Source organism: Scardinius erythrophthalmus (assembly GCF_964197995.2).
Source record: "Scardinius erythrophthalmus genome assembly, chromosome: 17".
Classification (NCBI taxonomy): domain Eukaryota; kingdom Metazoa; phylum Chordata; class Actinopteri; order Cypriniformes; family Leuciscidae; genus Scardinius; species Scardinius erythrophthalmus.
In genome coordinates this window covers 23901150-23971015 of record NC_138237.1, presented here as the reverse complement: position 1 = coordinate 23971015, position 69866 = coordinate 23901150, and the positions used below count along the sequence as shown (strand labels likewise).

Below are 69866 nucleotides of genomic sequence, written 5' to 3'. Positions count from 1 at the left end.
CCACTCCAGTGTCGGCTCCAGTCCCCTGAGTCTGCTCCAGTGTCGGCTCAAGCCCCCTGAGTCCACTCCAGAGTCGGCTCCAGCCCCCTGAGTCCACTCCAGTGTCGGCTCCAGCCCCTCAGTCCACTCCAGAGTCGGCTCCAGCCCCTCAGTCCGCTCCAGTGTCAGCTCCAGCCCCTCAGTCCACTCCAGTGTCGGCTCCAGCCCCCTGAGTCCACTCCAGTGTCGGCTCCAGCTCCTCAGTCCGCTCCAGCCCCTCAGTCCACTCCAGAGTCGGCTCCAGCCCCCTGAGTCTGCTCCAGTGTCGGCTCCAGCCCCTCAGTCCACTCCAGTGTCGGCTCCAGCCCCTCAGTCCGCTCCAGTGTCGGCTCCAGCCCCTCAGTCCCCTCCAGTGTCGGCTCCAGCCCCCTGAGTCCGCTCCAGTGTCAGCTCCAGCCCCCTGAGTCCGCTCCAGTGTCGGTTCCAGCCCCCTGAGTCCACTCCAGTGTCGGCTCCAGCCCCCTGAGTCCGCTCCAGTGTCAGCTCCAGCCCCCTGAGTCCGCTCCAGTGTCAGCTCCAGCCCCCTGAGTCCGCTCCAGTGTCAGCTTCAGCCCCCTGAGTCCGCTCCAGTGTCAGCTCCAGCCCCCTGAGTCCGCTCCAGTGTCAGCTCCAGCCCCCTGAGTCCACTCCAGTGTCGGCTCCAGCCCATCAGTCCACTCTAGAGTCGGCTCCAGCCGCTCAGTCCGCTCCAGTGTCGGCTCCAGCCCTCTGAGTCCACTCCAGTGACGGCTCCAGCCCCTCAGTCCACTCCAGTGTTGGCTCCAGCCGCTCAGTCTGCTCCAGTGTCGGCTCCAGCCGCTCAGTCCGCTCCAGTGTCGGCTCCAGCCCTCTGAATCCACTCCAGTGACGGCTCCAGCCCCTCAGTCCACTCCAGTGTCGGCTCCAGCCGCTCAGTCCGCTCCAGTGTCGGCTCCAGCCCTCTGAGTCCGCTGTCCTCGAGCCGCCCTTCGTCAGGCTCGTCGTTTGTTTGATGTCAGTGTGTTCGTGGTTGTGTTTCCTTTGAATTATCCCCGTGCTTATTGTATTGATTCCTAGATTAAAGATTTATATTGAGTATCTCCTTTGTGCGCTTCATTACAGCAACCGACCGTGACTATGATATTTAGTGCTGTCAAATCGATAAATCATGATTAATCGTATCTAACATAAACATTAGGGGGGAATAGAGCGCAGTCTCGTGGGTACCCCCCGGCCTGCGAGGGGCGATGGGGGTATGTGGCGAGCAGGACGAAGCCGAGGGCCGTGGGAGAGTGGCACGAGGCCGGTGACATGATTACTGATGAGCGACACCTGCGCAACGCACCGGTCTCGTATTTCTCACGGAGGAGCGGAAGTATAAAGGAGGAGCGACGACAGTGAAGAGCGAGAGAGGCCTGAACAGGCCTGAGTTTGTGTTATGTTTTGTATTTGTTTTATTTTTATCATTAAATATATTTGAATGTATTCCCGCCTCCTTCTTCCCATAACAACGAACCTCGTTACACACACAAATATATAGGCTATTGTATAAGGTTGTATGAGAACCCAAGAGATTGGGGACACATTATATTTAGTGCTGTCAAATCGATTAATCGCATCTAACATAAAAGTGTGTGACTTTTATGATGCGATGATTCGATTTTACAGCACTAAATACAATGTGTCCCCAATCTCTTGGGTTCTCATACAACTTTATCAGTGGGTGATTCAGTTTGTGATTGAAAAAAGGCTTATAAAGACACCTGCACTTCCATAGTAGCCTAATACTTGCTAATCCTCCTACTCCTCAAGTCACCATATAACCAGAGGTCTCACAATAGCAATCCCCGAAAAAATGTTCAGTTCCTTTCTTTATAGAAAGTGTCTTAATCCGTGGTTGGTAATCAGTGGTTTAAATTGACCATTCAAACATGTTAACACATTAAAGCCTTACGTCATCACGGGCAGACCTCTGAATGGTGGTTTCTGAATAGCGTTTCAGATCTTAATTAGGACATTATAGGCTATTCTAGCCTATATTATTCATTGCTTTCAATGTTAGGTCAAAGATGCTACACATAGTCCCACGCTGGTCCAACGACATGCTGTTTTTCACTGATCAGATGACAAATCACCGTATACACCAAACTAATTGGATGAAGCTTAGTTCGAAGGAGTTAAACTAGTTTTTTTTTTAAAGAAAGAAAAGTTTTTTACGAATGGCATCGACTTAACAACTGCCTTTGACAAGAAAAAAGGACAGTAGGAAGCCTCTTAATTTGCGTGAATAGTGAAAACAAGTTTGGGCATTAATGCCCAGATTACATGGACACCTATGGAGGTGTTAAAGCTTTAAATTTTGCCTTTCTTCACAGCAATTCCCATGGCGGCAGAGAAGACCCCTAATGTAGGTTACAGAAGGTAATAGAAATAATTTTAAAATAAATGTTTATTTTCTCGCATTCGTCCTCATATAGGCCTACTTGTTTGTTTCAAATACCTATAAAGATATTAAAAAGCGCTCAATCAGATCAGCGAACTGTTGCCATAATTAAAAACAAACGCGTCTGCTTGTTAGCCCAATCTGCATGTACATTTTGTGGTTTCTGCAAGGTTGCTTAAAACGCTGTTTTGTGCAAACAATCTGTGATTTAAAAAAAATGTCTATGTAATGCAAAGGGGGAAAAGCATTTTAAAATGCCCATTACACTTAGCCCAGGTCAGAAATTGAACAATAAGTCTTTATGTATTTTTTAACCTGTCCATTTATTGAATGCATTAAATACAGAAGAAATTTTAAGACAACACAAAGCATTTTCGATTCAGTTTTCACATTATCTTAATATTTCCCTGGCTAATTCATCAAATTTCCCTGGCTAATTTTATTTCCTTCCCTGAATTGTGGCTCATAAGTTTAATAAATATAAATAAAACTCATGGTATAATACATGGCAGCCATAGAAAAACTGTTATAGTAGTCTACTATTCTGTGAACAGAAAGTGCAGCCTTTTTCAAAAAAATCCTAATACTGTATGTCTGATGTAGAATAAATACTTGTAGAATAAAACACTGTTACAGAAAAAACCTTGAAAAAATGTTGGATGTGTAATAGTAACATGTAAAAGCAGCTTGCCCTGTTAATTTGCTCAGATATAGCTGTTATTTTTGTTGTATCCATTTATAATTATGAAAACAGAATGGAAATCTAGATGGTTCATTCAACAACTGTTGAGAACAAAAACTTTCAGCACTCATCAACAACCAGCAATAAACAAAGAATTATGAGAAGGCTACAGTTCAACTTCCAGAGACTAAAGAGACATGTGTCTATCTATAATAACTCTGTAGATATTAGTGCTTCTGCTTGACTTTGGTCTTTTGCCATATCTCGAGTGAGATGAGTCTCAGCACTCCTCTTTTCCAGCGATTCCTGCCGCGGTGATATGAGTCAGTTGAGCAGAATGCTCCTTCGCTTTGAGACGGAGTGCTGCTATGCTGGAAGTACGGAAGTCCACCGTCGGGGGGGACGGTAAGGGTGGTGAAGAGGAGAGAAGGTTGTTGGTGAGGTGGGAGCGTTGAATTGGACTCTCGATGGCAGGAAGGGGTATCCTTTGCAGTGCCATTGGACCTAAGCTTGTAAACAGTCTGTTGGGAAATTTAGAAACAGAATATTATAGTGTGAAACGGAACTTAATGGTTTTGTGTTGAACATGCAGATGAGGCTCACCTTCCAAAAGGGGGGCTCATGAAAGCGGGATGTCTAAACATGGCCGCGCCTAACAGAGCACTGAAGCCGTGAGGGGAAGCAGAGTTTGGGGGTGGCTGAGCCAGTCTTTGGAGGGGGCCAGGCCAAGCTGAATCAATAGCTGGATGCGGGTTTGGGACAAAAGGATTCCCACTCAGGTAATGACATAAGGACTGTGGAGCAGAGGGGGTTCCAGGATAGTGTAGGCTCAGAGTGTGTGACTGAACCCCCGCCTTTTCCCGTTTCCTCCATTTTGCACGTCGATTCTGGAACCATACCTTGAGAGGAAAACAATGCTTTTGTCAGTTTTGTCAGTAAAAAGAACAGTTTGTACGTTTGGTAAAGAAATCTTGTCCCAACCACCCTGAAAGCACATCAAGCTAATAATGTGCTTTCATGTATATATTTTTCTTTTCTGTGTGACATTGTAAAGCTTACTGTTACTATTACTGTTGCTATTGTTCCCTTAGTCAAAGAAAAATTAAAGCTAGACCACAGGCTCAAATAGAATATTCTTGGATATCACAAGAAATGCAATGTTACAGAACTTGTATTATTTCTGCATCTCATATCTGTGATATGAGTCATGACTGAGAATAACTACCTAAAAATTTAAATCCTATCATTTACACATGTCTTTCTAAAACTGAATGACTTTCTGTCTTCTGTAAAACAAAATGTGAAAGAAAAAAAAAAATCAAAAAATGTCTTATTTTGTATTTGTATGCTAAAGTTGTGAAACAAACAACTATGAGGGTGAGTAAATGTCAATGATAAAATACAATTTTATTAGAGCTAAATAAAGAGCTAAATAAAAGAACCTCAAATGTTATATTCTTGGACATTTTTTATCTGACGTAATAGCTCATCTAATTGCCCACTTCTCACTTAGATCTGCAGATCTAGATCTTATTTTTACGTTGCTTTTCAGTGTATCGAAATAAGCTTCTATACACAAATCCACAAGTCAGGTAGTGTAGGCTGTTTGTATGTTCAATATGAATCTTATATTTTCGATAGTTTGTCCCGTGAATTGTTGCCATTGTATAGAATTGTACTTTAAAAATGGCAACTATATTTAGGACGTATTACTTAACGGTTAGGCCTACCTATTAAGAATCCAATTATGTGTTTTGTTAATGTTTCATGCTTTTTAAGTGGGCCCAGTCATGAAGAGTGAAAGAGAACAGGTTAATAAACTGAATGTTGAAAAAGGTGAGATGAATAAGAAAGTGACTTACTTGCACCCGTGCTTCTGTAAGATCAAGTCTCATTGCTAATTCCTCCCTTTAATTACAGAGAGAGAGAGAGAGAGAGAGAGAGAGAGAGAGAGAGAGAGAGAGAGAGAGAGAGAGAGAGAGAGTTGTAGGTCGAGTCTTGATCTCTTATTTTTATTCACATTGACAATGAATTTGACTAAATTAAAAAAAATATATATAGGCTAGCCTATATTTATTCGTTTACATTCTTGTGAGCAAATATGCAATTATTTTAAACATTCTGTATTGAAACGGCTAATGTGAATTTAGGCAGCCTGTATTGCAACGAAAATATATGAAATATAAATTATGATTTATAATTAATGCCTAAGCTTTTTTTTTTTTTTTATTAAACATTAAAAGTGTTTTTTTTTTAATTCTACTGAAAATGACTGTTGTGTTAAATGAAGATGTGACGGAAAATGCCATTTAACCAATAAATCACTTTATTTTATTATTATGTATTATTGCATAACGTTAAAGCATTAAGGTCTAGCAGCCTACATGTAAGGCAAATTATTTGCCAGGTGTTGCCGTTACCTTGTGAACACATCAGGGTAGTGTGTCTTTTGAAAAGCTCTTTCCAGCTCCTCCAGCTGATAGCTGGTAAATGTGGTCCGGTATCTCCTCTGTTTTCGTTTTAACATCCCATCTTCAGTGTCACTTCCCGCTGATAAAGTAGTTTCCTCACAATTCTTCAAATATGCGTCTCGTTCTTGCAGCCCCAATAGATTGGGAGACACATTTGTCTCTCTGTTGGCTTCGTCCTCCTCCGGTCTTGGCGTGGGACTGGACGCGTTTTTGCAGGACTGTAGAGACGCATGTTCCTGATACGACCTAGCACGAGTGATGCTTAGAGAGGCTTCAGTCATTTTGATCTTTTCACAAGCTGTGTGTCTTGCCTCGTTTTCGTTTGTGTGAATGTCTATGGTGGAGGAGTCTGTCAGCCCGGCGAAGGGGCGGCGGAGCTTCGGCGGCAGGTGCATGTCTGGTTGAAGGGACCACAAACTGTTCGGTGATGCTGTCAGTAAAAATAATGTATCTAAACTATTATCAATAGGATTAATTAAGTTATAGATAACAATATAATTTAATTACACAGAGAAGACTATACTTTTAATGTCCGTGCAGTTTAATTTAACATGATTTGTTCTTAATGAGTAGGCTATTTAAGCTGCAGAAACTTTCAGTCATTTCAACTTAAATTACATTAAACTGACTTAAATTAGTTGAATCTTGTTTAACTTACAGCAAAAAAAAAAAAAAAAAAAAATTGCTTAACTTATTTTGATGAGTTAAAGCAACGTAAAAAAAACGTGTAAAAAACACTAAACTTCATGCATACATTTTTTACAGTGTAGGCTACTTAATATGTAATTACTCTGTAGGCCTACTTGTAATTGTTATTGTAATTAGGCTAATTGTAATACAATATTTGCTACACACTAATTCATTGTTATAGGCCTATTTCAAGTCCACAGAAATAAATTCTTATTTAAAGCAGAGGCTTCATCTCTTGAATACTGAGTTTAGAAATAATAATTCAGTTCACAATACATGTGAAAACAACTAAAACAGGAATGCATCATAATAAGCGACTTACCTTTAACTTTTAAGGAGCTGTTCCTTCCCAGAATACTGTCGATGCAGTACGAGGACAACATGTGTGATTTAAATTTGCAGTTTGTTTGGTCTGGATTTTCCCCCTCTGCTTCTTTGCTCATATCTCTGGCTTTAATGAAGGCTAGACAGAAATCAAAAATCCATTTCAGCGCGCGCGTCCCAGAGCTCTCGCTGACTGATCGCAGCAAAAGCTCGAGCACGCCGACCTTTGTACTGATGCTTCAGCTTCCAAAACTGATCTAGAGCATCTGATTGGTTCTCCGATAAAAGCCTCTGTCACAGGCTGTGTCCTTCAGTTTAAAGACACTTTCGCTTTATCTGGCCATTTACACATTTATCCAACACATTTCAGATTGAAACTGACTACTTAAGAATGCCATTAGTAACACCAATAATAGCCTAGCCTAATAATAATAGCTAATAATAATAATAATAATAATAATAATAATAATAATAATAATAATAGGCTAATATTTAATAGTTACATTAGCCTAAATATAATAGGCTAATGTAACTTTTAAATGCAGGCCTATTAATATTGGCTAAAGAAAGAAAGAAAGAAAGAAAGAAAGAAAGAAAGAAAGAAAGAAAGAAAGAAAGAAAGAAAGAAAGAAAGAAAGAAAGAAAGAAAGAAAGAAAGAAATGATAATGCTATTCCAAAGACACATTTTTGAATTAACATTATTGCATAGCTGGCTGTCATATTTTTTATAATTGTATTTATGATTTAGTGTGGAAATCAAGCGTGGCACGCGCTCAGCAGGCTACAGTGCGCCTTGAGCGCCATCTGCTGCATGAAGCCAACACATTTACCTTTTTAAATTGAATAAAAGGTGAAAAGGAGAAAGTAAATAATCACAAAGAATTGCCAAATTACAACGCTTTCTTATGTGCAAGGTCAAATTTAGTTAAAAGTTATAGCTTTTTTATATGTCTGACTGGACACTATTTGTGTGGTTAATTTAATCAATAGGTTTCTCATATCTTAAATAAGTTTTAAAAAAGTAAAAACACACAAACAAAAAACAACAACAACAACGACAGCATCAACGACATGTCATTATATTTTCATGGTATCGGTGTTTACACGAGGACAGTGTTGCCAGATTGGAACGGTGATTTCCAGCCCAAAAGCTCACCAAAACCCGCCCACTACAAGAAAAAACCGCCCAAAATTTTACTGCCAAAATAATATGATATAATTTCATTACCATGTCATTCAAGGTTGATAAGCACAATTTGTATCTCCTTAAAACAAATAACAATGATAAAAAAAAAAAAAAAAAAAAAAAAAAAACCAGGAAAACAGATCAAAACGGCAATAATTAAGGAGAATTAGCCAATATGACTAAAATGTCCAGATGGACACTGTCAAAACGGCAATCAAGAAATGAACCGATGACTTTAACCCTAGGAAAGTACACAATGCAGAACATAACGCAGAATTTAGCAGTCAAAACTGATTCATCGTTGATTCAAACCTTTTTCAGCAGGTGTCAGGGGCGAGTATAGTGCAGTCTGGACGGTGTAAAGTTGACGATGTCTGGTACAGTTAGGCTAGTGTGCACATGACCATGGACATAACTGTGCTCTCCTCTCAGAGTTATAGTCACCATCGATATCTCCCACCACGTGTACATTTTTAGAGTTGCTCACTATCTCACTCTTTACTGTGTACATACAACTTAGTAGAGGCATTAGCCATCACTTGAATATACAGCTACAACTTATCGCGCTCAATCGCATCTGCCTGCTGATCGCTGATTGGCTAAAAGTGCGTGCTCGTCGGTGATGTCAACACCAATGCCAGCTGACTCTGCATGGGCGTGTGTGTACAGTAATGTCATGATGACTGATTTTATGGACTACATGCACACTTTATTTTAGTTTTTTAACCAATTAGACTTTAAAATGTAGATGTTTGAAAACCGCCGAACTGATCCCAAACCAGCCCAAATTTTGTCCACCCGCCCAAACCCTTTTTTACCCGCACAATCAAATTCAAAACCGCCCAATTGGGCGGGAACCCGCCCAATCTGGCAACACTGCACGAGGACAGTTCTCATGGTGCTCTCTCATGTTCACCATGGAAACAGTACACAACTTGGTAAAGCACAACAGAGCGGCTGAAGTGAAAATGGCAGCGGAAGAATCCGTCGACGGTCCATATTACCTCGAAAAAGTTTTAATTCCAGAGGACTCCGAGGATGAATATACATACGACGAAGTGAGTGTCGACGACGAACTCAGCATAACTGAGGGGGAAGAGGATTTGGAAACTGCCGTTAAAGCAGCGCGGGATCAAACCAAATGCACAACACAGAGTGTCAGTTCAGCCAAACATCCAGTTCCAAAAATACCTGAAGTGGTGGACGACTTTCTCCGCAATTATCTGGTAAAAATGGGCATGAAAAGAACACTAGACTGCTTCCAGGCAGAGTGGTTTGAGATGATACACAAAGGCTTAATTAAAACAGACCAAATGGAATTCGTACCTGATGCCTATACACACAACCAGCTCCTGGAGAATGAGCTAAAAAAGATACAAAGAGAGCGGGATAGCTATAAACAGGCTGCATTTGAAGCTGGAGAAACCATTGTAAAACTCCAAAGAGAGAGAGACTTCCATAGGATGCAGCACAAGCGTCTTGTTCAAGAGAAGAACAGACTTACTGAGGACATAAAAAAGCTGAAGAAACACTATGCGTCCTACGAGCCTGCTCTTAGACAGCTAAACGATAAGTATCAGACAGCTGTGAGGCAGAAGATGCTGGTTAGTCTGGAGAGAGACAGAGCGTTCAGCCAGGTTCAGAACCTAGACTCTCTACGTACCACGCATTCTTCCCCAGGAACTCGAACAGCTCTAAAAGCTGCAAACCCTCCACAGGAAAGAGAAAAACCCCAGAAAGGAGCACACCCGCCATGTGACAACATTGCATCATGCGATGCTATAAAAGACCCCAACAAGAACACAAAACATCCTAAGGATTCGGAATTCCCAGCCAGCACTCGCGTCAATCCCTACTTGCCTCAAATCAAAGCTTTCTCTTCTGTCAACACCAAATCAGCCAACTTCTCCCTCTCAAAGTCTTTTAAAGCACACACAACAGCAGTAAGCTTCCTCGCTCTCCATCCCCGTAAAATGATAGTAGCCTCCTCAAGTGATGACCAGCTTTGGAGATTATGGGGAATACCAGAGGGAGAGATGATCATGACTGGCGAGGGTCACACTGATTGGCTGTCATCCTGTAGTTTCCATCCCAGTGGTGGTTACCTGGGTACCACAAGTGGGGACGCCACAGTAAAAATTTGGGACTTTGCCAAAGGTCGATGCATGCTCAGTTTGGAGGGACACATCCACGCCACCTGGGCCTGTTCCTTCCATTCCTGTGGCGATTTTGTGGCCTCTTGTTCTATGGATAACACTGCTAAAGTGTGGGACTTGAATAGCGAGCGTTGCCGCTGCACTCTGCGAGGACACGTTGACTCTGTGAACAGCATTTCTTTCCTGCCCTTCTCAAATATTCTACTAACCTGCTCGGCAGACAAGACCCTCTCTCTTTGGGATGCCCGTGCTGGATTGTGTGCCCAAACTTCCTACGGGCACAAGCATTCGTGCAACCACGCAGCCTTCAATGCCACCGGTGACACAATTGCTTCGTGCGACTCTTTTGGGGTGGTCAAATTATGGGATGTGAGGAATGTGTCAGCAATGGTGTCCATAGACACTGGGCCTCATCCCAGCAATCAAGTGGCCTTCAGTCCAAATGGAAGAATGCTGGCAGTGGCGAGTAACGACGGCTCTGTGAAAACAGTAGAAGTGGCATCTTTACATATGTCTAGTCTAATAGCTCATGATGATGCCGTTCAGAGTGTCATTTTTGACCATAAAGGGGAATACATTCTGTCTGCAGGCTCTGATGGTGCAATTCACATCTGGTCATAACAAAACATATTTACAATAGTTGAGAAATGGATAAATCGAATTTTAAATACATTCTGACATCCTTTGTTATTAATAAATATGCAAAGTAGCCCTATTTGTTTAAAAATAAAACAAAGTTTCCTGCACACAAAAGACAACCTTCTAAATTCTGGGAGAATTTTATTATAAGCTTTAAATAACCAAATTAAACAGCTATTTAAAGCAAAAAGTGCATTGCAAGAATGTTATAATTGAATTCAATTGAATTTTTTTGTGCTTTGGCACTTTACATTGACAAGCATAAGGGAATATTTACTTTTACATAATAACAGGCATCGTTTTATTACATGTTCTTATTAAATTTGCATGTCTACACACTTTATAACTTGCTCTCAGTCTGTAATGACATATTTTCCTCTTGTTTTCAATGTTTTAACTCAATCAATTAATACGATGTAAAACCCCTATAGCAAATAAAAATCTGATACAACTATTCAATTTGGTAGCTTAGACTTTTCTTTCTTCTTTTAGATAAAGTTTAACTGCATGACTAAAAAAAATTGCATATAGGGGCCAACCAGTTAACTGTGTTGGAACTCAAGTTGAATTTATTTATATTTTTCATTTTCCACCTTTATTCCTAAATTATTGTACATGTTTTTTTATTTTTATATGCTATCAATGCGTTTTGTAAATATTGTGTGAGTTACACGTTAACATTTGCATATCGAATGAGAAAACAACCAAGTAAATGCTTACTGGCAAACGTAAAAGACAAGTGCAACTACCAGAAAAAAAGTCCTTCATTAGAACATGCTTCAGCCATTCAGTAAAAACCTACCTTTATGGCATAGCTGACTCTTTTCTGAATGCATTTCAGTGTGGTTTTATTGTGTTCGACAACAGCTACAAAAATATGTTTTAGTTTGGAGTACAGAATTTTAAAAAATCATTGGAGGACAGAATTTATAAAAAAAAAAAAAAAATTATGTTTGAAACCGATAAAACCACTGCTAAAGAAAACAATCGTTTTGTTGTTAGACTTTTTTTTGTCTCAAAACCTTATAGTTGGAGAGATATTGCCCTTGTAACAACTTCACAACTAGACTCATAATTCAAATTGAATGTTTCTAACAATCTTCAGAAATCTGAGATCATATTCATATTTTAGGTTTGAATTTCCCAATTCCTTATTCTCTCATTGAAACTCACTGGTCAGTGGCCATTCGGTTATTGATTCGCCTTCAGAAGTGGCTGGAGGGAAGTGTTTCCTCTCACAGCCACATGAGGACCGTTAGACATCGCTTTCCTCATGAAAATTAATGTCTGCACCTCCCTTCCAGCCTATCTGTCAGATATAAATTTATTTATGGTTCAAAACATACTGGAAAATGTATATGATATTCCTTTTCTTCTAATATTAAAATAATATTACTAAAAATATTAAAATCTGGTCATTCCCTGCTCTTCCTCCTAACATATGGGGTCATCTGCATCACAGAAGAATGACAAATGAAAATAAATAAGAGCATTTTTGAATCGAAGAATTTTGGCATTAAAGTTTACATGTGCTTTGTGTTTCTCACACTTAAAGTATGACAGGAGCGCAGGTCTGAGACAGTATGTCATCTTCAAATATGCCAAATAGCTACATGGAGTCTCTTTCACCCGGGCCTCAACGCTTAAAGGGATAGTTCACCCAAAAATGAAAATTCTGTCAGTAATTACGCACCCTCATGTTGTTCTAACCCCGTAAGACTTTCGTACATCTTCGGAACACAAATTAAGATATTTTTGATGAAATCTGAGTGCTGGCTCACTTCTTCATAGGCTGCTAGGTAATCGATATCTGCCATCCCAGAAAAGTTAGTAAAGACATCGTTAAAATAGTCCAAGTGACTCTTTGGGGTTTTTTGGGGGGGGGGGGGGGGGGGGGGGGGTTCGCACAAAAAGTATTCTCGTCGCTTGATAAACTTAAGGTTGAGCCACTGTAGTCACTTGGACTATTTTAACAATGTCTTTACTAACTTTTCTGGGATGGCAGATTTCAATTACCTTGCAGCCTATGAAGGAGTGAGACAGCTCTCAGATTTCATCAAAAATATCTTAATTTGTGTTCTGAAGGTGAACGAAAGTCTTACGGGGTTGGGACAAGATTAGGGGGAGTAATTACTGACAGAATTTTCATTTTTGGGTGAACTAACCTTTTAAGGACTTTGTGCTCCTGCTCTTTGGGGACACCGTTCATCACTGCCACCCCTTTAAAGACCACCGGGTTTGAGAGTCCCAAGTCCATTGGTCATTGTAGGTGTCATGTCATTTTAAGAGTATTTAAAAGTCTTCAGTGCAGCCTTTAATTTGAATTACTGTTATATAAACAGTTTGGCTGGAGGCCTACGCAGCTATTTCCATCCAATAATCTGAACAAAAAGGATGACAGGCATAACTCAATAATCTGACTCCATTAAAGTTGTTATTATTTAACCCTCTGATGGTCTTCGTTTAGCAGTCACACTGGGGGCCTTCCCGGTCATAAATGACCGGACACCTAAAAATGAAACTTCCTCCATCCCAGTAAAAACCAATGCAATTTATTTTTGTTCTATAATATTTATTCTTTTTAATTTGGAATTTTGAGACAATTTGATTGAACTTATTAATATTTATGCAATATTTATAGTCCATTTTTTGCCATTGAAAATAATGTTTTGTTTTTTTTTTTGAAAAAAAAAAATTCTATGCAGTATTTTCGAGTAAAATAGAGACTAGGCTTTCACAAAAAAAATAAAATAAGAAAAAATTCATCAATTTATTAATCATAAAATTAAATAAAACATGTTATTGCATGGGTTTACCACTAGATGCCTGTAATAGCTCTAAATGGAGATGTTTGTGAATTCTAGTTGTTTTTGGACCAAATTACTTACTTTTAAGATGTGGATTGAATGTATTTTTTTAGAAATTCTCAAATAATACTTTTTGCCAAGGTTTGTAACATTTTATTAATTATTATTTTAATAATTTTAATAATTATTATATTAATTATATATACATATAATTATAATTATTAATTATGTTATGTTTTTCACTCTTGATGTTTTAGAGCTTCACCCCTTCATTGCTGAGCATTTTTTTTCTGCATCGTGGCTGATTTTTAGAGAATTTTTGTGTTTTTGTCAATTTCCCATTCATTTCCTATGGGGGTAATTTTGACCGAAGACCAAAATCATAACTAATTTTTTTACGAGCACTTAGCATGCTCGGATCATGAACTCATTTTTTTTGTGTGTTCACATACCTAATGCCAGAAAAGTCACCAAGTTTCGTAACATTCTGATGAAGCTGTGATTTTTAAAAATTCAAAACAGATTTTTGTAATCTAAATTTATTGGTGTGTATGTGTATAAACGTGTGTTTGTATGTGTGTGTGTGTGTGTGGGTGGGTGTGAATTTTTTGCACTCTTGATGTTGTAGAGTGTCACCCCTTTACTGCGGTGTACTTTTTTTTTTTTAGAATCGTGTCCGATTTGTAGATTGTACAGACAAAAATTCAGAGAATTTTTGTGTTTTTGTAAATTTCCCATTCATTTCCTATGGGTCGGTCATTTTTGACCGAAGACCACGAGTGTGACTCTTTTTGTTTACGACCACTTAGCATGCTCGGATCATGACCTCAATTTTTTTTTGTATTCACATACCTAATGCCAGAAAAGTCACCAAGTTTCATAACCTTCCGATGAAGCTGTGATTTTTAAAATTTCAAAACAGAAAATTTTTCGGTCAGAAATGACCGAGGACCATCAGAGGGTTAACCCATAAGAACTGATAGGAAAACATATGATTTAATCTGAACGTTTAGATAACTAACCCCCTATTTTTGCGAATACAAATCTGATATAACTATTCTCCTGGTCTTTGGGTGGCGCGAGTGTCCGAGCTGTTGTGAAGCGAACGCCGGAAGTGCGTATCTACAAAAACACAGACACGCCCCCTCATGTTATGGCGCGTGCAGCGGACTGGAGAAGAATGATACATGCTGATAAGCATATTTATTCAAATCACTCGTCAAATATTGATTACAACGACATACTGGGCTTTATCTGCAACTGCAAGCTCGGATCAATGATTTAATATAAGAAAAAAATAGCTAAAAATCATTCACGAGACGGAATGTAATTTGACAGCACGCTCACGCAGCATCCTGTTGCTCATCATGTGTCTGTAGATGCATAACAGCTGGCTTAAAATAGATTAAGTAAAAAAAAAAAAAAAAAACCTTTTTCTTTTGGTAGTTAAACCAAGTGTCACTTTTTCTCCGTCAATATGATGAAAAGCGTAGGAAAGCTCTTTGGGTTAAGGCGAAAATGCGCACCCCCAAAGTCTCGCATCGACAAGAAAAAGACGCGCGTGAACCCCGTTGATGAAATGCTGGAAGACAGCGACGAGGGCTCGTACGGCAGCACGACCAGCGTCAGTTCAGGGAGCGAATACCAGAACTCCGACGAGCAGTCCGGTTCCTCCGACAGCTCGTACCGAGCCCGCGAGAGTGACGGGGATGACAGCAGCGACACGGACGAGAAACGCGCCGCGTCCCGCAGACCGAGGAAGAGACCCGCCTGCGCTCCTGTTGCGCTCGACGACAGTTCCAGCGACTCTAGCGAGTCCTCGAGCGACGTCGGCGGAGAGCCGCTCAGGAGAGCGTTGCAGAGAAAACGGCTCAGGCTGCCGGAGGACTCCGAGGACGAGGCTCTGCGGAAGAAGGAGAGAGAGGCAGAGGTAAAAGAAGCTGCTGCCAAGAGAAAAGAGAGAAAGAATAAACTCATGGAGCTGTCAAAGAGAAGAAAGTCAGGCACCCCGCGGCGCAGGCGCAGGACGTTGGTAAGTTGACCAGGAGTGAGCAAGAAACATTCACGGGTTAAATCAAAATAACCTCTTTAGTCCTTAAAAAAACTCAACCATACAGGCTGTTGTCAGACTCCTTGTCCATACAAAAATCTCGCTAGATTATTACAATTAATGGCAAAAGGATTGTTTGGAAATGTAAAAAAAACATTAGACATTTGCACAGTAACTTACTGTAATTTGTTCTTCTATAAAACTTCTATTCTATAGCAGCATTATCCAATTCATGTAACTTTTTTTTAATTCACTGAGTAGCTTCTATGCTAATTAAAATGTCTCACTCTTAACCATTTATAATTTCCACTGTCGACACTTTAATAATAATGTATCGTCTTCAATGATAATAGCAATGGTGACAAAAACAACAGCGTTGCTTTAAAAAGGATACCTTGTCTCTTTTTTTTCTGCAGGGTTCAGAAGAAGAGGAAGAGGAAAAAGAAGAGGAGATCAAGAAGGACAAAGTTAAAAGTAAAGCAGACGATACTGGTGATGAATCTAGTGTGGAAGAGAACGGCGGCCCTCTGGACAGCAGCGAGGAGGAAAAACTTGCTGATAGTAGTGACAGTCTGAAGGATTTTATTGTAGAGGAAGATGAACAGAAAAATGATAAAGAGCAGGGGGAAGAGGGGAAGGCCAAAGACAAGGACTTTCTCTCTCACCTTCCACGCCAGTGTAAGACTGTGTGGTTGTGGCTTTTGTTTTTTATTTGCAGTTTGGAAACATGTGTAGATGTGTCTTTAACATTTAATTTAAATGAATTATAAAATCTCATTTGTTTCTATTCTTGTTACAGTTATCACAGGATCACAGCTCACCCACTTTCAGGTGGTGGTCAAAGCCTTGCTGATCAATGTACTGGACTCAACTTTCCTCAGTTCACTTTACAGTATGTTCGTCAATTTATTCCTTCTCTTCTTAGCACTGGATATACATGTGTGTGTGTATGTGTATATATATGTATATATATATATATTTGGGGCGTAATGGTTCAAATTACTCACGGTTCGGTTTTTATTACGGTTTAGGGCAGGCCCGGGGTGGGTAATCGGGAGAATTCCCGGTGGGCCGCTTCACTTTTGGGCCGGTCGAGGAATTTTTCTTTTTTTCCCACATTTGTCACGTTAGTTACATTAGGCTACACACGTTCTGCATTCTGACATCGCAGCGCGCAGCCTCTGCATGGGTTGTACCATGTGAGGGAGTTCTCCCCTCCCCTCCTATAGAGTTGGTTGGGTCCATAGCCCGTCTAACACAGTACGCGTCAGGGAGGATGGATGGGAGGAAGAGGCCAGGAGGTATGGAAGCTCGTTTCCGCCACAGAATAAAACATTTTAAAAGATAATTGCGACTTTTTATCTCACAATTGCGAGTTTACATCTCGCAATTTCTCAGAATTGCGAGATACAAAATCAGAATTGCGTGAAATAAATTTGCAATTACGTGTTATAAAGTCAGAATTGCGAGATATAAAGTCAGAATTGCGTGAAATAAATTCGCAATTGCGTGAAATAAAGTCGCAATTGCTTGAAATAAAGTCAGAATTGCATGAAATAAAGTCAGAATTGCGAGATATAAAGTCAGAATTGTTTCTTATAAAGTCTAAGTGAATTATTATTTAACCTTTACATTATTTGTTGAACCATGGTATTAATACAAACTACACAATAGTAAGAGCTGAACTGTTGCTTCATTTATCCAATTTGGAAAAAGTGCTAATTTGGAATTCCACCATTGAAAAAGTGGGCCGGTCTTGGGCCTGAAACTCCCGGGCTGAAAAGTGGCCCCACTCCGGCCCTGGTTTAGGGTCATTGTTTTGGGACGGTTTGTTATGTGCTATGTTCAGGGAATATAGGACTACTGTCAAATAGAAATGAAGAAAATAAGAACAAATAATCAAACTTCAAGCAACAGCACAAATAAATACAATAAAGCAAAGATACAAATAAAATAAACAGTGCCTTTCAGGTTTTTCAGGTATCAAACAGTAGTTTTCAGGTACAGAAATTGAATAAAGTAATCAAATGGAAAACAACATTGCATATAATCTTCAGTGTATAAATGAAATAAAGATGAATCATTATTAAAGTTACAAAAGCTATTCAGTCAAGAGCAGTGAGTGATTTATTTGTCATTTGTTGTTTGATTAACATTAAAAACACAGACAGCAAGAATATTAGGCATACTAGTGCAAGACTTAATATTTGCGCGCTATACACGCTTTCCTTGTGCGTGCTTCGGATGAGTGTACACACAAATCTCCTTACAGCTTATACAAGTTCTCTTTCGTCTTGTACTCGAATGTTTAAATTAGCATGGCTTAAATGAGTTTAGTTTAAACACAGATAGCAGTGTATGTTGTGTAGTTGTCACCTGCCCTCGTGCATTATCAACACCCGGGTGATGACGGCATAAATGACTGAGTGACTCTTTTGTCCGCGTTTTTTGATCATCGCTGTTGTGACGTATTGGGAGGCCAGAATGTGAATAAATTACATTTTAAAATATATTCAAATACAAAAATGTTTGTATTTTTGATTAAATAAATGGTTAAAATACATTCAAAAATTGTCTTTGTATCGATGACTACAGGTGGTGAACGAACGAAGCGATACGCCCAGGAGATGAAATCATCATTGCTTCATTTTGATGAGCGATTGGTTCTTCCTCGCCTGGAGAACCTGAAGCAAAGGAGCCGCTGGAAAGAACGTTACAAAGTAAGATAAAAGCCCTTTTTCATGAAAAGATGTCACATTTCTATGTATAATTGCTTGCTTTACTGTTATTCACTTCACTTAATATGAATATTGAAAGTTTTCTTGTGGTGTAGATTAATATACATACTTTCATGTTTATTTATCATTTTTATTTATGAAAAGGAAAGGGTAGAGTGTTATCCTAAATTGCGGGTTATGACGACAAGGACCCAGACGAAGGGGTGTGAAGCCTGTGAGCTTCACCGAACGGGGCGCTTCACCGTGCGACTCTCGGGCCAGTTGTACCACAACAACACCCTGCAGGAGGACCAGTTCATGCCCGATGATGCCCAGGTGGTTTTCCATGCAACTCACTTGTACAATTTGGTCATAAATTGTCCGAAGATATTTCTATATATAAATATATAATATATTATATTTACAATGTTTCTTGATCTAATGTTTATGTTAACAATTGCAGAGTTTCTTTGTTGGCTCTGTCTGTGCCAGTCGTACTGAGGTCTACCATGCCCTGAAGCACTTTAAATACCATCTGTTTGAGAAGTGTCGTACAGCATTAGAAGCTCAGAAGGAAATACAGGAAGGGGAAACAGGAGAGGACGACGAACCAGTTAAGGAGACAGTCAACAAGGTGTTTACCAAACTGCAGGATGGAGGCTGGATCAGTGAGGTGGGAATATGGAACCTGCTCTTTATGTGCCTTTAAAAGCTATTTGAAGGGATAGTTCACCCAAGGGCCACTGTCATGCAGAGTTCAGCTCCTATCCCAGTTAAACACACCTGAACCAGCTAATCAAGGTCTTACAAGGCATTCTAGTTGAACTTCCAGGCAGGTGTGTTGAGGCAAGTTGTGTGTTGTCTCCAAGTTGGAGACAGTGGACCGATTTTGGACACCCCTGGCTCTGAGAGTCCTTGTAATGGCACTGAATGGGTGACGCTTGAAAAACCACACACATCAGTCGTGACAGTAATCCGTACGAACCCAGTGGATCAATCAACAGGTCTCATTCACTAATAATTGCGTGGATTATTTCGTATTTGTTAGCGCAGGAGAGCTTCTCACGAAATATCTCTTGACTAATTCCAAACACGTGCGTACGCGCATGAGTTTGTTCTTAATCTCGTTCTATTGTTAGTGAATTTGGAGTATCCTAAATGAGCAGGTTAGCCATTTGCATAAAACACACTCAAACCATCTCCATATCACCCCTTATTCACACTGCACACGTCTGCGGTGCATTACGGCTCCGACGAGGTTTTGCTCCGTCCTCCAAGCGGCTCCAGCTCAGACCAGGAGCATTTCAGAAGAGAAGCAACTGGGGTCGCCAGACCACAAGATTTGTCTGTCCGATGTTGTTTTTCTTGATTTTTTTACGTGTTTTTGGGGTTCTACCATGGGTAAGTTGGCCGTGTGTGCTCCATTTCTGGCCTCCTGCCAAGGATATAGTGATGTGAAATAAAGGCTTTCCGCACACCCTTTACTTTACAGCCTGTTGTCACTCTCTTGAAACACATGTAGCTCTTGCCAGATCCTCAAGCAATGCCAAATATCATTCTCAAAACCAGTTCAAACACCTTTTATATAGACCCAGATTACAGACCTTTCATTAGCCAGATGTATCTCGGGAGAAACCTCAGAGAAACCTCACAGCTGAAGCTATAACGCAGCTAAAGGTAATCATTTGTTTGTGAAAATGTTCATGAACAGATGCTTGGTGAATGAGACCCAGTGTCTTCTGAAGTGAAACGATAGATTGTGTGTAAGAGAAACTTTTTAACTGTAAAGCATTGCATCCAGTCTAGTGTTTGTACAAGGGATCGCGAGGGGCACATCTGTCATTTCGCTTCGGAAGACACTGGGGTTATATGAACACCACAATCGCTGTGTGGATGTCAACCAAAGCACCAATTCACTTGCATTATATGGACTCTCAGAGATTTATTATTTTCCTACAAATCTTCTTTGTGTTTATCTGAGGAAAGAAAGTCATATACACCAGGGATGGCATAAGGGTGAGTAAATGATGAGAGAATTCAACATTTTGGGTGAACTATTCCTTTAAATGTGTATGAACACACTGATTGCTTTTTTCTTTCTCTCCGTTTAGCAATACGAGAAGTTTCAGGAACATCTCAATTCTGCCGATTTCTTCCAGGAAGAAAAGCTGGACTGAAAGGATCGAACTTTTCCTAATGTCATCAATCTGCCCTTTTATTTTTGGCATCATAAAGCATGGCTAACTTTTGAGTTGTTAAAGTGTGTGCCCTGGAGATTTAGCATTATAGTTTCATAATTTTATAATCGCACTGCTGTGTAAATTGCTTCTGCATGATTGTAACAAATTCAGTACAGAGTACACAATATTCAACATATAAAAACAAAATTACAAGCTGTAACCCAAAATGTAACAGTTTTGTCCAAATCCTGAGGATTTAAAAAAATAATAATAATCATCTGTATTTTACCTGATCATTGTGCTCTCAAAGATATGTATGCTGTTTTTATGCTTTCATTTGCAAGTAATCTCATATTAACACTTCTGTGTAAATGCATCTTAAGCCATTTTACAGTGTATCAATGTTCTTCTAATAAACAAGATTCATAACCAGGTCCAGCTGTCATGTTTTGCATCACAGAAACTATTTCTGCTTTCAAATTTTACATTTTATTAGAAACAGCAGTCAAACAATGCATATAATAACACAATCTACAGGCTTGTGCTGAATCGCCATCCTCACAGGATGCCAAGCTTGTATTCGGTCATGATGTGAGGATCGCCCATCATCTCGCACTGGATAGGATCTGAGGGGGGAAAATGTGTACATATGACCAAGTATACTACACAAAAATCAAATTATCCAAATCAACAGATACAACCAGCAATCGTCAGTATCATATTTTTATAAAGCAAACTCAAGGAACTAAACGGCTCATAAAACTTTGAGAGCGTGACAGGTAACGTGTCGAATGTTTCTTCGTACCATTGAGGATGTCCTCAAAGCCAATGGTGTCATCGCTACCTCTGAGGGTATCCAGGGCCAGATTTGAGCTGGGCAGGAAGGGCAAACGCTGAATCTGAACGAAGGCAAGTGCAACGTTTAAACACGATGAGCATAAGGTGTTTTTGGTATAACTCACATGTGAGCGAGTGTCAAACAATACCTGTCTAGCCGCTCTGTACTCCATCTGTAGTTTGAGGGGTGCGTGGAGACCCTGGATGTTCCTTAGTGTGTTGAAATTCATCTTGTCCTGGTTAAGCTGAAACTGGTTTCACAGTGCAAGCTGTTACACTTTGTTTAGAGGTGTCCTTGTTACAGTGCACTTACACAAATAAGTAAGGAGTAATTGGTAACTTATTTTTCAGTGTCATTTTACATGTAGTTCCTATTGTAAAAATACCAGTCCATTAGTTACATAGAACTAAACCAAACCTTAGCCCTAATTATATAGTAAGTACATGTAATAAATTACTATTACTTAATTACACTGTAACAAGGACACCTTAAAATACAGTGTAACCCACATATTTACTATAGGGTAAGTTGCTTGTAATTATGCATAATTTCCTGTTACTATAGAAAGTACATGTACTGTGTAACAAAGACGATGTAAAATTAAGAGTTGCCCTAGCTGGTTAGAAATCACAATTATGATGATTAACTGTCAGAAACTGTTGCAAATTAAACAATTTAATTCAGTTCAGGCCACTAACAGTGCAAGTCTAATGTGTTGTTTTTTTATTTCTTGGAATCATATATAATAAAAATGTAAATATTAAATTGTAATATAACAATGCAGTATGATTAAACGCACAAACCTTTACTGTGTATGAAGGAAGACATTAGACTGTACTTCACAACAGTGTTTTTATATTCTTTGGCAAAATGTGATTGAAATTATTGCGGTTATCTCATCAAATAACCATGATTAGATGATTAAACAATCGTGACAAGCCTACGTGTAATTTGGAAAAATACATTCCACCACTAATAAGCATTGGTGGAGTGAATACTCACTTATTGAACTAATGACCATTTTAAACGTTTCAGAGGCTTATTATGGTAATGCATATTGGCAATGTACTACTTTTCTACTTACATTTTTCTCAGAGAGCTCCAATGGATGACTCGGTAGAAGCTCATTTTTTACACTAGAGAACCTGCAATCACAGAAAAATGAAATCTTTAGAATATAAATACGCATAATGAAGCATTTCCAGGTTTATAAGGGCAGAACTCACCCTCTGCGCAGAGAGTCTTGGACCCCATAAGGACCAGCCTGTGGACACAGACCTGTGACAGGAACACTGTCCTTCAGCTGAGAGCGCAGGCCACGAGTATTCTGCAGAAACACACAGTATTATTACCATAGAATCATGCAGAAAACAAACCTGATGTGGAAATTCAGAAAAAAGTGGCCTGAATGAGTGTTTGACAGTTACCACGCTACATTAAGGTTGTCAGTCTTAACCGAAAAGGCTAATACAAAGTGAAAGTAAGGCCATGACACATCACAATTCATTTAGAAGCTAACAACTTAGTGGCAAAATTAATTCTGATATTATTCATTTCTGTCGCGGCAAATAATAAAAGGTCGAGACTTTTTAAAGGAAATTATGCCCGCGTTATCTTTCCTTGAATATAAATAAACAAACACGAACCATTGTGCTATGCTACACTAGCTAACTAGGGTTAGCTAGCTTGAACGCCTGCACAACACAAACAAGCGTTTTAACAGCAAATGCACACACTTTCACACTGTATGCGGAGCAAGGAAATAACACACACCATAACCTTATTAAATTAAACAAAATTAATTCAATAACGAAATAACAAAATGGAGCCCCACATTACCATCTTCTAGCGACTTTAGTCTTGACGATTATCAGCATAAATGCACTTCCTGTCAGTCTCCGGAAATACTTTTATCATGTGATTGCGGCAATATTTTTTGGTCGTTGTTTAATACAAGGTTATTGATATGTTATTGTTTATGACAACATATATACTAGGGGAATGTTTATTTTAAAAATTATACATTAAACATATGTAAACTGCCAAAACCTATTACGCTGATCCTAGGCTGGTGTTTAAGTATGTAACAGTGTATTGCTGTGGTACGGATGGGGGTATAGCTCAGTGGTAGAGCATTTGACTGCAGATCAAGAGGTCCCCGGTTCAAATCCGGGTGCCCCCTCACGTTAGACATTTTTTATTCTTTTTTGGCATAGCAAGTAAACAGAATGTGTATAATACATTTGTCGACATAAAATTATGCACTCGACAAAAGACAGAGCTGAGCAGTGGCGCCTGCCGTGTGCGTCAATGTGACTGACCCGAGATCAGCTGTTTGAAGACACCTTTTCAGTTGTTGAATGAAACTGCATGTGAAAAGACTCGCTCAGGCTGTTTCATTTCCAAGTGTTTCCAAGACATTCGATTACAAGAATCTTCAGGTTCATACTGTTTCGCTGCGAATTTGGCAGTCCACATGTTTTACGAGTCGGATATTTGCATGATATTGACTCAGCTCGATCTATAGCGTGTTTGGGCAGACTTATCAAAGTTCCACAATGTGAAAAGGATTGTTATTTATTTTCACCCTCACTTGCAACAAGTTTTTAGCAACAAGGAAGTTTAAGACATTAGCTTATTAGGTCACATGCTGTCAGGGCACCACAGTGAGGTCATTTCAGACTAGAAAATGCATATCAATTCCATTATTTATTGTACATCTAAATGTGTTTTTGGTCATTTTTTCTGTGTACATATTGTCTGTGTATCTGCACTATTGTTCAGTACTGGCAGGCAGGCAGTATAATAGTCTTTTTGCCTGTGTTTTAGAAAGATGTATACGTTTTATAGAAGACAGAGAGGAAAAGCTGTACTCAAGAAATTATTGATGATAGTGCATCAGAAAAATGAGATTGAAAGGAAGAAGATGAGGATCAAGGAGGACTGAAGCAGTGAGGGTGATGGCAGAGATGAAGAATGTATAGTCATAGATTGTTGTGGAAGTCTTTCAAATGACTGGGAATATTGACTTTGTCAATGTAGAAATTAATATGAGCTATATGCATGTGCTTTTTTATTTCAAGTACCATTGCCCATGACATTGACTAGAGTCAAACATGTGGTCACGAGGTAATCATTCTCACTTTTTGCAGTGGACATTTAAGTAAACCCAGGAAACTGAGGTTTTGACTTCAGTTAAAAAAGGTTAACGCCACCCGCGCCCACACACTTTTAACAAGACACTTTGATGTGCAAATCAAAATTCTATCATTTGTTGTATCAATTGATCAAATACATTTTTTGATAAAACGAGGAACAATGTCTCATGATGCCCAAGGTAAGACTGATTTCATTTCTTGCATAAAATTTGATTCCAATCCAATATTTATATGTATATTTTAGATATTTTATGTTTCTTTGACATAAAACAGAGCTGCATAAGGTAATATTCAGACCAACATTAATTGAATTGAATTTTTGCCCAGTTGCCCCAATGAATGTTTCTGGCATTGAAGAAAATGCAACAGTTGAGAAGAATTGCTCAGGCAAAGATCCTCTCATCAGTATTGCTATAGCAATGTGGATCGCTGTCATTGCAACTGTGTTTTTTCTCTATCTGTACTGGAGACACATTCATCTTAAAACAAGGTATTATTCATTTGCTTCATTTGTTTTACATTGTCATCAAGAAGAATTCCACTCATATAAAGATGTTTCAGCATTTACATATCAACCTAATTTTTTTCCAGTTTCCATGTTTCATACCGACATAATTCAGAAATGCAAGAGACCGATTTACATTCCGGAAAAACCACTGATCTTAGAGACGAAAAAGGCAAGCAATAATATTGCACAAGTTAATGATGGTCATTAAAAGTATATTTTAAAGTGTAATTTTATGCTGCATGTTGTTAAACAGTTAGCTTGTTTTTAGTCTGTTATATTTTATTTAATTTAAGTTATAAAATGTAATTGTTTCGTGGTTTGTGCACAGATCTTGAACAAAGCGAAACAGGACTGTATGAATCTCTTAAAGGATGTACCAGCCGAAATGAGGGTAAGCGCACATAATCTGAGATAAATAACCTGATAGAGCAAATACAAAGACCTGCTGTCTGTCTGGGACCTTTAGATGCATTTTATACATTTGCATCTGCACACTGGTCTCAAATCTCCCACATCAAAGATAATTATAAACCAAAGGTCTTGACACTTTTGCTAGCAGTGTTTCCTGAGGAAGTCAACCCACTGAAGTTGCTATGTTCGAAATGATGCTGGTATGTCTGACAAATAAATGTCTTTTCTCCATTTTAAAGATTACCAGAGTCTGTACACAAAACAACAGGAGCCCGGTTTAGAAAAGGAGGATTCTACCCATGCCAAAGACCTTTAACTTGAAACAACTCAATGGGATAACACAATAACATTGTTCTGGACACAACAAATGGAAGGAGAAGAGGGATTTGAAAAAAGTGGGTGTATAAGAAGACACTGACGCAAAAATAAATGAGAACAGAGCCAGAGACTGAAGCAGTTTAATGTCCCAACACACTCCACCAAATGGTGGATTCAGGTCGATGTCATTCTGATTAATAACAACAATAATAACAAACACAAAGAATAATACAAAACCATTTACATGACATCCTAGTTTTGTACTGAAATACTGCAAATATATATAGAGAGATTTCTTTACAGAGAGTATAAACAGGAAAGAAAATAAGAAACAGGTGCTACATGAGCATTAACTAACAGGTGCTACATGAGCATTAACTAACGCCCTGTTTACACCTGGTATTAAAATGCGTTTTGGGCGATCGGATCACAAGTGGACGACGCTAAATACAGGTGTAAACGCAGTCTGAAGCGTTTTGAGCTTGTCCACTTTCGACCACTTCCAGAGGTAGTCGAAAACGCTTTCGACCGGATTTCTTTTGTAGTGTGAACGCTCATGTGGTCGGATGTGTTCGAACAGCCACAAAAGGACCCAAGTTTGGTTTGAAGACGAAAAGCGTACCAAGCACAATGTTCTCGCACCATTCCTGATTTCTAACACGCTCACCGCATTCTGCGTGGTCTTGCGGTCCGTCCGCTCCGGACGAGTTCACGTAAATTGCGCGAGCTTATTTTGTCCATTAAATCGAAAGATCTGAAAAAACAGCCGCCCATAAACCCTCCCCTCGAAGAAACCAAAACAAAAGTGGTTGAAAGTGGACAAAAGAGACGGATTAAAACACCAGGTGTAAATGGGTTGTGCATCTTAACAGCAGGAGTAAACAGGGCCCAAGATTATCAGTTAAACTCACTTCTCAAGGCTTTTTATCAATGACTTTACATGCTGAAGAGTCGTCCCCTTCTATACTTCCCCCCTTTATTTTAGCATTAAGGAGACCTGAGTTAATTTGTGATATAATACATGTGAGTTTTTTTTAGTACGGGAAGGAGCAGTTGCATATTAGATATAGTATCACATAACTTCCTTCAGTGGCATTCATGTGGGTGCTCAAGAGCCCGTGGGCTTCTCAGATTAACATGCGCTATGATTGAGTTTCAAAGAGCTTTTGTAGAGCTTATTACATTCAGATGCGAATAAAATGGCTCAAGGGTCTGTTCCTGTGGATACTATCGCGAAGATCCGCACAGACTTTGAGAAAATCACATGTTCTGCAGGCACGGTCACGTTAGTGAATTTTCACGTGCAATTGTCAATAGGGGAGCCATGCATGAAGCATCTTGACTGTGTCTTTTAAAATGTTCTTGAATTATCCAAGTACATACTTAGTTTGTTTTTAAAGCTTTAAAGCCCTCTGCCTGCGTTCGCAAGTACCCAAGCGAAGCCTCGAATTTCCAAGCAGGTGCAAAACCATGCAACGGTTGCATTAAACTGAGGGCTCCACAAACCAGCATTGTGAGTCTTTAATAGGGGCCACTGACATCTCCTCATCTGCTTTTCTGAGCTCACGATATAGAAAGAGTGAAAGTGACAAAAGCAGGGTCTATCTAAAGCACGACTCTTGCACTGACAGCACTACGTTAATTGAGGTCTTTCTGTTGTGTGTGAAGATTGCTCCGTTTGCTCAAGTTGAATAACGACCTTGAATATTCTGAGCTTAAATTGATTCTAAAGGTGTATTAGAACAGCAAACAACATCCATCTGCTAATATACGGATATGCTCCTAGTAGGTTTGAAGCTAAATTTACTTTTTGAACATAAATGTGACCTCCTAAAGGGAACGTCTCTACTGTCTACATATTAGTCATACAAGAATTAGGTCACTGTACATCGATACTTGTTATCAAAATATACCACACATTGCGATTCAACTTGCTTTATACATCTTATTGCACAACTTTTTGGTTTGTGCAATAAGATTAGAAAATTTGAGATGCTCTGACTTCTGAGTCTGAGGTTGTACAGAGTCCAGGGTTGTTAGATGTTACTCAATCTCACAGTTGCTGGATTTGAGTTAAAAATGGATCCTATTTCAGCAATATCACTCAACCAATAGAGCTGTACTTAAGCGTGTGTGATACTGCTTTTATACACAGTTCAATAAACATTTTATACACAATATTGCTGGTTACTTTGTCTTTTCTTGCTCCGCCAATGAAAAACAACCCATTGTGTTTCTGAGCAATACACAGTTGAGTCAGCGATGCAATGACTTAAGCCGAAAGTATAGTTCCATTTTCCAAATTCCGCTCTAGTTCGTGGACAGTCCACATGGTGATTTGTGATTTGCTAATGTCTACAGTCTACACCATGCCCGATTTTTTGTCTGTATGGACAAAGTAAAGCTTAAATTAAAAATTCTGCTCCATCTTGCAAACAATTTTCACAACTTTCAAAAATCACTCGCACAGGTGCTGTTGTCTGCGCACAAGTCTGCACGGACACAAAATTGGGGGGTAACATCAGAGGACGGTGCTGATGAGGACAATTACATCACGCAGACTGTCCTGAGCTTGAGGAAAGTGCACAGCTTGAGTATACTTTTGGCTTAAGGTCCACCTGACTCATAAAGAATGGTGTAATCTGCAGAGAAGTCACTGAAGATGCACGCAGACAGGTTGTCTGGAACAAACAAACAAGCGAAGTGAAGTCCCAGAGCATTTGTTCTCTATAGGTTAATCTGTACTCACTATTTCTTGTGAATGTGCAAGACTTCCAATTTTTTTAGGTAAATAACTTGAAGAATAATAAAGTGTAGTAAACGGTAAATCTATCTGCTCTACAAACCATTGTGTTAATGATTGATAGTATATTAAAATAATATGATAACAAATGCCAGTTTGCAATTTCAAGCAGCATAATGAACTGTTTTTGAACAGCTAAAATAACTGGAACCGGTCCGGAAGCCTCTCGCATTCAATTTACAAATGGCCATGTCCGCTCTTACATCAAAAATAAGTTGAATAGACTAATCTGACAAACACCGACCAACACCGACAATCACTAGTTTACAGTGAGTCACTTCTCAGACATTCCATGACCCGACAAATGCCGATTGAACGTTCAAAACTAGCGTCGACCAACAGCAGGTGGTCAAAACCAGACAGGCATGTCTGTTGGTGTTGGTTGGTGTCTGTCTGTCAGTGTTATACCAATCAAATTTTAGGACAGGAACTAACTTTTGTATAACAGCATTTGAACTGCAGAGCATTTGGTGTTCTTTCAGTTTTTGGAATGTGAGAGCACAGCACCTCAATGTCATTTAAACACTGTTCTGCACACCTACATTCAGATATGTCAATCCTCAAAAACACTGTTATTAAGGGCAATTAGGTGGGTTGTTTTTTGTGAGGTCGTACTGGGGAACTTCAGTTTTTAAGTTAAATTGTTTTTTTAAAAATGCCAAAGGCAAAGGATACTTGTATATCTTGAGCTTTCTTAAGCTTCATGTTTCTTCATTCCTTTCATCTTCCACCCCCCCCCTCAAAGCCCATCAGGCCCCATTCCCCTCCCAGAACCGCTGTTGTTAGGGTGTGGGTACGGCAGACTGTTTGTTACGGAATGTCTCAAAAAACGCCAACATGCCCTTCTTCACGCTGGGAGAGGCCATTTTGGAAGGTGTGTGTCCTTGGTGTCGGAGCGGGAAGCTGGAGCCGTCCATGGAGTTGGCTCGTTTGACTTTGGAGCCGGCCCGCCACATTTTGGACCTCACAGGAGGAGTCTGCGCAACCAAACACTTCTGGTATTGGACCTGAAGGGGGCAGCAGACATTTAGAAATACTTAAGAAGACGTGATAGATTTTGCATTGAATTCTGTATCGATGCTATGAAACTATGACTTAAGTGTGGGATATTTTGTCAGTTATGTAGGGTTGAAAGTCAAATAAATGTAGTATTGCCTCACCATGCATGCAGCCTGAACTGCCTCCGAGATGATCCCAGCATCGGGCTCACACCAGAACACATGGCACTCAAAGCGCTGGGTTCCAGCATCCACTATGACTGCAAAAGTGTGTGTGTCATGACCCACACCTAGGAAAGTTAAGTAACGTACTTGGCATTCCCAAAATGGGTCATCTCCATCCTGAAATAAAGCAAGAGGGGGAAAAGTGAAGAAAACCCAAAAAATTAAGTGCACCTGACTTGACTTTCCATTTCATGTGTAATTATTTATTTTCAACCTTTTTTTCACACAAATTTGAATGAAAAATACAAAACAAATTTACCTATAAAATGAGAATGAATTTATGAAGCTAGACAGCATTTGATGAATTAAACATTATTTGGTGACAGCAATGTAGCATACTACTCTTTGAAACCCATCGTTGCATAACAAATACTGTTTCGCATGCAATAGAAAAATACCAACAGAAGAAACCCACATGTCTAAAACATATAGGGGTGCAGCATCAAACATACTAATATAAAACTTGTGAACTGTTATTAAACATTAAGTAGTATACAGTACAACTCGTACAGTATGAAGTACACAAGTATTCTATAGCATAGCCTGTTAGTATGCAAATGGAGTACAGTCAAAATCTCAATGTCAGTTAGTATATACTCTCACCTCTCCTCTCCATAAAGACAGAATTTTATCAGACACATGGATGACTATCGGCTCCCACTCATCTCTGTCTCTGGAGTGCATGATACTCTCAATAGCTCTGTTCAACACTTCCATTCCTGTCAGCACATACATGAAAAACACATTAACCACAAACCCATACAAAACATCCCTAGCAGGTCCCTGTGATTTTGCTAAGTAACATATTTTGTTGATCCTGGAACAACATTCCTGTCCGAAAATGTAGTCCTAACCTTATCCCTTCCCCTAAATCTAACCCTACCCATAAGTTATCCCTACAATCAAAGGAAATGACAGGTGAATAACACTGATGTAGAAGCACCTAACCCTAGTTGTAAGCCTAAACTTGACATAAACTGTAAACTTGTCCCTCAAATCTGATTGGTTGATTGGAATGTTGTTCCAGGATCAACAAAGATGTTGATCCAGCCAAAAACATTTTGTACTTGGTGGTATCACATTCACTCAGGTGGTAACATGACTTTCTTTGATGTTTAAGCTAGGGTTTCTAGGTCTCTAATCAGCCACCAAAGTATTAATTAACCTGGTTTTAGATCTTAATCTTAATGGCCAAATCTTTATAAACTTAAGCTTTTTGTCTTCATCTTAAAACTGTTTGATACAGGTCCAAATCGGATCCACAATATGTTGTACTCATATTTGACACTGAAAATGTTTTAAATGCGACATTTTAATTCAAACTTGAGAGCAGGAATACTTGCATTTGCCAAAAATGAAGTGTTTGGCACTGAGGTTAAAGAGTTTTTCAGAGAATATATAATAAAAAAATTATAAAAAAAATAAAAAACACATAGACACAAAAAATACATTGCTGGGTATTGACAAATTCCACAATTCAATTCAATTCGATTTCGATTCACAAGCTTGCAATTCGATTCGATTTCGATTCAATATTGATTATTTTGGATATCAGGTACAATACATTGCAATTTTCTAACTATTATTGTAAACTATGGGAGTCAGTTGTAGCCTATAGGCTTCATTAGCCAACTATAATATTGAAGGTAAAAATTAACTGATTTGTATACAAACACTTAAAATACACTTTTATTTATTTTTCTAATAATAAAGTTATATGAAATTATATACAAATTTAAATGGTGGCTGTCATAAAAAAACTTTCCAGATTTATTCAAACATGCATTAAATATTGAAGAACATTAAACATTATAATGAATATGTAATATGGTGCATATATTTAACAAAATGCTCCTCTCTAGAGTTTTTGAATTTCGTAAGAAAATGGACGTAATTTGAAATCTGAGACTTTGTTTCATATCAATAATATTATATCAAATATATCAAATATAAGATTATTGCGATTTATTGGATGGGATGTGCGCAACAATGTTCCATTCATTCATCAACTGAAAACAGGATGACTAATCGATTCTTGGGATTTAAGAATCGATATCGTTTCGTAAAAATGAGAATCGATTAAAATCGATAAATCGATATTTTTTACCCAGCCCTAGTGTGAAAGTGGTTTATTAGTGTAACGAGGGGTGTTCAGGGAAGAAGGAGGCGGGAACCGACAAACGTTCAACATAGTGTATTAATCCAAAAGTAAGTAAAAGAAAAAGAAAGCAAAGGGGCAACCCCTCATGGACGACTGCATATAAACATAACAAAACACAACATAAAGTCCAGGCCTGGTCTTCTCTTGTCCTTCACTGTCATCACTCCTCCTTTTATCCTCCCAGAGCTCCTCAGTGGGACTCGAGACCGGTGTGGCGCGCAGATGACGCTCATTAGCCACCGGCCTCGCTCCGTTCCCACGGCTCTCAGCCTTCTACAATTAGATATCTGAATGGCCCAAATCACACTCACCCATTGCTCTGGATACAGGCAGGTTTCCAACGTACTCCACCTCAAACTTCTGCACCCTCTGCCTCACTGATTCCAAGAAGTCAACTGGAAAGCACACATCAAACAGTCTCATGAAACAATACAATTTGCAGTTGAGTCAACCAATCAATTTGCTTTAAAAGACGCCACTTTCTCAAAAAGGCAGTTGTTTTACCTTGGAGGGGCAAGTCCTCTGGGGAGATACTCTCCATGGTGAGAGAACGGGCCATAGAGGGCTGCTGCACCGCCTTCTCTGCCATGATCTGTGGAAACAAACCGCCATCTTTGAAATATGGACATTTTTGACCATGAAATGATATTAATGCTAATGTTAATGATGACAATAGATTTATCAGGATCATATGATCTTACCTTGGAGCACATCTCATGCAGGGCAGATGCGATGGTCTTGGCTGGAGCGTTGCAGCGGAACACGTGGCACTTGAGCATGCAGGTGTCTTTATCACTGGCCACAAAGGCAAAGTCCCTACGGATACCAGGAGAACGGAGTAAATACTCATCACAGTGACTTTCATGCTTATTCTAACAGCCTGATAGAAACACATAATATCACTTCATAATAATCATAACATAATCATGATCATAACATAATATCCACATTAAAATGTTATATATATAATCAGTCACGTAGTCATATATGGTCATGAAAAGAATGGTTAATGGTATTTTGTTTTAAAATAATAAAATTTTAAGGTTACACTTTATTTCAATAAACCATGTTAGACATTCTACTAACTATAAGTAACTTTGCAACTACATGTCAACTACCAGTCTTTAGAGCATTAGTAGATTTAAAGAATCAAGGTTAGGGTTAGAATAAGTTAACATGTACTTGCAAAGTTAGTCAGTAGAATGTCTGTTGGGGGACCATCAAAATTCAGTGTTGGCAGATATTAAGTAGACAGTTTACTAATGACTGGCAGTTGACGTAGTTGCAAAGTTACTTATTGTTAGTAGAATGTCTAAAGTGGACAGTCCATCACACACATTCACACTCTCACTTACACCTAAGGACAATTTAGTGTTTCCAATTCAACTATGCTGCATGTTTTTGGATTGGATTGTGGGAAAACAGAGCACCCAGAAGAAACCAACACAGTTACAGGGAGAACATGCAAACTCCACACAGGAAGGCCTCCTGGCTTTAAACAGTAATATTGTGAAATATTATTACAATGTAAAATTAAATGTTTATTTTTTTCAGTGTCACATGATCCTTCAGCAATCATTCTAATATGCTGATTTGCTGCTCAATAAACATTTATTTGTATTATCAATGTTGAACATTTCTGTGGAAAGCATAATACATATATAGATATATCCATGCTATGGCATCATGATGAATTGCGTTTGACTAACATGCTGGATGGCCACAGTAGGAAGCAACCCTTCTAAGAATAGGGCTAAAATAAAAATAGGACAAAACCCCTTGCAAGCAGAAAATGACATCGGCCAGCTGGGTATTCATCACAAAGTGATGCTAAACCAACTCTAATCTCTCAACCTTAATTGTTATTCACTAAATCTCCTCACATTAACCTTAGAAAGTCTCTCTTAGCTGACTGTTCGCGGCAATATCAGATGTCAATGTTCTATAAATACAGATCGATCGGCATTTCTGGGCAGTATGATTTTCCAATTCTATATGCAATGCAACAGTGCAGGCCCTCTGATTCTTCAACACCAAAAGCTGCATGCTCTAGCTTCTTCAAAGAGAATGTTTTATTCATGAATATTACATTGGAGAAATGTAGAGCAGTGGTGCTTCATATGGCGTGCAGCTCAAGCTCGCACAGAATACTGATGCTTGTGAAATCCAGCACTCGTTTACTCTCAACTATTAAAGGAGAACATGGGAGTCAAACAGAATAACAGATGAGTTCATCTGGTTAGAAAAGAGACAGATGGAAACCTTCATTGTGTGAATATAGAGTCATCGTAGCAGTCCCTGCAGATCTCAGTGATGAAAGAGCTCAGGGTTCCACTTTTATACTTAGTCAGGGTCTATTTTTGGATTTACGATCTGAGCACATTTTCACAATATGAATAAGGCGTAAAGATGATGTCATTGGCACATGCCAACATGCTCTAGTGATGGTCCCATCATGACAAACTAACCTGTTCCCCCTATGTCCAAACAATTTTGACAAACCCCAAAACGTCATGAATACTGAGACTCTGATTGGTCCATCATGGCAGAATCATCTGCATTTAATGTTTGAACACAGGGGAGGTTATTTCTAAAACATGCGAAGCAAAGCAAACATTTAAATAAATGTATCATCATCGGTTAATAAAAAAATAAAAACTTGTACACTTTCATTATACTTTTTGCATTTAGTACAATTTGCACAACCTGAGATGCATGACAGTAAAGAAATGAAAGAAAACATAGCTACTGAGGAGCACTACTTCACAACATCACGAGACATCACTGTTTTCTAGGTCTAATTGAAAAAAGAAAACAAGTGCAGTTATTACCTGTCTCTGTTTTCACGAGTGGTGGTTTAAAAAAGAAAAAGGAAACAAAGGTTAATAATAGTTCAAATAATGCAAAAGAAGCGAGGAATATTTTAGCAAGCTATAGACCCTTGTGAAAAAGAAGTACACTTCTGTCAGGACCACTATCGTCAAATACGATTGACAATTAGCATACAGTTTGGATTGGCGGTATGGTTCTGTTCCGGGCAAGAACTCCCTGCGCATCCATGCAGCCTAGCATGGATAAGAGCAGGGAGAGCAGCAATAAGGGTAAACAGGACAGAACCAACATGAATGTGTTGTAGATATCATTAATTGATAAAGATTTGAATGTACAACATAATTCAATAATTTATTCTGATTCAAGGGGAATCACAATGCCAAATCCTGACTGATGAGAGGTGGAGCTGGGGATGGAGGAGGGTTACGCGGGTAAACGCGATAGCTTCTGATAATACTGAAGGAGCTTATATATGTATACAGTGATAGGCGTCGTATTCCTATAGGCAGACGTGGAGCTGAGTGTCAACTGATGCGAGCTTGACTAACGTGACAGCCAGAACTGACGCTATACGCTTAATTTTAGCATACTTTTAAAAACAGTACTTATTACAGAAATAATATACTTTAAAAGAGCATACTGAATCATTTAAAATACATTAACTTTAAATGCAAAATCGAATAACACTACAGTTAAAATTATAATCAAGTACTTTCCATGTTCTTAAATATGTGAGTCAACACATCAAAATAAGTGTATTTAAAATGTATTTTAAAGTAAAACTCTTTAAGGTGGCATTATCACAAAGTACTTAAAGCTGCAGTTCGCAGTTTTTCCTCTTTGACGCCATCTCTGTTCGAAATCTGCAATTTTTCAACTTTACGTGGGTTGTGCCTCGGCAATTTATCCTTGTTTTCCCATGAGCCCGGCAGTCTCTTTTTTTCGGTAGCCACTCTGAAGTCCGAAGTCTTTTGCATTTTACAACGGGTGAATCTCCAGTTGTCACTGGTGATTGTCATTTGAACCCTTCTGGATCCGCCAGCAAAATGATACGTTTAATTATATCAAGTGCTGTGAGAAAAGGCTATAAATCTCCACCTCCAACATCCTCACACGCAATATAGTCTACTAGCCGAGACTCCTTCTTTTTGTGTACAGATGTGACGTAATGACGCAAAGACATGCTCGAATTTCCCACGGAAATCCACCAGTACCACTGGAATTAAAAACATTATTACAAGCTTACCGTTTTGAATCGAGCTAAGGCAAGCAGATAGTTTTGAGCACTGGCTGGTTATGTACCTGCTCAAATATTTATTTTGGATCATTTTTAACCCAAAAAAGTTACAGACTGGCGCTTTAAACTTGTTAAAAAAAACACTGTCATGAAAGTGTACTCTCTTTAAGCCTCTTTTATTTCATTAATATTATATTATCTGCAAGTACAGTTTTATACTTTTACTTTTTATACTTTTTAAAAGTGTACTTTGAAGTACACTACAAGTGCACATTCAATACATTTAAGTGCACTTGTTTTTCACAAGGGGAGCTACTCTTCTTTCTCAGCGTAAGCCAGCAATTTTATAGTAATTTTTTATTTAGTAATTAAAGCTTTCAACAACACACAAATCAAAAACAAAAGCAACACAGTCCATGCAAAACATTTCCTATTATAGCTGGGTTTGCAAATACTCATCAACAGTGGCTCAGCGTTTTACAGGAAAACCGAAACTGCAGCTACACTGGGCTTCGCTAGGCGTAAATTAAAAAAAGCACTCTGTGTTCAAAAACCTGCCACTGCCTGTCACTGCATGAGGAAATATGATGAACTGAACTGATGTACAGGCCATTTTTCATTTAGCGGGCTCATACATTTTCTGTTAAACTGTAGTGAATAGAGTCTCTGCAGAAATCCATATTTATTCTGTGTGATAGCATTGAAAAGGAGAAAAACTGAGGAATTTTAGACCCAGAAGTAGAAGAATGGTACAGGCCAGTCTACCTGCCATTGTTGCAGCCCACCCCCCATACACGGATGTTGATTAGGGGCTGACAATGGATGAGGCTGCGGTCCACAGGGTCCATTAGACTGAGAGTGTCCTTCTTGAGCACCATCATCATATCCTGACCCTGAACACACACACACACACACACAATAAAAAAAATAGCTAATGGACAGACCAAAATATATCCTGCAACACTCAGCAGCAGTATGTAGCAACAGTGGTTTGTGCTATTACAGGGCTAGCACGCTAGTACTGCTATTACGCCTGTCTGAATGAATTCAACGGACCTCCAAGGGCATTGGTGGGCCCCAGCTAAGCACATCTCATCTATTCTAGGTCACGTGTGTATGAGGCCAGGCTCTTCTCACCTCTCCCCAGGCGCCAACTGCGTCCCGGCCCTCTGCTTTACTGTGAGAGAGCTGCTGGATGCAGTTGTTCACTGCCAGACTGCTCTTGCCAGGGGTCAGTTCCTCCTCGGGGATCTCAACCCAACCCAGAGAACGCACAGCAAAACACTGCAAGACAAATGAAGAGATTCTCCTAACATCACTTACTTCAGATAGATAAAATGTGACGCAAAATATGTTGACACTTGTTGCTAAATCCATTGGCATTAATAGTGAGTTGGATCTCCCTAATCCTTCTGAGAAACCTTTCCACTCTTTGTATTAACATAAGAATAAATAAATAAATAAAAAGGTAATAAGGTATATTGTGAGATTTAAAGTCACATTTTCTCACACAAGTTGCAACTGTGAGAAATGTGCCCGGTTTCACAGACAAGACTTAAACCTTGTCCCAGACTAAATGTTTGCATGTTTGAGCTGTTTTATCTGAAAGCATCTTGCACTGACATATCTTAAAATATGTCACTGCCCTTGTTTTGTCTCAAGATTCACTCCAGTAATGTTTTTTTTTTCTAAGGCACGTTTTAAAAAGCTATTTAGTCCTAACTGAACTAAGGCCTAATCCTGGCTTATTCTAAGCCTTGTCTGTGATACCGGGCCATAAAGTTACTGTGAAATATAGTGGCAATTGAGAGATACAGTGGTGGACAAAATTGATGTCAGGTCTAGGAATCTTCACATTTTATTCAAATATTATTTAAAAATTGTTAAAGATTTTGTTCGTGTAGTTGTGCTTGGAATCAGTTTTATTTTTGATAACTGATAACACAATTAAACATGCCAAATTATGCAGACTTCATATTTTGACAGGATGTCATATAAAGGGGAAAATATATAAAAACATGCGACAACAACAAAAAAGAGAGAATCAATGAAATATTAATAACTGATTATTGTAGTCAAAATATGTTTTTTTTGTGTGAGCTTTTTCATTTTTTTTCAAGCATATATATGTATACACATATTTGCCTTTTTTGCCAAAAATTGTTTTTCAGATAAACACCTTAACCAAGTTTAGTGTTTTGTTCCTCCCTCATATTTAAAATATTTTCTTCATATTTTTTATGGTTTAATCAGACTTTGTAGGGTCATTAAAATCAAATATCCCCTCCAGACATCACTTTTGGCCACTACTGTATGTAGTCACACAATTAAAAGAAATAATGTTGCCATTAAAAGAAATAGTCACAATTGCAAGATAAAATGTCACAACTAAATGGTCACAAACACAAGAAATAAAGTTATATTTATATTTATATTACATATTTTAAAGTCTAAAATGTGAAATAAAAAGTGCCAAATGTGTCACACAATTACAATAAATAAGGTCACAATTGGTGTCATATTTAGTCATATTTATCAAAATTGTTTTAATTTAATAATTTAATTAGTTGCATACATTTGGCATGCAGTTAATGTTGACATTCTGGATAACATCCATTTATATTACAGTGATTACAGGTAGGATGTTTTATATTGTCGTACCTCAGTGTTTTTTTTTACTCCTGTAGGAAATCAAACCAGTAAGCTACTGTTTACCAGCCTGGTGACTGATGAAAGTCAAAATGTTTTGTACAGAGCATACATCTATGACCCTGCCTAGTATCATTTTACACAGACTCAATAAAGCTGTGTCTTAAAATAGCATCCCTTGAGCTTTTAGAGGTCATAGCCCTGCACCCCCACCTTCTACATGCACACGCACATATGCACACTACTGAATCACTAAACATGCTCTGATTAATGCTGCTTTCCAACTCTGACCCTCAGTGGTTACCTCAGCATGTGCTTTCTCTTAAGTGTGATATTTGTGGGTCACAGTGACTAACAGCAGAGAAAACAGTCATAAATTGTACATGTTGAACAGTATTAGGGCAGCACACAGCATGATTCTACCTTGGAGTCGGGATCCATGTTGGCACAGAAATACTCTTCCTGCCAGGAGGGCCTGAAGCAGAGCAAGAGAGCACATCATTATGATAATGACCCATAATTAAATACTGGGCTCAATTCAGCAGACAAAAAAAAAAAAAAATAGGAATGCAGATTAAGTCTTGAGATGCTGAACACTTATTTTCCTGTTTGGAGGTCTACTGAAAGCACTTTCATTTATGCTCTAGAAAAGCCCATTTAGACCGCTGGGTTAGTTTGTCCTGTAAACAAGAAACAGCCCCTATAATTATCACACTCAGCTTTGTCCAGAGCATTTTGAGCATGCTTTCCTCCCTGTAATAAACAGAGGTCCTGCAGAGGAAAATTATATAGAACAGAGCTATAAAATAGAAAGTCCTTTATTGAGGACTTTGTCTCGGTAGAAACCAAATAAATAAAATAATAATTCATTACACTGAACTTCTGAACTTAACATGCCAGAGTATAATTTTGCGCTCTGTTGTGTTATGCCGCCTCAAGGTGCTGACAATATATGTGAAGGTAACTGCATTCCCTGTAGCTGTCAACAATTCCCAAACAGCCAATCACAGCTCTCTGAACAAAGTCATTGGAAAGGTCAGTCAATGACGAACATGGCACTAAATAAAGGCACGTTCCAGCCTGTTACATAAATGTGTGTACAGTATTTTGTCCTTCACTGGCAAAGACCATGTTTTGCACTACAAAAAATTCTTCTCAGCGTTCATAATTCCCCAGGTGAGTGCTCGCTTATGTTCAAGCATTAGCGTGACTGGGGCCTCATGGCCTGATATCAGAGTGTTTGGAGGTTGGCCAAAGTTAAAGTTTTACTCTCCGTCCCACAGTTGTGAAGTCTACACCTGACTGGCTGTCTGAAGAACAATTCAGCCTCTTTCAGCGGAGAAGACATCTGTTCAGGTAATACCACCTTCAGGTATAGGAATGTGTTTGTTCAATTAGATGTCTACAGGCTTCAATAGTGGGGTAAACAAATGAGGGAACAAATGGAAAGAAAAGGTGCTTTTTCATCTCCAGAGCACCAGAAGGAGAATTTGGCTTAACTTGTTTGTGTGTGTTTGGCTGCTAAGCTGTACCAGAGTTTCATTTGCATCAAGAATGCAAATGGACACAGTCAATGGGTAATGTGTTACTACACCCGACACATTAAAAACAATCGCGATAAATTAGTTGAAGACACATTTTTAACCCTTAAACGCATAGCTCGGGTCTTAAGTGACCTGGGACGTTATTTACTACCCTCCCCACTCGTTATTTTTTTATTTATTTAGACATCAACCGTCTTATAATTAGTATTTTATCTATTCATTATAAACAATATAACAAGACTTTTTTTAAATGAAAATGTCTAATTAAATCTAATTAATAGTCTGTAAATGTGTATAGGGTAGCTAGTGACCCGAGGTATGTAATAGTGTAAGTATAATTTTTCTGCGCAACAATAATTTAATCTGATGACTGCTCAAATTGAACTCTTACAAGTTCCAAAAGGTAATGAAATACTCTTTATTTTATTCTTTTGTAATTGTTGTTAAAATATCAGAAGAGTTTTATACTATTGCGGTAGTTAGAGATCCATCCGTGTTAGATATATATCGGGGGTCGATGATTGGCAAAACATGTATTTAAGGGTTAACAAAATATTTTGTGGCTTGGTGAATGTCTTCTCGGGGAGACATGTTCCTATAATGACTTTTATCAAATGTGTGCACATAAATGGAAATTGTTTATTGCACTGCGCTATGGAATACTTGATTGAAAAACGTGGTGTGATTACCAAAAACGGACTGATGAACTGTATAACTGCCCAGAGGGAAACAATATAGCTTAGACGTTTCTCTTTCATACTTCCATTTTTTTCTAATTTAAGTTTGAACTTCGGTTCAGATGTTTCTCCTCAAATTCCTTAGGAGACATAAAAATGGACATGAATGAGACAGCATTAATTACTGGGGTATATTTTCACAAGAAAAATCTGAGAAGCAGGAGATTTGATTAAAAAACTGCTCTCGATTTACTTTCATTGCTGTCTGAGAAACAACTGAGGTTTTTATAAGATCTCATTAGTGATTTTCTATCAAAAAAGGTACCTGGGACAAAGACAGTGAAAATAAAAATAGTCAAGTTGCTGTGTAATAAGTGGAATATTATACAATCAGCCAGTCATTATTCTGGAACAACATTTCAGTCAAACAACCCCTTGTATCGAACCTGGAAAATTCCCAGGTTTACCCTAAAATTAAAGCCTGTTATCCTAATCCTAATGAAATCATTTTATTTCAACAAGGATGTTCCAAGAACATCCAAGAGCATCTCCAACTTGGTTAAATCATATTGAGCTTCACACACTTTGGTTTGCATGTTTTAATGTCTAGTTTGATAGAAACATCTGTAGCCTTTCCTCAGCCGAACGACCACCAGCGAATGTGTGATCCCCTCACCTTTCGCTCAGCGAGGGTAGCGGGTTTTCAGTCAGTCTTCCTCTTGAATCCCGCCTACCATCCACTGCAGTCTGAAGAAATCAAGAGTGGAGATGTGATGACTGACAGAAACACACACACACACACACACACACACACACACACACACACACACACACACACACACACACACACACACACACACACACACACACACACACACACACACACACACACACACACACACACACACACACAGATCAGAGTATCTCACCTTGATCTGGCTGGCAGTGATGCCGTTAATGGTGTTTTGTTCCTCCTCTGCGCTGTAGGAGGGATGCTGCCACTGAGTGGTGCCCGTGGGCACGTGCCAGTAATAGGTGCCAGTGCTGTCACGTATAGTGCGCCATCCTGGAGGCAGATCCGAATCCAGCTCCAGACTCTGATCATTCCAGATGTTATCTGCAAAAAGAATGGATTACTGGATTAATCCGTACCTGAAATAAAATGTTATAAACATTTCACATGCTAGTTTGAGGGCAGCATGCAAGATTCTTGTAAATGTGCCATGTTACAATTCCCAACACAGAGCCAGCAGCCCTCACACTCTCTCACACACACTCTGGGGTGAGGTCACTGCAGTGATGGGCTCAGATCTACTCATAAGAGACAGACCAGGCCCTAATCTGCCCACATGACACAAGCCAAAATGAGGTCAAATCTAAAAGCAGCTCTGTCTTATTAAAAAAGAGCTGGACTAATGTTCATTTGTATTATCTCTTACTCTATCACCCTGTCCCTCTCACACAAACATTTCCTATATGTAACTTCTGTATCTGTTATTGGATTTTTTTATTAAATACATTAAAACTGTATTTATAATTTGGTAACACTTTACAATAAGGTTTCATGTGTTATTCACATGAACTAATGGTAAACAATACACATACAGGGTTTATTAATCTTAGGTAATGTTACTTTCAACACTTACTAATACATTATTAAAATCAAAAGTTGTATCTGTTAACATTAGTTAATGCACTGTAAACTAACATAAACAAACAATGAAGAAGTAGATTAGATTTTATGAGATTATTCATTTAATTATTAACTAATATCAGCAAAGGTTAACAGATGCGGTAAAAATATATTGTTCAAAGTTAGTTCATGTTAACTAATGCATTAACTACTGTTAACAAATGAGACCTTATTGTAAAGTGTTACAGATTATTTGTGTTAATCTACATTTTGTTATTTTGTTAATAAACCTATTATTAGGTTTACATGGAAATTGTGCATGTAGAACTCAACAAGAAACACAATTTCACAGAATTGGAATGACTGTCATTTTCAAAGGTGGGCACAGTGCTTGCCATCTTTTATTTGATTAAATAGAATTAAATAATTGTATTATGTTTTCAGCTAACAATAAGTGTCTAGTATCTGTCACACGCACACAGTTTTGCTTGTTCTTAGTTTCTGTCTTCTTGGACTTTCAGTTTGTGTTCATCAGTCACATGTATTTCTTAGTTTCCCGCCAGTCATCAGTAGTCATGGACACGCATTACATCATCACACCTGTTCATTATCATCTCATCATCACTGTGTATATGCACAGTGTCACACAAAGTCAAACCACCATCAGGTAACTAAAATAATGAAATGAATATGACCTAAAAAACATAAAATCTAACACTAAAGATTCTAATCTTCATAAATAGCAAAAAAAAAAAAAAACTATGTAAATAAAATATAATCAGTTGTGATGCAATAGGGACCTCAAGGAATGTCCTTGTGTTGTTTTTCAATGTAAAATATAAGGCGACTAACAAAAAAAAAATTACTGTAAATGTATTTTCATGTTGAATATTACATAATTTAATAAATTGTATACATTATATAGCAATTCTACAACCAAACATTTTACAGTACCAATTGGCAGGTTTTAACTGTAGCATTTTCATATTTTTTTCTTGGTAAAATTACAGCATTTTTACAGTGTTTATGTGTGTCAAAGTCATCCTGTCACGTCTCTGATTTAGTGCATAGGGCTACTGGCAGAACAGCAAGCAGGAAAGAGCAGCTCTGTCTGCTGAATTATATTTGCCTGAATTTATCTCTAGCCTGAGAGAATCATTTAACACAATGCATCTGGAGAGCCCTGTCCACTCTCACAAAAACACAATGCAGGAGGCTGGAGGGGACGTTTGGGGAGAAAACAAGACTGTATGTGTGAGTGTGTGTGTGTGTGTGTGCGTGCGTGGTACTAGAACTGGGTCAGTAGTGACACGAGATTGCCTGAGCACGGGTATAAGAGTTGCCTCTGACATTCAATGACACAGACAGTCTCATAGTGTGCATTTGCACATACATGTAAATTGTTGATTTGATGAGAAAGCCCTTATGATTTACATACACTAGTCAGAATAGATTTTTACACACATCAGTACGAGTGTTTGGTTTTTTAAACGATTTCTTGTGAGCTGTGCTTGACAATAGATATTGGACCTTTTTACCCACATTATGCTGAACAGCTGATCTGTGAGCTCTCAGCACGCATTGCAACATGAATACATTATGTGGATAGCGCTACAGGCTTATTGTTTTGTTGTTTACTGACTTTATTTATGCAGCTGTTGTTGTTTTTATCATCACAGTTTGAGACTTGTTTGTATTTGTGTAGTTATATTAAGAGCGTATCTTTTTACAATGCAGTTATGATTTTATCGTACATATATGTGTAAAAAGATTTACAAGTCCAAACATTGATACTGTGCCACATTAGTGTCTTCCTAAACTTACAAAAATGTAATGTGTATGCATACCTACCTTTTTTATTCTCTCTGAAAAAAAGGTATGAATTTGTTTAAAAATGACCTCAAAAATGACTGACCGCAAACAACTGAACGGTAGTGTATGTTTTCTGAGAGTGTGCGATATAAACAGCACTGGCACTAAGTGAAGAGGAGAGGATGTGCTTTCACTTACCTTTGCTTTCAACAGATTTGAGAGCTTGGAGAATCCTGTTAAAGCCACAATAATCTTACAACACAAAGGACTGTGGGTTTAACCTCTAAACCAACACCTCAAATCTGCTTCAGTCCAATTAAACTTGTTGCAGCCCTGAGGCTTACTAGATGACCATTTTTACACTTATAAGCTGATTTATCTAATGGCTTGGACTGTTATCAGGGTTCGCACAGATTTTTTCGAGTGAAATTCAAGTAGTTTTCCAGCGTTTTCCAGCAGTGGCAGCATATAAATGTTTTTGTGAATGTTTGTGTGTCTCCTCCGGCCCTCCCAAGAGATCATCAATCACGTCCAGATCGAACTCCTCTTTTTCACAAGCCACCCCTCGTCTCCGCTCCTGACAGGCCTTAATAATCGCACTGTGTTACCATGACATTTTTAGTGTTTTGGGCTGGCTAGCTGTGCTGTCAGCTGAAATAAAACACAGGGAGAAAAAGGCTGAAGGAAGAATAAAGGTTATTCTCAGTCTAATTCTGGTCCCCAGTCGGTGCACCTGAAATGCTGTCTTCTTACTGTCTGTGTTTGGAGCTGAAGGCAGTTTTAATAAAAGTGCAATGAGTGGATGCATGCTGAAACACAGATGCCTCATTGGTTATCACTTTTTTCAGGCTCAGGGGCAGGTATATGAATATTGATGGATATTACAAGAAGGAATAAGTTGCTAATATACAACTCATCTGTTATTCTGACGCCAATTTACTTCAAATGACACCCATGCTACCATCAGCATAATGTACGTTATATTACATGATACATCATGTAATACTGTCTGCAGACATACGAATCTCAAATGCAATTCTGTGGTTTCAAGAAAAAGTGTGGGTTATGAACTCTTAAGGGTATTGTGGAGCAGCTGAGACACGGCATCACTTCCTGTAATTGTGGTATCACAGCTTTTCGCACGTAGGTGGTGCCGCAGTTCCCATCACGCACCCACTAACAACTTCAAGGCTATGAGGATGAAGCGATAACAACAGATTGGGGGGTGGAGGGGTTGAGAAGAGGATGTTTGTGAATTATTGATGATCTCCTGAGAAAAACTGCACTGCCTGATCAGTCCCTATAGAAACTGTTATATAATGATTGTGTCAAATTGTGTCCAATTTGGTGCAAGAAAACCTCACTGTTAGTGGCATCATGCTGACAAAGTCTGACATTAATACATGTTCATTACTTGGCACTCTGCATCTCAGAGTTTAATGTTCGAGTACATTTCCTGAAGAGTGCTTGCCTGCGCACAATGCTAGTTGTGGGTGGTTGCCAGGCCATTGCTATACAGTCTGAATAGTTTAAAGCATATTGCTATCGTGTTATGCAGTTGCTAGGGTGTTCTGGGTGATTGCTAGGGTGTTGCAAAGTGGCTGCTTACAAAAATGGTCTTATTTTCCCTATAGTATGCATTAAGTCTTAGAAAAGTAATAGCACCTCTACTCAACAAGACATATGAGTTGGTGTTAAACCTGTTTAAGCAATATTAACACTGATACTTGCATTTCAAGCACCACATTTTTTTTTTAATTATTCCGGAAAACTACTTGAATAGTAAACAGGACATATAACTCGACACCCAGATACATTTGAGAGTAACGACAGGCAACTAAAGAGTCTAAAAAACCAATATACTGAATTGTGCCTTTTACCAGAGAGCTCTCATGTGGCCAATCAGAACTGACCACTCGTGACTCCCATGAGCCACTGAAACAACTGTAATAAAAGGCACTAATTGCAATCAATAGATTTTTCGCCTTCCAATTCAACCACTTTCAAAGTAAAGCTGAAGTATGAGGTAAAGAACACTGAGACGAATGTAAAATAAAGAGAGAGAGAGAGAGAGAGAGAGAGAGAGAGAGAGAGTACCGAAAAGTGTTTACTCTACTCTTAACCCTTAGTTAGGGTTGCTGTCACCCAGGGTTATAACCCTTCTACACTACAGGCTTAAGATGCAACACATTACCAAACATGTCAGTACAGAAGTCACTTTTAAACCTAGTATTGATCCTACGTGTGATCAGTGCAGACAGGCTCCTGCCACATTATTACACATGTTTTGGTTGTGCCCTAAGCTGCATAATTTTTGGCAGTCCATCTTTGAGGCATTCTCTGAAATATGTGGAAGAACAATACATCCATCTCCTTTGATTTCATTGTTTGGTGTGGCTCCGGTACATGCCACCTTTTCTGGGCGCCACCTACAGTAAATATGATGGCCTTCTGCTCTTTGTTGGCTAGGAGGCTTATTCTTTTCAAATGGAAAGATGCTCTCCCCCCAACATATGGCCAATGGATCAGGGAGGTTATGAGTTATGTTCACTTAGAAAAAATTAGATACACTGTAAGAGGGTCCACTAGAAAATTTTATACAATTTGGCAGCCTTTTATTTCCTTTGTAGAAGGCACGGCAGCTACTAACATGTCTATGTAACCCAATTGTGTGTGCATTTATTTTTTCATTATTTACTGATGATGTCTTTTTTTTTTATATATATATTATTTAGATATTTGAATTATATATGTATGAACCTGCAGACTCATATCTGAGTATGTCTGGATGCATGGTAATTTGTTGGGGTCCAGTACATGTGGGTGGGGGGCATTGGGGAGCTGTTTGGGTTGTTTGTATTCATAGGAACTAGACTTGACTATTTCATGTGAGTATGCTCACTAATATATTCATTAACTACGCGAAGTGATATGGAACTGTAATGCGGTCAAGACCTGCCTGGAACTACTTTAGCCGTGCGTTTCCCTGAAAATAATGCACACCTTAGAACGTTCGTCAACCAATCAGATTCAAGCATTCAACGGCCCTGTAGTATAACTTTTGTTTGTTATCTTTGAAAATAAAAGAGACCTTGATCAAAAAAGAGGTCACTTTTAAACCAAGAAGCTTTCTATTGGTCATCATGGTAATTTTGTTTTTCTGTATTCTGTTTCTGTTTCCTTTGTTCCCCACTTCCCCGCTCCTCATTTGTCACCATGGCAACTGATTTAGTTGCACACCTGTTTCTAGTCAGCTTAGTTTGTCCTGTGTATATACAGCCCTCAGTTTGTTGTTTCTGCTTTCAGTCAGAAAAGTCTCTTTCAAACCAAGCAGCTTTCTGTTGGTCAGTGTGGTGAATCCACATGGACAACTTGTAATCATTACAAAATCATTTACCCGCATGTAAAATTCCCGACTGCATGGAATCCTACTGAAATTACTGAATTTCATATCATACCTTTAGCCCAGCTTTTGTGATACCAAACAACACAGTGCTAACGCTGTATTAGCATTAGCACTGTATTAGCAGTTGCATTGCTAAGCAAAAACAGTTGTTTAACAACCAATTATAAACTGGTTTTAAAAACCTTAAGAGGCACTATTGGAAGAAAAAGGGGAATATTGCGAAAAGCCAAGAAAAGGACAAAGTTGTCCTGACAGCAGGGTTCGAATTACGGGGGAGCTAAGGGGAGCTCGGCTCCCCTGAAAAGGACCTGGGCTCCCCTGAAAGCCTACTTTGAGACATTTAGGGGGAGCTCTAAAACACTGTCCATTTGTGTCGCATATTTATATTTTGATTCTCTGTACATTTCTTGTACATTCTGTACAAGGGAAAACTCCTTTTCTCGAGAATACTGAAGCCTTTATTTTAAAACGCATTGCAGCAGCACAGGCGAGAGTGCTGATAGGCTGTGCTCAGGCAACTGCACAAACCAATGGCGAGAAAGCAGAAGCGTGCGATCCAATAGGAGCGCTTGGCGCCCTGCCAGACTGCGCGCCAAATAGAAGAGTATAAATACAGAGAAAACTCGCCATATGACAGATCTAATCGACTGAAGCGAAAACGCCTGACGTGAGAGAAATAGCACGGCAAGGCAACGCAGTACTCGTTCCCTTATCTCTAGTCTAAGGGAACCGAGGTTACGCAAGTAACCAAGTACGTTCTGTACTGTTTACTGTAAACCTATTGTTTTAAATGCCCGAACATGCACCAAAAGCGTTAAAGTCAGTCAGGGAGGATCGGAAAATAGGGCTCCCCCGAAAGCCACTTTGTAATTCGAACCCTGCCTGACAGATTTCAAAACTGGACATATTGGAGGTGAGAGAAAGAGAGAAGCAGAAAGAGAGAATTGTAGCTACATCTGGGGGATAAATAATCCCAATGGCATTATGTCAGTGGTCAGATAATCCCAGTTCAGTTATGTCCGTGTGAGGTCAGACCGGGAAGATTAAGACTAGAGGTGGATCTAAAAATCCATCTGGGACTTAATCCTTGGGCCTTCAATAAATCAAGAAGCAAGACACAGCATTTTATTTAGGACACCCTTATGAAGACATCCTCACATGGAGGCAGGCAGTATTTCAGTAACTGAAAGTACAACAAAATTGATTAAGTAAAGAAAATCTGCAGCAAATGCAATCGATTCCTGCACATCTACAGGAGCTCCTGCCATCAGTGTTCACTCAGCACCATTCAGCATTGTGTCTAAGTGCCTTAGTGTCCATGCCTTTGCTTTTGGAGAAGCTATTCCATCATTCAATGTCTCTCGTACAGAGACAACAGACAAACATTCATTGTCACACACACCTCCTCTCTGTGTGTTTAACAGAAGTTATTTTAAGAGTGATGACGTGGGTAGGACGCGGCGAGGACAGTTTCTCCCTTTGTACAGATACTGGGTACTTGACACATAATGTGTCCTTTTTTATTATAAACATCAAGGTTTTAAGGTCAAATTTATATGAGTCTATAAAACAAAGTGTATAGGCTATTTTGGGTCCTCTGATATTTTAGGTGTATACTTCAGGCTCACCATTATAATCAACTTTTTTCCTTCAGCAGTTCATTTTAAATGGTCCTGTGGTGTGACATTATTTTGTTGTTGTTGTGACATATTCCATGTAGTCTCTGAATAAATAATTTTTACATAGACTAGACATGTCAATAATATTTTCATCAATAGAGTTTTAGCATGTCACGCCACAGGACGTCAAGTTTTTTTCAACTGAAACGTCTTCATCACAATACCCTATTCTGTGAACAGAATATGAATATTATATCATAACGTGATGGTTTACTGGTCAACAACCATCTAGGATTCCGTTAATTTTATCTTCTGAAAGCAAAACTCAACATATCAGCCCACTATCACTTCATCATCTAGGAAGTTTCATTTGAACACTTTTGGAAGCAACTTTTAGCATCACGGCTCACTAGGTAAGTTGTTTTGACTATAATAGTTAACATGTATCACCTTTAACACTACCTCAGGTGGCTGTAACAATTATTAATAAACATAAAATATTTTCAGTTGGAGCTCTTAGTATAAATCATTCAAAGTAATTGCACTCCAAAGTGTAACGATATCAAGCTCTACCACATAAACTCATGAATGGAAAGTTTACTGGTCTATATAGCCTAATGCTTCATGTTGTGTGGGCAAATTATGCTTCTGTGTTTCCATAATCTAATCCTCCAACAGATGCATAATCCCGACAAAACCACACAGGTGACATTGTCCATGAACGCTTGTACGCCTGGCCCTCAACAATATCAACAGGCAAACCTCTCAATTTCAACTTTTTTAGATTGTGTTGGTCTCGAGTGAGAAAATCAATCGATGCAAAACTCCTTGTAATTAATTCCAGCAAAATCAAGTTCGTTTGACTAAACGTCTCAAAAACAGGGTCTTCAAAAAGTCGGGTGGGTCTAGTATGACACAGCACCTGTGGTTAAAGTCATAAGTGAGCGGCGGAGCGTTGAACAACAGACAATGTGTCTGCAGATGAAGAGAAACTCTTCCGCTCACTTCGACAGCTAAGTAGTAGAGAGTGCACTAAGCAGAGAGAGAACAAAGAGGAGGGGAAAGTGCAGATGCATCCGTGTACCTACCGTCATAGTTGACGATGATGATGGCGAGCATGTAATCCTTGCCCAGCATGGTGTCTTCCCGAAAGTCCCCTGAGGTTAGTTCAGATACATTCCAGTTCAAAGCGTCCCAACACCACCAACAAACTCTGCAGCACACACTCACACACAGGGTGACCACTGCACTCAGAGATACGCTCACATGCCAAAGGGATTAAAACCCACACTCCTCTTTTCCTCTCTCCGTCTATCCCCTCTTTTATTTCCCGCTCAGGTAATTTCACTGCTGTCTAATCAACCTCATCTTTGTCTTGTTGCCTAATGCTGCTCTTCTGTTCTCTTCCCTATTCTGTTCACTGTCGTTCCGTCAAGCTGAGAGTGATGCTGTTTGTGAGATTGCCTCTCTCTCTCTATCTCTCTCTCTCTCTGTCAGTGTGTGTGTCTGTGGATTCTGTAATTCAGTAATGCCTGCAGCTATTCCCCCTCCTTCCCATCCCTCTCTCGCTAGCTCTCTTTGCCCCCCTAAGCTCATGGTAGTGCCTTAAGGATGGCTGAACATAGCTGATAATCATGTAGGAGTAAATATTTTAAATGGAGAAGATACATACGGAAATATAGGCTATATACAGCAAAAAGGGTTGTAGTATTTTTTTTCTTCTTCATTAATCATACAGGGCACAAACTGTGACGTGTGTTCCTGAGAAGAATTAGTGTCTCCAATCTGTTCCACACAATGAGGCAGAGAATCACCATCTGTAATGTGAAGAGTGCAACAAATTCTCATTTTTTGACACTGGGTAACTTTCCGTGCATTTAAAACCCCTATATTGTATTGTTTCAATATCAAAATATGCTATTAGAGTTTATGTTATTATGTTATGCGAGGGATTTTTTATTAATTTGTAATCTAACAGCTTCATTAGACTTCATAAAACGTTTCTGGGAATCATCTTAAGATGTGATTTAATGAGATTAGCAAGCTAATGTTACTAAACACCGAGCGCGTGTTGTAAACACAATAATATGACTCGCACATGAAATATTATTATATTGGTCAGTAAAGAGCTGTGGGGTGTAAAGGTTTGTGGTTTGCGTTGTGTTGGTCCACCTTAATTCCTCCCGTCATGAATTCAAGCGAAGTCCGTCATCGTCCAGGCTCCGTTTGCATCATCACTCTGGACTGGTTGCCACGGCAACGACTTCTCTGTCGCGAGCGTCTGTCTGCTTCTGCAGCAGTCACAAATGGAGACGGGCGCGCGCGTTTATAATCAGTGGAATAGGCTGCTGTCACGATAGCATAGTGCCATAATTATATTTTATGTACATTGCAGGCCTATGTCTAAGCCACAGTTGATGTAGGTTATGTTGAAATATGAAAATTTCATACATTCTGAAAATAAAGCATAACCGCCCCAGGCTCAATTGTCTTTTGAATATGAAGTGCGCTTAAATGTATTGAGTGTGAACTTGTAGTGTACTTAAAATCTTAAAGGGATAGTTCACCCCCCCCCCCCCCCCAAAAAAAAAATCATCATTTACTTTTCCAAACCTGTATGAGTTTATTTTTTTCTGCTGAACACACACACACACACACACACACACACACACACACACACACACACACACACACACACAAAGATAATGTGAATAATGTTGACAACCAAACAGTTGACGGTAGACATTGACGTCCATAGTAGGAAAACAAATACTATGATAGTCAATGTCTATCGTCAACATTCTTCAAAATATCTTCTTTTGTGTTCAACAGAAGAAAGAAACTCATGCAGGTTTGGAACAACTTGAGGGTGAGCAAACGATGACGACATTTTCATTTTTGGGTGAACTATCTTATTTTCTTATTTCTACTATATTTTTAAAAAACTGTAGGTCAACTTGCAGACAATGTAATATTAATGAAATAAAAGCACCCATTTTATGATAGTTTCTCAACACACTTCAGCACACTATTAAAAAGTACACTTTGTAATAATGTCATTGTCAAGTATTAAATTATTATGTTTTAATGGGCCAAATCTTATGTCATGCTTTAAAGCACACTTATTTTGAAATATTGAGTAAAAGGTTGAAGGAAAGGTGGCAAAAACAACGGGAAGAAGAGAGGAAATGACGGAAGAGATTAGATGTGCAGGCATAAACAGGAGAGATGAGATGATAATATCAAGGTTAAGATTTGTACACACAAGACTAAACGGTACACTTTTAAAATGGGGATACATAATACACGAAGGAGTGAATACTGTGGGCAAAAAGAAACAGCATCAGAAAGAAGAATCCTGAAACAAAATGTATGCAAAGACAGCAGATAATCAAGTTTCAAGTCTGTTTTTATTTATAAAGCACATTTAAAAACAGCAAACATGGCTGACCAAAGTGCTGAACACAACAATTGTCTCTGACACAACACAAGGTAACAAGAAATTCAACCAAATCAGTGTTATAGTTGTCCTTTTCAATATCTTAATTTGTGGGAGAGGATATAAAAAGGGAAGGAGAATATGACATTCGAATCCGCACTCCATACCAATCGATGGCGGTAATTCCCCATTTCGTTGTTTGTCAACCGCCATTAAAACCTCAAAAGAAGAGAATGAGACAGACCAATGTAATCAAACTTAGAGCGCGATCTATATAAGTTTTAGGTTGCTCAATCGAGCGCAGAATCGCTGATCCCGCACAAGCAGTCATGGCGGACAAGGTTGGTGTGCCACCGAATTTAATTAGAATTTTTACCAGTCACTTTAAGTTCTGTATATTTGATACTGTTCTCGATTACTGTTTAGCTACTTAGTCATGGCATTTAGTGTCCGCGAAACAACGGAAAGAAAACAAATTCTGCAGTTCAGTTCAGTGTTTGAGTTAGCGACCCTGTCCAGTTCAGCAGACATCACTCTTACATGTGTTTTCCCTGTCACGTATATGTCAGTTATTATATAACCTGTATTTTATCCCTATCCCTAAATATATATATTTTTAATGAAACATGTAAGATAGAATTGCAATCCCTTTTCTGCTGGCACACCCGCGATGACTCATTCTGCTGACGGTCCCATCAACCACAACTATGATAATGATGATGGGTTTGTTTGTTTGTTTGTTTGCTTGCTGTACATTTCTCAGTCTTTATGTTTCTTGATCAGGATCCATTCCGGCAGCTGAAAGACCTGTCTCTGCTGAAAGGCCAGCTCGAAGACATTCAGCGTCGGATGGAGGATGAAGTTGGGGTTGGAATTCCACAGGCAGGACTTTATATTTTTGTCAAACACATTTTTTTTTTGTCGTATTATTTTATACATAAGTTAGAGTGTACAAATTAAAGTAATTACAAAATTAGGGTGGTTTACTTGCTTTGTGGATGAAATAGTGTTAAGGCACATTTTAAATCATTGTCGCAACAACGAACACTGTTAATCTAGCGTGGTTATATTTAATTAAAATAATTATAATACACATGAAAATGTACAATTCTCTAAATTACTTACTGACATTAAATCACTAAAATAAAAAAGTGAAAATAGTGGCTTCAATAAAAGCATAAACCATCGATTAGCAACCTCGTCGTTTACAGTTGGTCTGTCTTTTAGAAGTTATTGCTAAAAAATACGGATAGTTCCAGTCCTTGATTCTGATTGGTTGAGCCGCGTTCGAAGCCGTTGTAAATTACTCAACAAAATACACCGACCTGTGACCGCATTACATTAGTATTACTGCGCAAGTGCCGTTTGTGATACTTTGTTGCTGCATTGTGTTGCTTAGCAACCTCTTTGGAACTACACTGCTTGGCGGAGGAATAAATGTGTTATAACGTTATATTTTTTTGTTGCTGGTGTTTATTTTATGAATAAAATTAATATTTTTATGGAGTAACCGGTTTATAAAAGCAATAAAGCCGTGTTTTACAGTGGATTTAGAACAGCTAAGGGGGTTTTAACAACGTCCCTTAGCTGTTCAAAATCCACTGTAAAGCACGGCTTCGCTTGGCTTATTGCTTAATTCTCTTATGGAGAGAAAAAAAATGAATGGTATTTTTACTTTTGGAGGCCGCATTATACAGCTGCTCTGCTTTCTAGATTGCCTCTGTTGGAAAGTTGCGGAAATGCAATAGTAAATGTAAGTTAACCCCGTAAATGTGAAAAGGGTCTGTAAGATCACTTGGCTTAATGAAGTTCTTTGTTTTCTCTCTCACTCTCCGTCTCTTGCCCTCTTCCTCAATCTAGGGTGGAAGTGTGCTCAGTTCTCCCTTCCTCAAGGGCTTTTTGGCTGGGTATGTGGTGGCGAAGCTCCGCTCCTCTGCGATCCTGGGAGTTCTTGTAGGAACCTGTACAGGCATGTACGCCGCTCAGAGCTATCAAGTGCCTAACATCGAGCAGACCATCAAAAACTACTTCAGCTCATTCAAGAAGAGATAGAGGGAGCCATATAAAACAATCTCAGAAAAACAATGCCTCTTTCAAGAACTTCAACATGTACCTCCTCAACTGAGGGTGCCACTCATCAGACCACAGAATAACTGGATATATTTCAATGACACTTTGTGTATATAAAATAATTGAGCTTCTCTGGTTTGCAGTTTTATGCTGTTTTCTATTTATAATTGATGAGTGCTGTGTTTTTATATAAACCCAAATTCCTCATGATGACGCAAATGGCCAAAACTTTGTTATCAGTCCTTCATAATGCTTCTGGTGTTAATGTTCTGTCTGTTACATGAATATCTTTTGCCAAATATGCACTAAAACCGGTGAACAATCAGGCCCAACACACTCTGTAAATAATGTCTGGCATTGAACAATTCCTGTACCTGTCAAATATCAGATGTTGCTGGACTTGAGTTGCTGAAATGTTTGATATAGTTTTTTGGAATAAATATATGTTGCACTTTACCACTCTCTACTCTTCCACTTCTGCTTGTAATGAATAATAATGGAAGTGAAATAGAAAACAGGAAGTAGCCCAACGAGAGCATGAAAACTAATTCGTACGCAGTTGGTTTTCAGATGCAGTATTAAATTCAAGTGGTATGTTTTTAAAGTGTAATCCATATTGTAATGCATCATCTTTCTATGTAAAGAATTATTTAAAAACAGTAGTTATCAATATTGAGTTTTTTTTTTCTTTGCTTGATGTTCTTTTGTTTCGGCTTTGCGCTTGTTACCATAACGCGTGATCTGTTTTTGAAGAGATTCTTTTACATACTTTGCATGCAAGCTATTTTTTCCAAGAATTTCTGAAAATGTTCTATTTTAATGAATAAAATCTCAAATTGCTCTCTATAGAAAAATGTATGCGAAAAGTTCATTTATTTATTTTTGTAGAAAAAGTTCAAAAGAGTCCAATCACCTTTTAACCCTTGAGTAACTGAACTGACCAGTGTCAATGTTGCGGGTCAATTTGACAAATCGAAAATACTGGTTAAGCTAGGATATATATATATATATATATATATATATATATATATGAATCTTTTGACATTTCAATATGAATATTTATGAACATTTTGTGATTTTCTCATTTAAGGTCATGAACATGCCTGCAATGTTTTGACATTGAGGTGTTGTGGGATGCATGTAAAAAAAATTCTGCCGATATTTATGTTGACGGGTCAATTTGACACACAACTTCACGGTTATTCACAGCTGCACAGACCCAAAATTAAAAATATATATATATTTTTATGTCAGTTTCTCACCTAACCCTCTGAGGGTATTTGAATTTCCATTTATGCATTTGGCACACGTTTTTTTTTCAAAGAAATGTACACTGTGTTGAAGGCGTATCAGTTCAAGATTGTTAATTTCACTGGAAATTGGAACGCATGATTTTGCCGTTTCTGGAGCCATGCTCTACTGTTTCAGCTTCAGCTTTGAGTGTGTGTGTGTGTGTGTTTGCTCTAGCCCTAAATTATGCTTGCTAATTTAAAGATTCTAAAATATTTGCAAGTATCCCTTGGGTCATGGAAATTCACATCAAACGTAGCCTTTGCCATACAACTTGAAAGTACAAGTATTTCTCCAAAACAAACAGATCACACAAATGGTTAGCAATTAAGTTTATTAGCCATCTTTGTTAGCTATCCATCATCCATTCTCTATCCTTCCATATAATAATTATCTCTCATCATCCACTCTACGAATATTCAATTAAAGGTAATTAAATGTTACTTTAGCTGTTAGTTAAAAAACAAAAACAATAGTACAATTCTATAATTAAAGTGAAAGATTTTTATAAAAGGTCAACACTGCTACAGATGATCTATTAAAGTCTGTAATTATTACCAGTACAATACGAAACACAATGAACTTTTAGATTTTCATGACAGCAAAATATCTAGCTAAGATGCTTACCTCAAACCAAGCTATGAATCTAAAGTAAATGTGAAAGTTCAGCTGTAAAAGTTAAAGATAAAGACACCAGAATATGATATTTAAGAAGTCTTCACTGCTCTTCTTCAGTGGCCATCTTCTCCCAGCAGAGGCTCCGTCACCTTTTTATCAGCTAAAATAAAGAACAGTGACGCATGCTTTAATATCAGAGCTGAGTACCTTTAAAATATGACAGAATTGTTATAATTGTCATTTTTGGGTCATTTTTCTCATCTATGCCACAGTATTCAGCTCATACCGGGGCACTGAACAGGACCCTTGGCCAGAGAATCAGGAGTCTGAACGCCGTTCTTGTCCACACACCAGCACCATTCAGTCTGATCCCAGCACTGCTGGAGCTGGTAGTCCCCGTTCTCATCACACCTGGGGCGGAAGGACGGCAGGGAGCTCTTGGCCACCCCGGCGGCCTCCTTCAGGCACTGGGACAGGACACTGGGCTCTGTGGGACACGAATGAACAGAGCATACATGAGTGTGTGTGTGTGTGTGTGTGAGCAGAGGACATACAGATGCTGAGAACTAAATCTGGTGTTTGACAATGACAATATCTTGATACCTGGTTTGGCAGATGAGGAAGGGGAATCCTGAAATATAGAAAAAACAACACATGAGCTGTAGATGGCAGGATTTATATATTGTATGTTTTTATATTTTTTATTGATCATTTCCTGTTTCTACACTACCGGTCAAAAGTTTGTAATAAATGCTATTTTTAAATGTTTTTCTTATACTTCCAAGAATGCATTTATCAAGAAAGTTCAAAAGAATAGCATTTATTTAAAATAGAAATCTCCTTTTAACATATAAATGTTATTAATGTCTTTTCAGTATGTCGTTGCTGAATAAAAGTATATTAATTTCTTAATATTTTATTTCATTTCGTATTTTTTTCATTTAAATAATCTTGCTTACCTCAAAAAATTCCAAAAAAATATTAATCAGCAAAAAACTGTTTTCAGCATTGATAATAATAAGTATTATTAATAACTGAGTAAATTTTAAATCAGCGTATTAGAATGATTTCTGAAGGATCATGTGACACTGAAGACTGGAGTAATGATGCTGAAAATTCAGCTTTGCGTCACAGGAATAAATGACACTTTAAAATAATATTAAATTAGAAAATTACATTTGAATAAAATTTCCCTATTTTAGTGTATTTTGATTCTTTTGAATTCTTTCAAAAATATTAAAAAATTAATTATCGGAAACTTTTGACCGATAGCGTCACACTTTCTAAAGCAAACCCGTCTGAGCCCTAAAACTTGATTTGATTTTCGGACTCGATCCTGACACCACGTGGCCGCCATTTCACATTACAACACGATCAAGAGGAAATGAGCTTTACCTTCTCTTTGGTCGAGTCGTCAAGAGTCAGAGCGAGGGAGCTCATAGGGAGCTGCATTTTCATGGGGACACCCTGATTGCGCATGACTGCACAAAAAAGGGAAGAAAGCCAGAGTTAATAGGACATCTATGGTAATGAGTTAATGGTGACTGAAATGGTAGTCTGAACGGAAGCCCATAAGATGGTAATAGTTCTCTGACCAAACTTTTGGCTGAGCTCATGAAGGCGGTCGTTGCGTCTCTCGAGGGTGTTGAGCTGCTCTCTGTGGTTGTACACCATGTAAGCGGTGAAGGCCTGACCTGCGATCAGTATTCCAGCCAGCAGAGTCACTCCTGCCACCTTCAGGGCCTGACTGTTAGATCTGCTGGCAAACAGAGAATTATTTAGAAATGGTTATATTCTGAGATTTCATAATGCACCTTGTTTGTTTGTGTTGTTGAAACTTAATGATAACATAAAAATAAAAACAAATTTAAAATAAGAGTGACATGCTGAGGTGGCGGCGTTTAGCAACAACACGAGCAGATTATAACAAAGACGCCCGGATTAAAACTGTTCTGTGTCAAGTGGACAGTCGTTTGATGAACTTCGGTTTACATTATTCAAAACTAAAAACAGTCTAGATCTAGAAAACAGAATAATAGAGCTTGGTCATTTAAAGGGACAGTCCAACCAAAATTGAAAGTTTTGTTCCAAACCTGTATGAGTTTCTTTCTTCTGTCGAACACAAAAGAAGATCGTCGGTAACCAAACGGTTGATGGACATTTACTGGGGAAGTCAATGGGTGCAGTCAACTGTTACCGACATTCTTCAAAATGTTTGCTTTTGTGTTTAACAGAAGAAAGAAACTTATACAGGTTTGGAAAAACTTGTGGTTGAGTAAATGATAACAAAAAATATTTTTTGGGGGGTGAAATATCATTTTAAGTTGTATTGAGTTGTGAATACGCAATGTGTGCAATGATGTGATACGCAGAAACAAAAACATTGCGATGACAAAAAACGCTTATATTTCTTACACAACACATTATAGCATATTTTTTATGAAGCTCTGCGAGTGAGGAGTTCAAATGTATAGTGATGTTTTACGTTTTTACACAAATGTTATGCTTATTTATGGAAGAAATCAATAAAAAAGTAAAAAATAAAAAAAGCTCTCTACCAATCAAGGTATTTTCAACCACTTAGCAAATTTAGTTGACCTATATTTAGCATGTATAATTGAGAGAAACCAAGATTTGTTTCTAAAAGAAATAAACCCCCAAAGTGTCCTCACCCTCCCTGAGATCCCATGTTGATTGAAGTCTGCTCGCTCGGAGCTCTGAGAAGCGGTCCGTCGGTGCTGTCGGTGGACATTTCTGATTTACTGTCAGGAACTTCTCAAAATGTTGGTAATTTGATCAGGGGATTTTTTATAACAGCTCTCTAATATGAAAAAGTGAGAACTGAGAGTCTTGCAGTGTGACACTCGGATGAAAGTGTCTACAGAGCAGATTGAGGTCGTTATTTCATTGGATAAGACGCGCTGCATCATCAGTTGTCAGACAAACGTGGACTTGAATATACTGTTCCTCCTGTCTCTCATACTAGCCTCATGCATTCATTTGGCGAATTTCGAAGTGCGATTTTCAACATTTTAAGGAAATCTGTCTAATTTTCGAGGCTCAGTCGATTTCGTGAGATTTATCTCATGGCGCCTCTTGCACAAAAAAACAAAAACAAAACACGTTTGAAACATACTTACCAAATATAAATGTACAATAAAGCCATAAATAATGACAGTACTTATATTTTGTTAATGTCTGACACGGATCATCATAATTAAACCAGATATAGTTAAGTTTCTATTTTAAATGATTAAAATTACATATTAAAGTGCAACTTTCACTTTCACTCATCTTTGTCCCGTGTTCGGTAAGTTACTCTAAAAAAATTAATGAATTACTAGCCATTAATTATATCTTCAACAGTTTAATTAGATTACTGTACTAATTACTCTAAAAAGTATTGCATTACTTATTTTTTTCGAAATCCCATATCAACCTCGACCAGTTGAACAATACAGGAAAAGACATGCAACTCCTCTTTCAATTCCTTCAAATAAACTATTGCATAAATGATTATGGTTATATAAAAAAAGAAAAAGATAAATTTTAACATGACGTTGAATTTTGATGTTTAATCCACTATTGTTTTATATAGAATTGATCTATAGTCTATATACAGTATTTAATGTAACTACATCAAAGCAACTAATTAAATTACAAAAAAATTAAGAGTAATCCCTTGCTTTACTTTTTCAAGAAAATTAATTAAATTACAGTAAACACACCCAACAGTTTGTCTCCCAACTCGGTACAGATGTACCCAAGGACATTTAAAACCACTCAATTAGAGCACAATACAGGTTTTATGCAAGTGTCATACTTTGCAGTCTGATATTACTAGTAGGCGAGTCTAAAATTTCAAAAAACATTTTAGTTTTAAACTTTTTGCAGTTCGAATCACATCTTCAGTCTCCGTGCCTCTTTAAATACTTTCTGCAATGAGGAAATTAAATGTTCTGGCATAATCTGAATAAGGATGTTTTCTTGGTATTCCCCTAGCATTCATTCATTTGGTTTCAAAACACCAGAACATTATCCATTAAACCGGTTAGACATGTATAATCAGCTAAAGGAAGCCAAACACGGGAATCAATACAATCACAAGAACTCAACTTGTGCTTCAGTGAAGACAGGAGGCAAAAGTATTATTTGACACTTTATTCTGAAAAAATCCAATAGTTTACAGACGACGTCCACGACGACCTCCCTTTCTGCGGGTGCTGTCTGATGGAATGGGGGTGACGTCCTCTGGAGAAGAAAGTGAAAGTGAATGAGACTTCCTCATGGAAAACTATTTTATAAGCCACTGAACAAAGATCAGTCTTCATTAGATAAACGTACCGATACGGCCGATCTTCATGCCAGAGCGAGCCAGAGCCCTCAGGGCAGACTGTGCCCCTGGTCCAGGTGTCTTGGTTCTTAAGGGGAGGGGGGAAAAGGAGCAAGTAAATCATGATGCAAGCCCATGTTCTTCATTCCCATAACCCCACACCATGACACTCACCTGTTTCCACCAGTGGCCCTCAGCTTGATGTGCAGGGCAGTAATTCCCAGCTCCTTGCACCTCTGAGCCACATCCTGAGCCGCCAACATAGCAGCATAAGGAGAGGACTCGTCTCTGTCGGCCTTCACCTTCATCCCACCAGTAACACGGCAGATTGTTTCTCTGAAGATCGAGAGGAAGGAAAACTCAATCAGAAGATTATCACCAGGATGCAACATCAAAAATCACATGAAAAGATTTCATTCACCCAAAAATGAAGAGTCAACATCACATGATAAAAAAAACAACAAACAAAATAAAACAATAGGCCTGTGTAAGAGGAAGACCAAAATTAAAGTCACTGAAGACCAGGGTTTTTATGGCGAAATGTGCAAGAACCATAGATGTTTAATGTAACTTCATCTCATGTCCACATGCCATTGATATAAAACCTTGTGTGATGAATCTAATGGCCATATTTAGGATATCAAATATTTGAGAACTAAAGGAAAAGGCAAATTGTTAGTGTGTGCAACAGCAAGTTCTGGAAGTACAAATCATCCCATTCATTCAATTCAAACGGGGACAAATTTTTCTTAGCAATATACACTTTATTAGCCTGCATTATTCCAACAAAATAGATAATAAATAAATCTATATCTTTATCTATATTATATAAATCTTGTGGCAACAGTCAGGTTCCAGAACACAAAACATTCATTTTCTCAATGGGAATGTTGATTTTTAACAAACACTTAAATGCCTTCCTCTTTCCCCACCGTTTTCTACAAAATTCACAAAGTTTTCCATCATTTATGACAACACTTCCCTGCCATGGACAATTTTCTGGCAATGCATGTTTTCACTGTTATACAGTAGGGGGCGCTATCACATCTTATGAAAGATTACTGAATCTCCTGATCAAAACACAGGTGAAGAATAAGTAGAAACAAGCTTTATGAACATTACTTATGCATGTAGTATTTTTGACAAAAGCTTTTTTTTTTAAATTAAACTTTAGATATTGCATGTTCAGATATTCATGCAATAAAATACTCTGGGGGGCCATAATAATTGTGAAAATTATATATATAAAAAAAAGCTGGCAGTGGCTGGCGACTTAAAACGCTGGCGGGGAAAGAGTTAAAGAGAGAGCTACGAGGTTGTTTATTAAATTTTTAACACCATGTTAGCATTGACGCTACGTGCATGGCAAACACAATCCTTAATTTAAATTATTATAGAAAACATTTCAACTTGACATAATATAGAAAATCTAAAATTATAGAACATTCGGGTTATACATTCCGAAATATTCACTGTAACAGGGTTTCTGCAGGTTTTCTGCAGTCAAATTTAAGACCTTTTTAAGACATTTTAAGACCATAAAGATTGAAATTTAAGACCTACACGACGCATTATCCAAGTTAGATAGTTACCTCGGGATCATTAGAGTATCTATCCATCTATCTTTCTATCTATCTAGGATTATCTGATGTGTGTGTGTGAGAGAGAGGGAGATTTTTTTTAGAAAATTGTACTTTTGCATATTATACTGTAAAAACACAATTATTGTTGTTTATTTTAGTTGATCATAACTAGAGAGGAAATTATGAGATGTTTAAAGTGACCAAAATGATCACGGTTATCACAGAATCCTGTTTTAAAAAGTATTAATACTACAGAATGAACTCAATTCAACAAGTTTTATGTCGAAAAACAGCAAATAACAAATTGATTAGCATCAATATGCACTTTTTGTTTACGTAAACATTAAAATACCATTAAAAGTGATGGCCAGATTTTAAAAGAGTGTCTTGCAACTGTATCTTGTTATCTACTAACATGTACAAGTTCAAATAAAGTGTTGACAAAAAAGGTTTTATACAAAGATAAACCTCATATTTCAGCCTTTAAACTATTTTTAGTTTAATTTTTAAATAATAAAGTCAAAAAAGATAAATTACTGACATTTACACATTAGCTTATATTTATTAGTAGTGTTTGGGTGCACCCCCATCCTTCATGTTGACTGAGCTTTCAATGTTGTTATGGAAAGGGGTGATCGGTTGGTTTCTGTCACATGACCTGTGGTGCGGCATTCTGAAAAGTTTAGATTTTTTTCATCTCGTTGCGCCTGGTAAAAAATTGGCGCGTCGCTTCAATTATGAGCGCGCTTCCCGCGCGCCTACATTTGATCAAACTTGAGCGCGCAAAAGACGCGATATGTGAACGGCCTCATATCAAGCCACGAGCTATTGGTAGCACGCGAGCGACGTGTTGGAGACCCCTGCTAGAGCTCTGCTTTGTAGGCTACGACTACATACTTTTTTGCTACTTTGTAATAACTTTCTGCGGCCAGCGTTTCTGGAAATAACCGAGGGTAAACACTTTTTTAGACCTGACTAAATGAAATTTAAGACCTAGGATGAAAATCTGGCCGTTTTTTAAGACTTTTTAAGGCCTTAAATTTAAAGTTCAGAATTTTAGACTTTTTAAGACCCCGCGGAAACCCTGTGTAAACATGTTTTTAAAAAAGCATTTTCTAGCAGTACCATAAAAATTACAGACCAACAGAATATGTTTAAAGGATAATTCCCTTATTTAGCACTATGAGTCTCTTTTCTGGTTTGTTTTGGATGAACTAGAGTGGTGGACGTAGAAATTGACGATGGGTCCTGTCTCGACTTTTTGACTCGTTTAGAAAAGAGACTCATAGTGCTAAATACCAGAATTATCCTTTAACAGTCAAAGGAACTTGACACGAGAGACAGTGGAACTTCACCAATCGTTAGAAACCCATGTGTAAGTCTTGAGTGACCCAGTCGGCACCTAGTGAAGACAACTTGGTCATGTGTTGATTTGAAGTTATGGAAGTTCTTTATATTGGGGTTTATTTCATACGGGTTATTTTATATTCGTCCCATTCCCTCTGCCACTTGTTAGTGATGTATAAGCTAATTATCAGCCTGAAATTAGGTGGTATTTGGCAGTCAGCTTCTTCATCCCTGCTGGCAGCCGTGTCCGCTCTCTCATTACCAGTCAGTCTAATGTGGCTACGAGGCTGTTACACCATAATATTCGCTTCTGCTGAAGCCGTTAGCCCGCATTATTTCAACTTAACTTTTGAAAAACTATATTACCCCTGATGTAGTACAGAAAAATCCACCAATCAGAGTCACCACAATCAAAATACACAAAAAAAAGTCCTTTATCTCCTCACACGAATCACTGCAAATAACGTAATAGTCACCCTACACTCAAAATTCTTATTTGTATACAAATTTTGCAAAACCATATACGTGTGTGTATTATATATATATATATATAAATAAAAAAAATTAATAGTTTTATATTACTCCATTTAATTTGAATTTGCAATGCTTGATGGGATTGTAGTTCTGTTCCTCACTAAAGCCATACACTAATGTAAAAGTCTTGCTCCTTTGTCTTTCCGTCCGGTTTTCAAATACTTTTAACTTCAAATTAAAATTGGGAATATTACGATTCACCTCGTAAGCTGGTTGGCTTGGTTCATGGCTTATAACGCTTTTAAGAATACTTTTTTTTTTTTTAACCCTATGAGAAAAGTGAATGGACTAATTTCTGGAACTAAGACTTCAAAAGTGGACAGGAACAGTTGCCCTCTTTAATGGTTAACATTTTGGCTTGTTCATCACACAAAGCTAAAACGAAGGGCTTAACATACATATGATATGAATACATATGATTATGATGCCTAATTTTGGAGCTTGACCATCCCAGTCTACTTTAACTTATTACACAGAATAAATATATTATTTGTGGTGAAAATCATACAGGTTTGAAATGAGAGGGTGACCAAGTTAAAACATTGACTGAGTAAACTACAATAAGGGCTGAGAAATTAACAAAATAGTTTAACATATCAATGTAGTTTTCAATGTACACTTCCCTGCGCATTAAAAAAAAAAACAATTGTTTTGCTGGTATCTGTGTTTTTAATTTGCATAGAGATTTTAATCCACATTTTAGGGTCACTTACTTGCCGGAGAGGTCAGTGACATGCACAAAGGTGTCGTTGAAGGATGCGAAAATGTGGCAGACTCCAAAAACATTCTCGCCTTCGGCAACCTGAGGTCCCAGACTGATGACCTGCTCTTCCTTCTTTTCCTTACCCTTGCGAGGTGCCATAGCTGAAACACACCAATGTTCAACAGTCAGGTCAACATGATATGAAAAACACCCAGCGTCTCATAGTAAAGTTGAACAAGGTCTCTTTTATTGACATGCTCTTCTAATGCCTTCGCAAAGACCTGCGCGTTTAAACTAGTTAGTCATAGCATTATAAACTGACTTAATTCAACGTTAACTGCTGACTATTATCATGAAATGCTAAGAGAAAAAATCTAGAAAGGCCAAAGGATCCACCGACATGCATTAGACGCCAAAGCTGCGTTAACAAACCTAGAGCACGTTCAGCATTAAAACGTTTCAGATATCTTTAACGAAGACGTTTGATTTGTGCGAGAAACTAAGCTTATTTCCCCACACATACTGTAAATCAGTCCAGTGTATCTGTAACTGTAGCGGCTCGTGCAGCGGCGCTGGGGCAGACCAATATGGTGCAGGACCCCGCTACAGCAACACTGATAATCCGCTTAAAATACTGCATTTATCACCATTTATGGGAGTAATATCACGTTTTACTGGTGCTTGAGATGATTGGGGACGTTACAGAAGTTCGATATTATATTTTACACTTTTTATAAAGGTAGGATTTATACGGATTGTAACAGTGTTCTCTTACCTATGTGTGTCTCTAATCGAGGCCGAAACAGGAAAGGAAAGAGAAATCGCTGCCGGGGTGAAAGTTCAACCTCCACAAGCGGAAGTAAAAGTACATAGAATAAAAGTCCCCTATGTATACTCCTCACATGCTCGGATGTATGTGACCCTGCATAACAAAACCAGTCTCAAGTAGCACGGTAGTATTTGTGGTAATAGCCAACAATACATTGTATGGGTCAAAATTATTTTTCTTTTATGCCAAAAATCATAAGGATATTAAGTAAAGATCATGTTCCATGAATATGTTTTGTAAATTTCCTACCGAATGCAGCAAAATCGCGAACATAAATGGACAACTTTAAAGGCGATTTTCTCAATGTTTAGATTATTATAATTATTTTTTGCACCCTCAGATTCCAGATTTTCAAATAGTTGTATCTCCGCCAAATATTGTCCTAAACCTTAAATCAATGGAAAGCTTATTTGTTCAGATTTCAGATGATACATAAATCCCAATTTAATTTTTTTTACCCATGTGACTGGTTTTGTAGTCTTGTTTGTAAAAAAAAGAATATATGGTTCTCAAAAAAAAATGATAGATAGTTTATAGATGCTGTCCGTATAACCCCATTTACGCCTCAGTTATTTATTTTGCATGCTTATGATTTATTTTGCTTAATTTATTCGTTATTTATGCAAGTCATTAACTCTTGCTCGTTTACTGCTTTTATCTGGTAAGAATAAATCAATTTTTTTGTACTATGACAAACAAGTAAACATCTTAACATGCAGCATTGTAAAAACCATGACTTTACACCTATCCACGTATTAATAATCATTTAATAAAGTCAGTTTTTATTAATTTGCTGATACAACCATTTATATTGCAGCACATTTCAACCCATACAATAATTTACTGCAACGACTCTTTTTTGTAAGAGTCAACAAAAATACTGTTTGTAAGCAGCAAGAGATATTTTTTTTCAGTTTCTTTTTCCCCAGTGTCATGTTGCAACAAGTATGTATATGATATATATTACGCTGTTATTGAAAACTTCCCCAACATTAAATCATATCTAACAACCAGACAATTTCACCATCCATAGGCTACACCCTTCTGACGAAATCTGACATTTTTCAGTATGGTTTAATACTCCAAAAAGTAAGAGACTTCATTAAAATGACGAATGTCTTCTAAGACAGCACATGCATCTATATCGCATGTTCATGCACTAAAACAAATCACACAAGCCATATATACTGTGGCCATGCAGTGTTCAGCCTTCCAAATGTAAATGAACAGTCTGTGGTTAATGTAGCGGCTCATTGGCAGTGTCAGAATGATGGAGTGTACAGCCCTGGCCAATATGCACTCTGCTTTGATGAGTGTGTGATGTGGATGCAAGCCATGCTCACAGATGCCCTGCCGCTGCTGACAGATTGAGATGCAGCTGTAGTTTATGTTTGTTTTAAATATCAAACCAACCAGCGACACGCCAATGTTTCATAGGACAAGGATCAGCTGTAAGTCTGCTAATCCGCATGGAAAGAGGCTTCTTTTGAGAATGAAGATCAAAATTTTCAGTGACATAAAATTACATCCAAATGAAGGAACAAAAGGCTATTTTGGCATCCAAAATATTGTATACTTGTTCCGTTTTAAAGAGAAATTTCAGGCTGTAATTGTTCATTATTCTTAACATAAAATATATTATTTTATGTAAAGTTTCTTTATAAATGTATAATAAAAATAATTGTAAAAAATAATGGTGATGCGTGTAATTTCATAACTTCAAGGGGATTTTAATCCTTTATTTCATTTTTTATTGTTTAGATGTTCCAAATAAGGTGGTGATAATCAAACAATTCTACATTAATTCCTATTATTTATAGAGTGTCATTACTCATTATTGCTCTCTTCTCTTTCCTTACCCGCACTAGATAACATTTCACTTCAAAATTGCTCTTAGTGTTGGAGGTTTCACACCTATATATGCGCCGCCTGGTGACCAATCTTCACTGATTTTACATTCCATCAGTCAGAGCAGAGTGTGAAGGTTGAATTAGCAGAGCAACAGCACAGATGTACATAAAATACTGCAATCCACACAACATAATGGGAGACATATCAGAGTTCATAAGAGGACAAATTGTTGGTGGCTCATATGTGACCAGGACAGCAAGTCTTTGGTGTATCAAGAGCTATGGTATCCAATGTTAGCATGCCACCATATGAGGATATACCACATCCGACAGAGTAACTGTCGACGCAAGAGTGTCTGAAAGTGATGTCCAGGTTCTAACCCGGATTGTATCCAAAAAACAAAACCACAGCTGCCCAACTCACTGCAGGATCAAATGTACACCTCGACTCTCCTGTTTCCACCAAACGGTTCATCAGGAACTCCATATTTATGGTCGGGCTGCTATAGCCAAACTTTGGTCAATTGTTCCAATGCCAAATGTTGCTTTCATTGGTACCAACAGTGCAAATCTTGGACTGTGGACAATGTGAAACATGTGTTGTTCTCTGATGAATCCATCTTCACTGTCTTTCCCACATCCGTGGGAGTTACGGTGTGGAGAAGCCCTAAAGAGGCTTAACACCAGGACTGTCGCTGCCCAGAGTGAAGCACAGGGGTGGATCAGTGATGGTTTGGGCTGCAATATCATGGCATTCCCTACTGTGCTTGATGGGCTGCCAAGTCCACTGCCAAGGACTACCGAACCATTCTGCAGGACCATGTGCACCTAATGGTTCAAACATTGTACCCTGAAGGGGGTGCTGCGGATCAGCATTATAATGCACCAATACACACAGCAAGACTTGTGACAGAATGGTTTCATGGACATGAAAGTGAAGTTGAACATCTCCCATGGCCTGCACAGTCAATGGATCTAAATATTTTTGAGCAACTTTGGGATATTTTGGAGGAGCAAGTCAGAAAATGTTTCCCTCCACCAGCATCACATAGTGACATGGCCACTGTTCTGGAAGAGGAATGGCTCAAAATCACTCTGGCCACTGTGAAGGACTTGTATCTTGTATCAAGAGGAGGCCAAACACCATACTAATAATAAATTATTGTAGACTAAAACCAGGCATTTCAGTTTCATTATTCAACCCGTGTGTGTGTGTGTGTGTGTGTGTGTGTATATATACATATATATTCATATACATATATATATTCATATACATATATATATTCATATACATATATATATTCATATACATATATATATTCATATACATATATATATTCATATACATATATATATTCATATACATTATATATATATACATATATATATATACATATATATACATACATATATATACATACATATATATACATACATATATATACATACATATATATACATACATATATATACATACATATATATACATACATATATATACATACAATATACATACATTACATATATACATACATATATATATACATACATATATATATACATACATATATATATACATACATATATATATACATACATATATATACATATATATATATACATTACATATATATACATATATATATATACATATACATATATATATATATATATATACATATATATATATATATATACATATATATATATATATACATATATATATATATATATAATAATATACATATATATATATATATACATATATATATATATATATACACATATATACAGTGAGGAAAATACGTATTTGAACACCCTGCTATTTTGCAAGTTCTCCCACTTGGAAATCATGGAGGGGTCTGAAATTGTCATCGTAGGTGCATGTCCACTGTGAGAGACATAATCTAAAAAAAAAAAAAATCCAGAAATCACAATATATGATTTTTTAACTATTTATTTGTATGATACAGCTGCAAATAAGTATTTGAACACCTGTCTATCAGCTAGAATTCTGACCCTCAAAGACCTGTTAGTCTGCCTTTAAAATGTCTACCTCCACTCCTTTTATTATCCTAAATTAGATGCACCTGTTTGA

The 69866-nt window shown here is 38.1% G+C and overlaps 9 protein-coding genes across 12 annotated transcripts; 4 read left to right on the top strand and 5 right to left on the bottom strand.

The window, feature by feature from the left end:
* Positions 1-3402: 3402 nt before the first annotated feature.
* arxb (aristaless related homeobox b) lies at positions 3403-6726 on the bottom strand (the record flags this gene model as incomplete). Its single annotated transcript, XM_081390111.1, has 5 exons — positions 3403-3643; positions 3726-4021; positions 4985-5030; positions 5543-6023; positions 6606-6726. The coding sequence occupies 5 exons, from the start codon at positions 6724-6726 to the stop codon at positions 3403-3405; spliced, it is 1185 nt and encodes a 394-aa protein (XP_081246237.1).
* Positions 6727-8762: 2036 nt separating this feature from the next.
* Positions 8763-10571, top strand: spag16 (sperm associated antigen 16; the record flags this gene model as incomplete). Its single annotated transcript, XM_081390312.1, has 1 exon — positions 8763-10571. One exon carries the CDS (start codon positions 8763-8765, stop codon positions 10569-10571), a length of 1809 nt encoding a protein of 602 aa, XP_081246438.1.
* Positions 10572-13840: 3269 nt separating this feature from the next.
* On the top strand, positions 13841-20777 carry ccdc82 (coiled-coil domain containing 82). 2 transcript variants are annotated; one of them, XR_014031916.1, is made up of 7 exons: positions 13841-15428; positions 15863-16124; positions 16246-16338; positions 18042-18166; positions 18329-18499; positions 18627-20179; positions 20275-20777. XR_014031916.1 is itself a non-coding variant. In XM_081390436.1 (7 exons), exons 1-7 carry the CDS (start codon positions 14874-14876, stop codon positions 20338-20340), a joined length of 1482 nt encoding a protein of 493 aa, XP_081246562.1. In that variant the 5' UTR covers positions 13841-14873; the 3' UTR covers positions 20341-20777. The 2 variants fall into 2 exon arrangements, 1 of the variants encoding a protein (XP_081246562.1); XM_081390436.1 differs by having other exon boundaries at positions 18627-18836.
* An 8-nt stretch (positions 20778-20785) lies between these two features.
* pomp (proteasome maturation protein) lies at positions 20786-23078 on the bottom strand. The gene is made up of 6 exons (XM_081390437.1): positions 23021-23078; positions 22408-22508; positions 22266-22326; positions 21330-21431; positions 21149-21242; positions 20786-20969 (listed from the first exon to the last, which is right to left on the bottom strand). The coding sequence occupies exons 1-6, from the start codon at positions 23021-23023 to the stop codon at positions 20902-20904; spliced, it is 429 nt and encodes a 142-aa protein (XP_081246563.1). The 5' UTR covers positions 23024-23078; the 3' UTR covers positions 20786-20901.
* A 558-nt stretch (positions 23079-23636) lies between these two features.
* On the top strand, positions 23637-27752 carry LOC308705782 (uncharacterized protein). The gene is made up of 5 exons (XM_081390978.1): positions 23637-24518; positions 24667-24829; positions 24931-25016; positions 25176-25238; positions 25498-27752. Exons 1-5 carry the CDS (start codon positions 24500-24502, stop codon positions 25572-25574), a joined length of 408 nt encoding a protein of 135 aa, XP_081247104.1. The 5' UTR covers positions 23637-24499; the 3' UTR covers positions 25575-27752.
* apbb3 (amyloid beta (A4) precursor protein-binding, family B, member 3) lies at positions 25696-50672 on the bottom strand. The gene is made up of 12 exons (XM_081390090.1): positions 50261-50672; positions 41632-41819; positions 41379-41449; positions 38905-38956; positions 36970-37116; positions 36598-36725; positions 32465-32579; positions 32268-32355; positions 32075-32158; positions 30206-30321; positions 29540-29719; positions 25696-29386 (listed from the first exon to the last, which is right to left on the bottom strand). The coding sequence occupies exons 1-12, from the start codon at positions 50307-50309 to the stop codon at positions 29162-29164; spliced, it is 1443 nt and encodes a 480-aa protein (XP_081246216.1). The 5' UTR covers positions 50310-50672; the 3' UTR covers positions 25696-29161.
* A 2089-nt stretch (positions 50673-52761) lies between these two features.
* Positions 52762-55535, top strand: LOC308705194 (SLC35A4 upstream microprotein; the record flags this gene model as incomplete). Of its 2 annotated transcripts, XM_081390089.1 has the most annotated exons (3): positions 52762-52952; positions 53395-53493; positions 54472-55535. In XM_081390089.1, 3 exons carry the CDS (start codon positions 52941-52943, stop codon positions 54661-54663), a joined length of 303 nt encoding a protein of 100 aa, XP_081246215.1. In that variant the 3' UTR covers positions 54664-55535. The 2 variants fall into 2 exon arrangements, with proteins under 2 accessions (XP_081246215.1, XP_081246214.1); XM_081390088.1 differs by lacking the exon at positions 52762-52952 and having other exon boundaries at positions 53380-53493.
* Positions 55536-56286: 751 nt separating this feature from the next.
* On the bottom strand, positions 56287-60099 carry cd74b (CD74 molecule, major histocompatibility complex, class II invariant chain b). Of its 2 annotated transcripts, none has more exons than XM_081391810.1 (6): positions 59262-60099; positions 58185-58345; positions 57985-58070; positions 57193-57220; positions 56876-57076; positions 56287-56749 (listed from the first exon to the last, which is right to left on the bottom strand). In XM_081391810.1, exons 1-6 carry the CDS (start codon positions 59339-59341, stop codon positions 56703-56705), a joined length of 603 nt encoding a protein of 200 aa, XP_081247936.1. In that variant the 5' UTR covers positions 59342-60099; the 3' UTR covers positions 56287-56702. The 2 variants fall into 2 exon arrangements, with proteins under 2 accessions (XP_081247936.1, XP_081247935.1); XM_081391809.1 differs by having other exon boundaries at positions 58185-58348; positions 59262-59446.
* Positions 60100-60735: 636 nt separating this feature from the next.
* rps14 (ribosomal protein S14) lies at positions 60736-65929 on the bottom strand. Its single transcript, XM_081389984.1, has 5 exons — positions 65865-65929; positions 65100-65250; positions 61097-61258; positions 60934-61010; positions 60736-60840 (listed from the first exon to the last, which is right to left on the bottom strand). Exons 2-5 carry the CDS (start codon positions 65246-65248, stop codon positions 60773-60775), a joined length of 456 nt encoding a protein of 151 aa, XP_081246110.1. The 5' UTR covers positions 65249-65250; positions 65865-65929; the 3' UTR covers positions 60736-60772.
* Between the last annotated feature and the right edge of the window lie 3937 nt (positions 65930-69866).

What these genes read in the sequence shown, in the direction of transcription:
- ccdc82 (XM_081390436.1), top strand. Translation starts at nt 14,874, where the DNA reads ATGATGAAAAGCGTAGGAAAGCTCTTTGGGTTAAGGCGAAAATGCGCA. An exon ending in CTCTCACCTTCCACGCCAGT is followed by an intron (nt 16,125 to 16,245) that starts GTAAGACTGTGT and finishes TTCTTGTTACAG; the next exon opens with TTATCACAGGATCACAGCTC. An exon ending in ATGGAGGCTGGATCAGTGAG is followed by an intron (nt 18,837 to 20,274) that starts GTGGGAATATGG and finishes CTCTCCGTTTAG; the next exon opens with CAATACGAGAAGTTTCAGGA.
- pomp (XM_081390437.1), bottom strand. An exon ending in CAAGACTCTCTGCGCAGAGG is followed by an intron (nt 22,327 to 22,407) that starts GTGAGTTCTGCC and finishes CTGTGATTGCAG; the next exon opens with GTTCTCTAGTGTAAAAAATG. An exon ending in AGTACAGAGCGGCTAGACAG is followed by an intron (nt 21,243 to 21,329) that starts GTATTGTTTGAC and finishes GCCTTCGTTCAG; the next exon opens with ATTCAGCGTTTGCCCTTCCT.
- LOC308705782 (XM_081390978.1), top strand. An exon ending in TGATCTTAGAGACGAAAAAG is followed by an intron (nt 25,017 to 25,175) that starts GCAAGCAATAAT and finishes GTTTGTGCACAG; the next exon opens with ATCTTGAACAAAGCGAAACA. An exon ending in ATGTACCAGCCGAAATGAGG is followed by an intron (nt 25,239 to 25,497) that starts GTAAGCGCACAT and finishes TCCATTTTAAAG; the next exon opens with ATTACCAGAGTCTGTACACA.
- apbb3 (XM_081390090.1), bottom strand. Translation starts at nt 50,309, where the DNA reads ATGCTGGGCAAGGATTACATGCTCGCCATCATCATCGTCAACTATGAC. An exon ending in TCACTGCCAGCCAGATCAAG is followed by an intron (nt 41,450 to 41,631) that starts GTGAGATACTCT and finishes TGATTTCTTCAG; the next exon opens with ACTGCAGTGGATGGTAGGCG. An exon ending in CTACCCTCGCTGAGCGAAAG is followed by an intron (nt 38,957 to 41,378) that starts GTGAGGGGATCA and finishes GCTCTGCTTCAG; the next exon opens with GCCCTCCTGGCAGGAAGAGT.
- cd74b (XM_081391809.1), bottom strand. Translation starts at nt 59,341, where the DNA reads ATGTCCACCGACAGCACCGACGGACCGCTTCTCAGAGCTCCGAGCGAG. An exon ending in AACATGGGATCTCAGGGAGG is followed by an intron (nt 58,349 to 59,261) that starts GTGAGGACACTT and finishes TCTGTTTGCCAG; the next exon opens with CAGATCTAACAGTCAGGCCC. An exon ending in TTCCTCATCTGCCAAACCAG is followed by an intron (nt 57,077 to 57,192) that starts GTATCAAGATAT and finishes CGTGTCCCACAG; the next exon opens with AGCCCAGTGTCCTGTCCCAG.
- rps14 (XM_081389984.1), bottom strand. Translation starts at nt 65,248, where the DNA reads ATGGCACCTCGCAAGGGTAAGGAAAAGAAGGAAGAGCAGGTCATCAGT. An exon ending in GTCACTGACCTCTCCGGCAA is followed by an intron (nt 61,259 to 65,099) that starts GTAAGTGACCCT and finishes CTCGATCTTCAG; the next exon opens with AGAAACAATCTGCCGTGTTA. An exon ending in AGGGCCACTGGTGGAAACAG is followed by an intron (nt 61,011 to 61,096) that starts GTGAGTGTCATG and finishes CCTCCCCTTAAG; the next exon opens with AACCAAGACACCTGGACCAG.